Here is a 62,936-nt window from a genome sequence, read left to right on the forward strand (position 1 = left end):
TGAGAGATACAGAACACAATGAAGGATAGAACAAAATAGAAAAAAAGAAAAAGAAAAAGAAACTAAGAGCCTGGTGTTGAAACAGAAAATAGTTGGTGAATCGAGGAGAATAACAGTATGTAACTAGGTTTCCAGCCACTGACAGAAGCTAACTTCGCCCACCTCATTCCCTGTCTCTCTCAGTTCCACCAACAGACACCTTCCTGAGCCCCTAGCCCTCCCTCCAGGACCTGACAGAGGTATAAGAGGGAGATTGGGATGAAGTAGAACTGACCTAGGAGGCCAAGCATCTGCTGCCTGTAACAATTAATACTTTGCTAAACTCTTTCCCAGCCCTCAGATGAGCCTTAAACTAGAGCAGGACAGGGCAGGAATTAAATTCATTTTAGGTTTTTGGTCAGAAACTGCCTCATGAATGTGGAAACTCTCTCCGCTACTGCAGATAAAAAATTCATCTAGAGAAATTTCTTGGAGACCTGAGGTCCTGACTCTAAACAATGAAAGGATATAAAATCACACAGAATTGATACTAATGATCTTGTGCTCCAACACCTTCATTTTACAGGCCAGGGACACTCAATTTTATCAGTTACAGAGCCAGAATTTGAGTGGGTATTATGACCTGCTCTCCCACTATACCAGGTTATTTTTCATTCTCCAATACTCTTATGAGTTTGGAAAACAGATCTTCCCATCCTCCAAAGGGCTGGGGCACTGAGGCTGATTATAAGACAGGCAGGTAGATTCCCAGCCCTCCAATGGGAACAAAGGGATTCTTCCTGCACATTAGATGTTGTGGAGTAGGCAGACATCAGCACTGAAGTGAGTGAGGTTCAGAGCAACTTTACTTTTTTCTTATTATAAAGCTTTTTATTTTGAAAACACGCATAGATGATTTTCAACATTCATAAATGCAAAATTTTTCGTTCTGAATTTTTTCCCTCCCTTTCCCCACCCACTCCCCAAATGATAAATAATCTTAATATATTTTAAACAAGTGCAGTTCTTTACACATTTCCACAATTATCATGTTGCACAAGAAAAAATCTGATCAAAAAGGAAAAAAATGAGAAAGAAAACAAAATGCAATCAAACAATAACAAAAAATGAAAATACAATATTGTGATCCACAATCAGAGTGACTTTAGTTGCCATATCCCTAATGGTAAGTTAGAATTGGCTGTTAGTTCTGCTTATTAGGACTTCTAACTTCTAAGAAAGGGACTTTTCCTGAGGGTACACCTTAGTTCTTTTCCCATTATGCTGGCAACCTTCCTAGGGGAAGTGCCCAGATTCAAGGCACCCAAGGATTTCTAGGCATATAAGATTGAAAACCCAAAATACTTTGAAATTCTTTAAGGAACTGCTTCCCCCTCCATCCTCAACTCAACTCAGGCCTGGGAAGTCTAAGTCTTACTTAATCCTGAAAAGGTCAGTTTCCTCCAACTAGTCTTATTTGTTTGGTTATAGCTGAAGCAGCCCTAGGTATTAAGACTTGCATTTAAGTTTTCTTTGCCATTGGAAAGAATGCCAGGCTGAAGTCTTCCTAACTTCTTCATGAGTTCATATATGGACACAGACACTTTCTAGCTGTGTGACCCTACGAAAGTCACTTAACTGTATTTGCCTCAGTTTACTCATTTGTAAAATAAGCTGAAGAATGAAATGGCAAATCACTCCAATATCTTTGCCAAAAAAACAAAAAAAGAAAAACCAAAAAACTCCAAATGGGATCACAAAGAGTTGGACATAGTTGAAACTACTGAAAAACTACTTCCTCACCACATTTTCTGTGTGACCATGGCTTCCTTCTCCGGGCCTGTTATTCCACTTGTCAAATTGTTATATAAGTCTCTTTTACAGCTTTGATATTCTATTGTCGAAAATTCAGCTTCATTCCAAAATTCTTCATCCTCTTCCAGGAATCTTTCATGTGCTGATATTCTATGTTCTAAGGTCCCTTCTTTTCAAAGACTCTGTGAGTTTTAAGATTTTTCTTATCAGGACCCATTCTACCTATCTCTCCTCATCCCCATTACTTCTCTTTAAAACCTTTTGCTAGTCAGGTCCCACACCCAGGTCTCCCTAGCCAGGCTCAATCTGGATTTGGCTTTGTCCTCAAACTGTTCTCTGCAACTTGGACTGTTATACCCTCATTTTTATCTACTTGAATTCTGTCCTCTTCAAACTCTAGCTATCCTTCAAAAAGTAACAATCTGGTCTCACCTCCTGAGGAAATCTTACTGAAATAATTAGACCCCTAGAATATCAACATTGGTAGGGCTCTGTACCATGTAGTTGTTTCCTTTTTTGAAACAAGTGAAAACTAAAATCCAGAAAGGGGAACTTGGGGTGATTTCCCAAGGTCACACAGTGACTTAGCAGAACAAGAACCAGACCTCAGCTCTTTTCACTCCCAGAGCAGGGATCCTTAAGTCCACAGTAATCACTCACTTTTCGGAACTATTTGAGTACTTACAAGTTCCATGCAATCAAACACTCAACCACATGTAAGTATTGAGTCACTTTTGTTTACTGTATATAAGCCTTATGAAAAAATTAAAAATCACTATTTGGAAGGGGTCCAGGCAATTGGGGTTAAGTGACTTCCCCAGGGTTACATAGCTGGTTAAGTGTTAGATATTTGAATATGAACTCAGGTCCTCTGGACTTCAGAACCCATGCTCTATCCACTGAGCCATCTAGCTTTGTCCTCTCCTCCCCCCCCAAAAAAAAATCACTATTAGAGAAATGTACATTAAAGCAACTTTGAGATGCCACTTCACACCTATAGGATTGACAAAAAGGAAAATAATAAATGCTGGAAAGGATGTGGGAAAATAGATAAACAAATGCATCGTTGGTAGAGTTGTATATTGATCTAACCATTTTGGAGACTAATTTGGAACTATGGCCAAAAGGCTACAAAACTGTGCTTGCCTTTTGATCCAGTAATATTGTTAACTAGGTCAATACCTTAAGGAATTAAGAAAAGGACAAGTATGTGCAAAAATATTTATAGCAGCTCTTTTTGTGATGGCAAAGAACAGGAAACTGAGGGGAAGCCCATCAATTGCAGAATGTCTGAACAAGTTATGGTATATGAATGTGATAGGATATTACTGTTCTGCAAGAAATTATGAAGATGGATTCAGGAAAAAAAAACTTGGGAAGACTTATATGAAATGATGCAAAGTGAAGTGGCAGAACCAGGAGAACAATGTACACAATAACAAAAATATTGGAAAGATATTCAACTGTGAAAGACTTAATAACTGATCAAAAAAATGATCCAACATAATGAAAAATGAAAAATATTATTCGCTATTGTACTAGAAATGTTAGCTTTAACAATAAAAGAAAAATAAATTGAAGAAATTAGATTAAGCAATGAGGAAACAAAAATATCACTTTTTGCAGATGACATGATGGAGTAAGAATCCTAAAGAATCAATTAAAAAACTATTTGAAACCATTAACAACTTTAGCAAAATTGCAGGGTATAAAAATAAACCTATATAAATCATCAGCATTGCTATATATTATCAACAAAGCCCAGAGACAAGAGATGGAAAGAGAAATTCTACTTAAAATAACTGTACACAATATAAAATATTTGGGCATCTACCTGCCAAATACAAATTCAGGAACTGTATGAACACAGTTACAAAACACTTTTCACACAAGTAAACTTAGATCTAAACAATTGGAAAAATATTGGTTGCTCATGGATAGGTTGAGCTAACATAATAAAAATGATAATCCCATAAATTTATCTACTTATTTAGTGCCATACCAATTAAATGGCCAAAAACTATTTTACAGAGCTAGAAAAATAACAAAATCCATATAAAAGAACAAGGTAAAAATTAAGGGAATTAATTTTTAAAAAATGCAAAGGAAGCTGGCCTAACCATATTAGACCTACAACTATCATAAAGCAGCAGTCATCAAAACTATTTGCTATTGGTGGAATAGATTAGGTTCACAAGACACAATAGTCAATGACTATAATGATCTAGTGTTTGATAAATCCAAAAACTTCAACTTCTGGGATAAGAACTCACTGATAAAAATTGCTAGGAAAACTGGAATGGCAGAAACTATACATAGACCAACATCTCACACCCTATACCAAAATAAAGTTAAAATGGGTTCATGATTTAGATATGAAAAGTGATATTAAAAGCAAATTAGGAGAGCAAAAGATGGTTTTACCTATCAGATCTTTGGAAAAGGAAAGAATGTATGACCAAACAAGAAATAGAGAATATTATCAATGCAAAGTGGATCATTTTGATTACATTAAATTAAAATGGTTTTGCACAAACAAAACCAATACAGCCAAGATTAGAAAGGAAGCAGAAAGCTGGGAAACAAATTTTTATAGCCAGTGTTTCTGATAAAGGCCTTATTTCTAAAATGTAGAGAATTCACTCAAATGTATAAGAATACAAGTCAAAGGATATGAATAGATAATTTTCAAATGAAGAAATTAAAGTCATCCATAATCTTATGAAAAAATGTTCTAAATCACTATTGATTAAGAAAACGCAAAACAAGACAACTCTGAGGTACCAGCTCATACCTATCAGATCAGCTAAAATGACAAGAAAAGATAATGATAAATGTTGGAAGGGATGTGGGAAAACTGAGACACTAAAATACATTGTCAGTAGAGTTGTGAGCTGATCCAGCCATTCTGGAGAGCAATTTGAAACTATACTTATCAAAGGGCTATAAAACTGAATATTTCTTTGATCTAGGCATACTACCTACCAGGTCTGTATCCCAAAGAGATCATAAAAGAGGGAAAAGGACTCACAAGTACAAAAATGTTTGTAATAACTCTTTTTGGAAATTGAATGGATGTCCCTAGTTGGGGAATGGCTGAATAAGTTATAATATAGGAATGTAATGGAATACTATCATTCTATAAGAAATGATAAGTAGGCTGATTTCAGAGAAGCCTGGAAAAAGTTACATGAACAGAGGCTAAGTGAACAGAAACAGGACATTGTACACAGTAACAGCAAGATTTTGTGATGATCAACTATGACAGACTTAGGCTATTCATAGCAATACAGTGATCCATTTGTAATTGTCTTGGAATGGAAAATGTCATTTGCATCCAGAGAGAGAAGTATGGAGTCTGATTGCAGACTGAAGCATTCTGTTTTTATCTTTTTGTTTTGTCTTGTTTTCTTTCTTATGGTTTTTTCTTCTTTTTGCTCCAATTTTTCTTTCCCAACATGAGTACTATGGAAATGTTTTAAAAGTATTATACATATATATTCTTTTTAAAATGTTATCCATTTGGACTCAGAATCCCAACAGAAGCAGTTTTTTCCCCTTTGTGGCCAATATGGAAATATTTCACATGACTTCATATGCATAAAAGGAATTCTATTTTTGGCTTTTCAATAACTGGAAGAGGGGAGGAGAGAAGGAAAGAATTTGGAACTGGAAATAAAATTTGCTGGTGTGGAAGGGTTCCTAGGCAGAGTTAGCTTGGCACCTCACTTTAACCTCCATATTTCATCAGTTGCCACATGGTTGATTCTACATACCATTTCTTCTACACTCTTCCTTCTTTCCTTAAAAAGTATAATGTTCATGGTGTAGACCCTTTATCACTTCACATCTGAACTATTGAAATAGACTGCTGACTGGTTTCCCAGCCACAAATTTCTCCTCATTCAAGTCCCCTCAGCTGTCAAATTGATATTTCCAAAGCACAGATCTGACCTATCACATCATTGTTCAATAAACTTCAGTGTCTACCTATAGCTTTCACAAAATCAAATATAAACTGTTCTTTTAGTTTTCAAAGTCTTTGACAATCTGTTGCCTTCCGACCTTTCCAATCTTCTTAAGCTTAGTGTCCAGGTACTCTGCATTTTCACTGGATGCAGGTCTGTCTCTCTCTGCCCTCTCTCACTTCTCTGTCTCCTGGCTTCCCTGATTTCCTTCAAGTCCTAGCTAAAATCCCACCTTCTATAAACTGTCTTTCCTGAAGTCACTATAACATAAGAGTCATCCTGGGTGATTATTTACAATTTATCCTGTCTATATCTTTATCTATATCTATATCTTGTTTGCATGTTGTATCCCACATCACAGCAGGTAGGGTTTTGTTTTTTTTTTGCCTTAGTATTGGCAGCGATTAGTATAATGTCTAGCACATACATACTGTTCACTTGATGACTTATGTCACTAACTGGATACGACCTTTTGTCTGCACTTCAGTACTCCTAATCTGTGAAATGAGGGGATGGAACTACAAAAGCGCCTTCAGGTCTAATATAATGGAAGAATTGTTTGGGTGGTTGGTTTTGAATATTTTTTCCCCCAAACGAAGCAGAGCTCACGCGAGAAATGTCATAAGCATGGGCAGAGAAATAACGAAGCCATCATGGGAGAATTTGGGGGTGTGGGGGAGAAGATTGTAGAATACAAGCTGCTCGGTGGGAAAGGGAGCCCATCAGAAGATATCCGACCCAGGGCAGGGGAATGCTGACCATTAATGGAAAGAGAGGCCATTCTCCACTTAGTCCCAGATTTCTAAAAGTCGGAGTCAGGACTGTATCTTGGCCTCTAGGTCCGCAGACCAAAGTACCCCATTCTGGAGCCTCGGCTGCAGGACAAAATCGAGGAAAAAAAGTCGTTATCAAGTGCCCATTTTCACTATGGTATCAACGTTTAATCTCTACGAATCACATTTCATCCTCAAGCTGGGGGGTAGTTATCAGGAGTTGAAGCCCTTTTCCCCGGGTGCCTCTTCCCCCAACCCTCCACCGCAACGACCCCCACTCCCGAGGGCAGAATAGGAGGAATTTGCCAGGTTGGAATGCAGACAGAGGAGAGGAAGTAGAAGAAAAAGAATAGGTCAAAGAATTTGCAGAGAGGATCAAAGCGCAAATATATCCTTGGGAGGCTTGGGCACTCTAAAATAACTAGATCAAATAAGCTAGCAAAGGGGGAGTGGGAATGCCAGCAAAAGGAGAACGCGAGGAAAAAAGAGAGGGAATGGAGAAGAAAAGGGGAGGGGAGAATAAGAGGAAACGAGGGGAAAGGAGGGAGAGCAGAGGGAAAGAGGGAGGAGGGAAAGGGAGAGCAAGAAGAAGGTGGTAAAAGAAAGTTTTAAGCATTTATGTAGCGTCTACTACGTGCCGACGATAATGAAAAGAAAGTTTTACAAATATTTACAAATATTATCTCATGCAGAGGTAGATAATATTAATATCATTTTTACATATCGAGGAAACTGAAGAAGACAGGTTTAAGTGTCTTGCCCATAGCTAGTAAGTCTCGTCTTGCTGACTCCAGTCACGGTGTTCACTCCAAACCACCATTAGAAAAGACCACGAGGAGAAATGATGGGGAGAGGGAAAAGAGGAAGAGGAATAAGAGAAGACAAGAGGAAAGAGAGACATGGTCAGGGAGAGCAGGAGAAAAAGGAGGGGGAGGAAAACTGGAAAGGGTGAGAAGAGGGGGGCAAGCAGAAGCAAAGGAGAAAAAAAGGAAAGAGATGGGAGAAAAGGGAGTAAGGAATTGAACCCGGAGAGCAGGGGTAAGTGAAGAGGGGATGGTCAAGAATGGAAGAAGGGAAGGTTCGTCATCCATCAGCCCAGAGAGTCAATCATTGTGTGGGTAGACAGAAGATATGAAATAACTGGAACTCTTCAGAAGGGAGCTTACCTAAAGAGTTGGTACTGGAACTGTTTTATTCCCCTGTCCCGAGTCTGGAGAAAGTCTGTCCAAGCAGTTCAGCCAACTGTAGGGAGGGACGGACTTAAACCTCAGCTAATTCATGGCTAGCTTGGGGGAGGGGCCCTGGAATGCTACAGGTAAAAGACTGACTTCAAATGACTTTCTGAAGCAGTTCCTGTTGTGTCACTCTCTCAATCTATCAGCATTTATCTAACCTTTTGTTTTTGCGGAGCTGGATGCAAATCAGCCAGGTGTTAATTGCTAGGTAAACCAAATGAGCCAAAAGAGGAACCTGATCCTCCAAGAATTTATAACCTGATTGATCCCCAGGAAAAAGTGAGTGGGCTGGGAAGACACCTCTGGCTAATTCAGATAAATGATTTATGGTCATAAGTTAGAAGGAACTTTTTCAAGATTGTTGGAGCAAATTGAAAAGCTCTAAGGAAAAGCAGTATCCCCCCTCAGCCAGGTTTTCCAGTAGTTTTCCTCTGGACCTCAGTTTATCAATCTGTTTAAGTTGGGAGAAACAAGGAGAGCCCTTACAATGTAGCTAAGGGACAGGACGCACTAGGGCAGAGTTTGGACAAACAATAGGGTCTCATCCTAGCTTTTATATGGTATGAATGCAAAGTTCTGTTTCTATACTGAACCAGTGATAGTCCTTCACTTCAGGATCATCTTAGGTCCATACTGGCCTATTTGTGGGTCCTCACAGATATTCCAACTCTCTCTCTCTCTCTTTTTTTTTTCTCCTCTCTTTTTTATTAAAGCTTTTTATTTACAAGATATATGCATGGGTAATTTTTCAACACTGACCCTTGAAAAACCTTGTATTCTAAATTTTTCCCTCCTTCCCTCAACCCCCTCCCTAGATGGCAGGTAATCCAATACATGTTAAATATGTTAAAATAGATATTCTAACTCTCATCTCTTTGCCTGTCATTGACTGGTTTACCCTGCCAGGAATGTTCTTTCTCAAAATTCCTAACTCGTTGAGCTTTCCAGGTTTTCCTAAGGGCTGAGGCCCTGACCTACTCTGAATGTAAATACCACTGTTTTAAGAAAGCAATTGCTCTCTCCCTAATAAATTAAAATTCTCTGAGGGTTGGGTGGGAACCTTTTCTACTTTATCTTAACCTTCTGTACTCAATCCCTAGCTAGAGTGATCTGGAAAGAAAACAATACATGTAAATTAAACTAAATTCAAACTTTTATAGAGCATCAAAATCATTATATGAAATCAGTACTTTAAGTGAAGGAATCTTGGGAAGAACTTATTGCTGCAGGGAATGAGGAAGATTTAAATCAGAGTGGAAGCAAAGCATCAGCTCATTATATGAAAGTGACTACTTAATCCTCATAACCAATCCGAGGTAGGTAATGCAAGCATTATACTGAGTTTAAAATGATGAAGAAACCTATCCAGAGAGGTTTTAACATCATAATCTTTGAAGTGGAAAAACAACCTTGTAACGGAAAGATCCCCATTCTGCAGCAGACAAAATATTGAATCTGATTAAATTGCTTCCCGTTCTACTAAGGCTAGAATAATAAAGGGTGACTCCACTATTTCCAATCCAGTGTAGGTTGAACATACAAAGCTGAGACATATGCAATACTCTTTAGATATATAGAATCTCACAAAAACTGTGGGTTTTAGGAATCCTGATTCATCTTTTTGCTAATATGAGTATAACACAATAGTATCCCCTAACTTGTATCCCTAACTGATTCATCCATTTCCAATTTATGGACACAGCCTCAGATTTCCATTTTTTGCCAATTCAAAAGGAGCTTTTTTTTGTACATTTTTACAGTTTGTTTTGCTTAGGATTAATTCCCCCCTCCTTTTATCTATTCTCCCTCTACTCTTCCCCCACTCCCTCTTTTCTCTCTTTTCCGTAGCTGAATGAAGTATATTTCTGTAGCCAACTCTGTATAAGTGTATTCATCCTTTTTTGACCAGTTCGCATGAGATCGAGATTCATTTGTCAGTTTTTTGCCCCAATCCCTTTCTCTCAGTTTTCATAAGTGTCTCCTTGGGCAGTTTAATTATGAGATAATTTTCCCTAACTTTACTTTCCCTCCTCCCCCAACCAATGTAATTTTTTTTCTTCTCTCCTTTCATTCTTTTAAGATCATCAAGACAAAACAGAAGCATACCCTCAGGCCTTGTCAGTTTGGATATCTCAAAGAACCCAGATGATGCTAAATTAAATTAGAATACATGCCAGAGCCAAGCCGGAGCCTAAATCACTCCCACCCCTTACCACCTTAATTCCTATGCATATGCTGCTGAAAGAATGTGGGGGGAAATTCCATCTATTCAAATAGGATCCACTACAAATTTATGTACACAATCCCAACTGGGCGTTCCTTGCTGCTAGGTATACTTCTAACACCTTTGTTATCAACTATTTCTTCCTTTACTCGTTTCTTATAAAGAGTTAGTTTAACTCCCTACCCAGGCTAATCCCTCTACTAATTCAAAGCACTTCATTCTATCTAGTCTTCTCCATCAGATTGCCTTCTCTGTCATCCCACTATCATTTATCTTCCAATTCCTCCCAGTCTTCTCAAGGCTCCCTTTCCCTCCACACCTCTACCCCCATAGCCAAAAAACTCTCACTTGATCTTTCTATCCCTGCTAACTGTTGTCCTACATCTCTTCTAGCTTTTGTGGCCAGACTTCTGGAGAAGACCAATTTTTAGGTGTTTTCACTTTCTCTTCTCTCACTCTCTTCTTAACTTCTTATAATCGCATTTTATCATTTCACTTATAATCGCACTTTATCATTTCATCAAAACTCTTCTTTCCAAAGTTATCCCTTTGGGATGCAAAGCAAAGCATAGCATAGCATGTGTCTGATATATGGTAAGCACTTGTGTGGAACAAGGAACACCAGCTCAAATAAATCAAATAAATTAAGGAGATTCCTCAAGGTGAAAGTAGAAAGGAATTTTTTTTCCTCGATATGAAAGAAAGGGTATCTCTCTTCCCACAAACAGTTAGGCAAAGAGAGGAGAGACCCACTCAATAGATAAGAATTATATAGGGGCCTGGGCTAACACTCCCTATAGGCTGGATCTTTGCTCTCATTAACCAGACAAATGACCTCACATTCTAAGTCATAAATGAGGAAAAACTTCTAACCAACCACATCTTTGGGATTACTTTATATGACAGTTTCAGAGCCAACGTGGCCTTAATTTAGTCTCACCAAGCAACGGTCCCACTCTTTGCAAACCATGTGATGTCTGGAGAGAGAAACCTGGCCGTGGGGCACAGCTGACCTTCCCTCAATTTCTACAACCCTGTCTCCATCTTATGAGACAGCTTTCACAGTTCACTTCATTCACACTTAATAAATGTTTATTAACTCAATGACTAATCTCTTCTTTGAATGAAAACCATTTATGTTCATTTAGTCTTTCATCATTTTTTGCTCATGTTTACCTTTTTATGTTTCTCTTCACTCCTGTGGGAATCTCAAAGTTTCTCTGAAGCTCTGATCCTTTTATCAGAAATGCTAGAAATTTTTTTGTTAAAGATCTATTTTCCACCCCAGTATTCATTATATTCAGTTTCCAGAGTAGATCATACATAGCAGCAAGTACTGTCTTTTGTCTTCTAGAATATTATATTCCAAGCTGATAAAGTCCAGAATGGTGCCCTAAGGCTGGGAGGGAGAAGGTACTGATAGAGATCAATTTAGCTCCTTGTCCCATCTTCTAGTCAGAAATTCGAATTAAGTCAGACTCCTTGAAACCCACAGTCTATGGGGATTGAGGGCAGCCTCACCTCACTTTGTCCTGTCAGAAATCCCAGCCATGTCCCTGAAGTTAAATTTTTCCTATAAAATCTACTTATGGCCTATGTCATACCCACTGCCCTCCACTGGATCTACCTCATTCTTCCTCATGGTGTCTCCCCTTCCTCTTCCATTTGGCCCTGTGGTCTCTTTTGATCCCATCATGCTTTGAGAAGTCTCTCCTGACTCCAACCTCTCCTTATAGCTAGCTTAGCTATATAGCACTCTTATGGGGTGCTTAGTCCTTTACAGAATTTGGCCTGCTAGCTAGGGACATGCCCCAACCTGTTTTTTCCCTACTTTTCCAACTTTTTTCTCAAGTGCTTTCATTCCATTTGGTAAAATATATTTTGATCATTTAATTTTTTAACCTCATTTTTTCTAGGAATTTTAGTTGAATTTGTGGCCAACCTGTATTTTTCTCTGAGGTACTGGATTTAGATTTTTAGAATCGACAAGATTATAGATGATTAATTCTGATGGACATGGCTCTCTTTAATATTAGATGATTCAAACCAGTTCCAATGGTCTTGTGATGGAGAGAACCATCTACACCCAGAGAGAGGAGGACTGTGGGGACTGAGTGTGGACCACAACATAGCTTTCTCACTCTTTTTGTTGTTTGCTTGGATTTCATTTTCTTTCTCTTTTTTTTCTGGTTTGATTTGATTTTTCTTGTGCAGCATGATAATTGTATAAATGTGTATATATATATATATTGGATTTAACATATACTGCAACCACGTTTAACAAATATTGAACTAGCCATCTAAGGGAGGAAATGGGGGAAGGGGGAGGAAATTGGAACACAAAGTTTTGCAAAGATTAATGTTGAAGAATTATTTATGCAAATGTTTTGAAAAATAATAAGCTTTAATTAAAAAAAAAAAAAAAAAAAAAAAAAAAAAAAAGAATCTTGGCCACCATGATAGCTCTCATTATGGTAGGGTTCTTTTTTTGATTTCCCATCCTTCTGACTTTGGACTTGATATTAGGCAATGGAGAGTCTACACTGGTCCTGTTGCTGTTTTCTTGCAATATTGATGCTATGTCATTTCACGATTTTATTGATAGTTTAGGGACCTTCAAGCTTTCAGTGCTCCCAAGGTGATTATGCTCCTTTTTTTTTTTTAATCTGAACCAATGGCAAAATAGAAATATTGGCAAAATTGCAGGTTCCTCTTTGGTCTGGAATTTTCTGCCTTGGTTATTCTTTTGCAGGTTGAGCCAAATGTCAGAACTGGCATTCTCTCTGAGCCACAGCCCTGCTGCCAATGCCTTCAAAACTTCCTCCTTTCTCTGTGCCAATCAGGGCTTTCTTTCTTGAGATCGAAACCCCCGCGTGTATGTAAGTCCCCTTTCTCATTCTACCCTGTATCTGTGGCTCAGAACTGGGTAGCTGGCCATAAAGTTGTTAGTTGTGACTTTTCCCTATCGTGGTGCCCTGGTGGAACCCAGGAATGGTCTGGGACCTGATCTTGCCCTAGTGTACAGCCTCTTCTCAGGTGCTAGATTGCTACTGTCAGTTATCCTATGGCAAGCTGGATAATTGTATCCAAATTTCTGAATTTCACCATTAGAATTACTCGAATGCTTTCTCTAGATCAGTTTGCAGAAAGAAGCCTATCACATTGCTATTTATCACTTTACCATATTGACTTCATAGCCCTTAGTCTCAGCTATTTACGCTTAAGCATAATTGTGTCAAAAAAAATTTGGAGATGCCCTATTTTCCAGATCTATGGCCTAGCAATACGACTGGCTCCTAAACTTGGCCATATAGTAATCCTTTGCACTCTGGCCAAGTGTTTTGCTTGGACCAACACCACATGCGGTTCACTAAGGATTTAGCTTCCCTTATTTCCCAGGGCTGTCTACCACATGTTCACAATACCTATTCCCTGTCACTGATGGATACTTCACTCCTGTTTCTGTCACAGTTTTGTGCTTTCCAGGGTGGCCACAACCCCCCAAAATTTAAGACAGTAATTTCCCATAGGACCAAAGAACTGCATTATTCCAAGAAATGATAACATGAGATCTCAAGATTTAACAATGATTGCGTTGTGGGCCAACCCCTTTCATGTATATAAGTGGCCCCAGCATTAATAACAGTAAGCCCTCCTTCCTGGGAGGTGGGCTTCCATCTGCAGATGTCATTTTCCTCACTTTGTAATTAATTAACTTCTATTTGTGTTCTGACTCTCCTGTTTCAGCTTCTTTCACAGGTTAAGGGTTCCTTTGTTTCTGGTCCACTTGACACCTGAAAAAAAGCTATATAATATATCCAAATCTGTAATCTAGGAAGCTGCTCCTGTTGCTAGAAAGCAATTTTCCTTAGTAGCTAATTAATTTCTTTTCATTTTTTTTTTTCTTTGAGGCTGGGGTTAAGTGACTTGCCCAGGGTCACACAGCTAGGAAGTGTTAAGTGTCTGAGATCATATTTGAACTCAGGTCCTCCTGAATTCAAGGCTGGTGCTCTATCCACTGCGCCACCTAGCTGTCCCCGCATTTTCTCACTCATTTTATTTGGTTTCCAGTCTCAACTGGTTATCTGGTAACAATGGTGGGTAATTCTCCCTGGGCTCTCTAAGAATCCAGGCTGAGAAATTTCTCATTCTTCCTCAAGGAAAATGGTTATTGTCCTTGATTCTAGAATAGGATCAGTTCAACATCATTATATAGTTACAGGCCGTCTGTCTGTGGCTGATCGAACCAATATATACTTGGAATGCTCTACCACAAGTCAGGAACGACCTATCCATGTGAAAATTCTCCAAATCTGTGCATCACACATTTCTTTTAAGCTACTGCAATTCTGCTTTGCTCACAGAGCACCTTCTTTGATGTGGGCATGTCATGCTGGGCAGGCCTTTGCCAGAATCTCCCATGTCATGTAATCAGTTCCAAAGTTCTTCAGAGAGACCTTGATAGTGTCCTTATATTGCTTTCCCTGACCAAGACATCAATGCTTTCCTTGCATGAGTTTTCCATAAAATTATCTTTTAGAAAGCTGGTATTTGGCATTTGAACAATAGGACCTTCTCATTGGAATTGCACTCTCTGCAGCAGAGTTTAAATAGTGGCAATGTAGTTTGAAAAAAAAATTAGTGTCTGGTTCCTTATCTTGCCAGGTGATCTTCAGAATCTTCCTAATACCATGCAAATGGAAGTGACTCAGTTTCCTGACATGGTGCTGGTATAGTGTCCAGCTTTCATGGACATGCAATGAGCTCAGCATAACAGCTCTGAGGCTCTTCAGTTGGTAGGCATTTTAATACCTCTTCTTTCTCACACTTTCCTTCAAAATTTTCCAAACACTGAGTTTACTCTGGCAATGCATGCATCAGCCTCATTACCAATGTATACATCCCTGAAAAGGCAAGTCATTCATGTATAGTATTTAAAACGTCTTCATTTGCTATAACAATGGCTACATTATCCCTCAAGGAAAATAGAGATTAAGAAAATAGTAGATTAAGAATTAGGTATGATTTAAATCTGCCTTTGTCTTTTTTTTTTTTTTTTTTTTTTTTTTTTGGTACTGAAGGGTTAGGAGGTTAAAGCTACTTCTCTAAAAGTTATATTTTAATGTCTGTGAAAAAGAATTAAGAATTTCATTTGCAAAGAGGAGGTAGAAATGTAATCTACCAAATTCCTTGAGCACTAATTATTTCTACTCTATACTCTCTGTCTCCTTCTGTCTCTCTTCCCATTTGTTTTATAAAAAAGTCTAATCTTTATAGTGAAATATTTTCTGATATATTCTGATAAGGGCCCATGTTGTCCTTGTTCACATATTATCCTGATTATTCTAAAATTAATTAACATTAATTCTCTTCTTCTTCTTCTTCTTTTTGCTTCATTCCCTAACACAGCCAAGCATATTCTATTTGAGATATAGTTCAAATCATCCTATCTTCCTGATAGGTTATGGGACCTTGCTGAGAGGGAGTACAAAGCTACCTCGACCTTTGGTGCACAATAAGTTTTCTGCCATGTTGCAGAAATTCTCTTGTTGAGCAAGGAGCACTGACTTGTGACCATGGGAGAGGGATCAATCCGAGGGTCACAGTGTAGTTGCTCATGAGCAGGGATGCCTTGACAGGGCCTCTCACCTGTGAGTGAGCTGCTGAATTCCTGGATTGGCTCTCCTCCTATAGGTGAATAATACCATGCCTACACAAAGCCCCCGAGCTGCTTCTCTGAATGGTAATTGGAGATTTCTTCTGTTCACTTGCTGATGCTTGAAAAAATATGTATCAACAAGGCTGTATGGCATAATAAAGTGGAGCTCTTTTCACACTCTATGAATCCCCTGCCTCTGAGATCAAAGGGCTCATAGACTTTGAGCGCTTAAAGACGACTCCAAAATCCTCCAAGGAAAAGACAAAAGTTTGACCCTGGACAGAAGACTTGTGTTCAAGGCCCAAGGATGATAGTATTTGCATGGACTTAGACCTACCGCTAGATTTTCCATCCACAGCTTTGTTTGGTTTCAATTCCATGGAACAAGATACTTCAGTTACCTCCTGATAATTCTCTTCTTCCCCTTTTCCTTTTTGTCTTGTCTTTTCCCATTAGATTGTAATGGGGAGTGGGGAATGTCTTTTTCTTATTTGTATCCCTAGCACTTAGTACAATGTGTACCACATAGTAGGTACTTTATTAAACAGAACATCACCTTACCAGGAACTCATTTTCTTTATCTCCAAAATGAGGATATCAGATTAAAGGTGTTCTGTGGTCTCAACATTTTGGGGGGATTTCATTTCCTAAAACAGTCAAGCAAGTTCTATTTGAGATGTAGTGCAAATTCTTTTCTTTCTATAAGGAAACACAGCAAAGTTGGGATTCATATTGAGGTCTTATGACATAAAATCTGGGGCTCTTTTTATTTTTCTATACCTTAAGACATAAAGGCTAAAATGAGAAAATTTTAGATTAAAAAAAAAGGACAAGTTTGACAATAGATTCCATGTGGATAAGGAGGAACAAGGAGAGAAGAATCTAAAATGACTCAAATTTTCTGGGTCTTAATAGCCAAATTCAACACTGGAGTCAATCAAAATGAGGAAGCTAGACAGGCAGGCTATTTTTGGGAGAGAAGAAGGACCTTTATTTTAGATACTGACCTTGGATATGTCAGCAGAACATCCCACTGCATGCTTCCTAAAGAAAGAATAAGTCAAGGCCCCAGATGGAGTCATCTATATTCAAGTGATAATTAGAATTTAATGACCAAATAAGCTCCCCAAAGGACAGATGGCTGTAATGGGTCTTGCTCCAAGCAGCTATATATCCATGCATATTTGATTCTATGTAAATATTCAGAGCAACAGCCTACTGGTCTGTGCTTCTTTTAGTCCTCTCCTTCCCTATAGGGCAATAGGAATTGTAGGCTGATCAAGTTAATGATTTTTTCCCTTTACTTTAGTCAAAGTAAATAAGTGTGATTCTTTAGGTGGAAGGTTCCATTTTCTTCATCTGTAAAATTAAGAGCTCAGATTGCATGATCTTTCAGTATTTTTTTTTTTTTTGTGGCTTTAAAACATATCCAATATTTTGTTTTGTCCCAGGAAGCAGAAATAGCACCAAAGGGAGTTACAGGAAGGCAGATTTTGGCTTACTTTAAGGAATAACTGCTTAAAAAAATCAACTCTCTGATGATCTACTACCTGGAAACAGCTGAGATTGGTAGGGTTTTTCTAGTTTTTTGTTTTTTTAAATCTTTTCATTTACTTAATTTTTCTGGTTATACATGTATATTAATTTTTAAAATAGACATTTCTTTGTGAGCCATGTTGGGAGAGAAAAATCATTACAAACAGGAAATGCCATGGGAGAAAAAAAAGAATTGAACATAGCATGTGTTGATTTACATTTAATCTTCATAGTTATTTTTTCTGGATGCAGATGATGTTTTCTATTTAGAATTTATTGGTATTGCCTAGGATCACTGAACCACTAAGAAGAACCAAATCTTTCATAGTTGATCAACACAAATTCTTGCTGTTATTGTGTACAATATATTCCTGATTCTAATTGTTTCACTCAGCATCACTTCATGTGATCTTTCCAGGTCTTTCTAAAATAAGCTTGTTCATCATTTTTTAATAGAATCATATTTCATTATTATAAATATTATTTCATTACCTTCATATACCACAATTTATTCAGCCATTCCTAAGTTGATGGGCATCTACTCATTTTCCAATTTTGAGCTCTTGATTGATCTCATTACAGTGATCTCAAGGAAAGCTCCAATGGTGTTAGGTGACCATTCTCTCCTAAGGGAGAACATGGACAAAATTGTGCCATGATGGAGGTTGAGTGTGTTGGAATTTTAGAGGTAATCTTTATTTTACATGAAATTATAGATTTACTAAAGTATTATAGAACATCCTTGCTAAAACCAATTTACCTGGGAAAAGCTGATATAATCACAAAAAAAAGGTTTTGAGGTGCCCCTGAATATTGCATCAAACTCTCCTTTATGATTTTTCTTGGAATACAGACCCAGTAATGGCACTATTGGGTCAAAGGGTATGCACAGTTTTATAGCCTTTTGGGCATAGTTCCAGATTGCTTTCTGGAATGGTTGGATAACTGAAGCAGAAACTGAACAACCCTTTGTTAGGAAAGATGGTTTTGCTTTTAAGTCAGAGTAATATTATATGATGCTTTCTGAATGGGACTGATTGGACAAAGTATTTCTCAGTATTGAATCACATGTTCCCTGTTTCCAGAACTGAGACCTTGGGGAGGTCATTTACTCTCTGGATGAGATACAGGAAATTTCAGGAAGTGACACGACCTGTGGGAGGCAGCCAGCATTGATGATTATTGGTCAAGGATGGTTAAGTCCTTTTAGTCTATCCAATGAGAAGGCTCGAGTCCTTTGCCTTTTAAACCCTGGACAAGCCTGAAGCTGTCCAGGTTCCAGGAGCACATGGAAGGAACCCGGGATGTCTTCGGGGTGTGTCTGGGCCTTTCCCTGCTGGGATTAAATAAATGTTTTCTCTTTGTACCTGATGATGTCTCCAATTAGTTAATTGGATCGGGAAGGGGGTCTTGCACCAGACCTGTCCCACATATTTCCTATTATTTTAAACTTAACATCCTCTCTAGGCACTGCAAGGTAGAGAGAAAAGATTCTATTATTAAAAGTGAGAAGAGAGTTTATTTAAAAATGTGACATCAAAGTTGTGAAAGAATCTCAGATTTATTCACATGATTTGCAGCTGGACAGGACCTTTGAGATCATATAGAATGTTATTATGCTCTTTGAGGAAAAGGACTATTTGATTTTTGTCTCTGTAATTCTCAAAAGCTGAGCACAGTATTTGCATATTTGTTCATTTGATTTTACTCTTGTTTAATCTAGTTTTTTTTTTTTTTTTCCATTTTGAAGATAAGAGTGTGGAGGGGTCACCATTTAATAAAAAAAGCTGGAGAGATCTCTAGAGAAAATGAAAGTTTATTGTACATTCCCGTGAGAAGGGTGTCCCACCTTCAAGCAGACAATGGAAGAGAGGAAGAGCCTCCTGTGGACAGGACAGCATCTTTAATCCCTAACGCAAAACACCCCCTCCCACCACTGACCTTCATCCTCATTGGCTGAGAGTCTTACATTCTAAACTGGAGATCTGCCCATGAAATTGAACTTGACCAATAAGTACATAGTTGCCTGTATTTGGCTGAAATAGGGAGGAGATATCATGAGAGGGGAACTCAATTATGCCCTAGACTCGATGTTCAGAGTCCTTCAGGCCTACTCAAACACTGAAGTGGATGAAGCTTTACTCGATTTTCACAACTGTCTTGAAAGATCTCACCTCATCTCATTCATAAGGAAATTGAGACCCAGAGAGAGGAAAGGAAGTTGCAGAATCTAACTTCAAACCTAGATTCTCAGATCTAAAACCATCAGACCATTGCTCTTTCCACTTCATTACTCTTCATTACATGGATCTTCATTATGTAGAAAAGTAGGAAAAAAAGTAGGAAAGTATAAGTCTGTAATGGTCTCCTAATTTCCTGTTTCTAAATTGAATAATTTGTCCAGAACCTACTCACTTGGAACTAAGTACCATCCAGTAGAGATCTTTCCAGTCACTCTTGTGCCATATTGAGTATTGAAATCATGAATTCAGAGTCCTCCAAAATCTTATAAAAAATAAGGGAGCAAATAAACTTGAATGAGAGATAATCAAGCAAGGAACATTGCGGCCCTGTTAAGAAATCTATTTTATTGGTTCTTTGTCAAACAGATGTACAAAGAGTGTGTTTATGATGCTAGGACTTGATTTTACTTTTCTGAGGATATCATCAAAGAAAGAAATGTGTGATCAAAAAAAGAATGTGAGCTGGTCACATGCCAAGACCAAAGGATAATCAGGGGATGGTCTTAGCTCTTGGTTGATTTCACAATGATTTCAAGGAAGTCCCCAACTATGTTAGGTGACAGTTCTCCCTTAAAGGAGAACATGGAAAAAAAGTTTCCCATGAGGGAGGTTGAATGTATTGGAATTTTCATTTTTAGAGGTAATGATATTTTAATGACATTACAGATTTGCTAGAGTATTATAGAATGCTCCTCCTAAAAGCAATTTACCTGGAAAAAACTAATGTAATCACAAAAAAAGGTTTTGAGGTTCTCCTCAAAACTAATTTGCATGTTCACAAGCCAAATTGATATGCCTCCAAAGGAAGATAACTTGGATGGGAAAAGAATTAGAAATCATGCCATACCCCCCCCCAAAAAAAAACCAAAACCCTGGAAATTTAGGGAATGCCCATCAATTGGGGAATGGCTCAATAAACTATGGTGTGTCTATGATGGAATGTTATTATACATGGGAAATGATGAGCAGGATGCTCTCAGAAAAACAACTTGGAAAGTCCTCCATGACCTCAAGCAAAGTGAAATATACTGTATATGAAGTAATAGCAATGTGTTAGGATGACCATCTATGAATGACTTTGCTATTCAATAATACAGTCATCCATGACTACTCTGAGGACATATGATAAAAAAGCCTATCCATCCATATGCAGAGAAGGAACTAGTTGTATCTGAGTACAAACTGAAACATTCTCTCTCTTTTTTTCTTAATTTTTTTTGAGGGTTTTTATTTTCATTAGGGTAGAAGTTCTATGTTTTGTTTTGTTTGTTTTTTCCCATGGAACTGTTGTGAATACTCAGTTTGCTTTGGGTTCATAGATTCTAGAGCTGGAAGGGACTTTGAAGATTTATTTGAACTTCTTTATTTTTTACAGGTAAGGAAACTGAAGGCTAGAGAAATAAAGTATGACATTCTTCAAGGTCGTACATCAAGGAAATAAATTTGAACTCAGGGCTTCTGATTCCAAATTCAGGGCTTTTCCCATTATACCAAGATGCTTGGCTGAAGTGGGGAAAACTAGGAATGGAAATGCCAGGGGATAAGAAAGAGACCAGTATTAGGCAAATTTTCCTAATGAGGAGATTTCTCCAGTTCTATCTATACCAAAACATAAATGGCAGCACTTTTTGTAGTAGCAAAGAATCAGAAACAAAGTAGATGTGCATCAATTAGGGGTTAAATAAATTGTGATACACAAAAATAATTGACCATTATTGTGCCATGAGAAAGATTAGTTTGAAGAATTCAGAGCATTTTTTTATCAGTCCCTTCCAAATCTTTCTCTTAATTCTTTTTTCCTTAATTCTACTGTATTTCCTCTGTTGTCATCCTATACATAACTTTTTTGTACATAAGATGCCCATTGTCTCCTCATTAGATTGTAAGCTTCATTAGAGCAGTGATAGCAGTTCCTCACACATAGTTGGTGCTGAATAAATTCTTATTGATTGGGGAGAAAAAAGAATTCAGAGAAGCATGAAAAGATTTAAATGAACTGATGGAAAATAAAGTTAGCAGAACCAGGAAACAATACACACAAGGACTGCAACAATTTATGTAGAATGTATTTGTAATTATAATGATCAAGGTTACCCACAAAAATGACTTAAGAAAATGTACCTTCCATTCTTTGAAGAAATGGAGGATTATGGAAGAAACCTTATAAATATTGTTAAATTTTTTTTAGTGTTGTTTTACTGAACTTGTCCTCTCCCCTTCTTCTATTTTCTGTTTCAAGGTGTGGCTCATTAGATAGAGAAGAAAGGAGGAATATATTTAATTTAAAAAAAAAATAATAAAATAAAAATTTTAAAATAAGGAAAAAATAAAAGTGATATAAAACTCAAAAATATCAATAAGATTTTTTCAAATTTAAGAACAAAATTAAAACAAAAACAAAAACAAAAAAAACCCAAAATTGAATTGTTAAAAAGTACAATTAATTGGCTGTTTCCGGAAGTAGTGAGTTACCCAAACATAGACAGGTATTTAGTAAAAGGTTGGATGACCATTGGGAAGGGTAAAATATATTTCTGCTTAGGTATCGCTTAAAGTTCTGAGAACGGATGATCTCAGTAGCCTTGGTGAGCAGGATCAGGGAGTTGGGCTAAACTGTGAGACAAAAAGCAGCAAATAAGAGAAATGAGATGAAATCATTACAAGCAACAAGAAGAAAGACTACAGGAAAAAGATTCTAACTTCCCTTCTTAGGACCTTCAATCTACAAAGACACTAGTTTATGGACAGCACTGATAGTAGAGGAGAGGAAGGAAGTGATGCACACAGCAGGTTTTTTAATTGTTTTATCCCCCGTGCCTGAACACCAAGCAGCTGCCCATTGGCAAGAGAACAGGCTACAGGCTTTGAGCCAGAGGATCTGCATGGTTTCCTCTCCACCCCAGCCAGCCAAAGTTCCGCTTCCAGTTTTCAACTCAATTCTCCTCCTCCTGAACATGAGAAACAGACCAAACACTCAGGCTGGGATCTGGCTTCCCATAAGTTCTGCCTCTCATAATTGCAACGCCAGAAACTGCCAACGTATCTTAACTAACTACAGAATTATCAGCTGATGGATAAGCTGTTGTTCTGAACTAGTTTTAATTAGAGATGAAGCTCATTCCTATGTATGCTGGCTCTGATGCTGACTTGTCACTGGGCAATTCACTTAACAATCTATTCTCTGGGCAGTGGGAGTTATGATCATCTCCTAGCTGTACTTTGCTTTTTTGCATCTGGCAGAGATGCTGCTTTTGGATGTGAATTTGGTGAGACCTTCAATGCTATGTGAACTGAGCTAAATTTTTGGCCTTTTCCCCACCAACTAACTCCCCAGACTATAATGGTGTCAGGATGTGGGAGGAAATGTTTGTACTTTGTTTTTTTTTTTTTTTTTTTTTTGTTATCTTTGAAGTAAATATTCCTTTGCAAAAACAAATGGATGTTTAAATGGTTTAATGGAAGTTAAGTGTTAATCACTGGCTCCTAAATTTAGTTTGGGGGGAGAGGAAGAGAAGGAAAACCAGCCAGTGAAGGCTCAAAACTCTTTACTTTCTCAAGCAGATCACTTCTGGAAGAGGGAATCAGAGCATATGCATTACATGCAAAATAAAGGATAATATGCAGAAGAAGATGACTAGAACTAAGTAAGTGTCAGTAATAGCTATTGTCACCATAGGCAAGGAGTTTGATCCTTAACACCATCTAAACCCAAAATAGTTCCTAAGATTGGTGATTGAGCATTTTACATTTCACCTCAGCTTTACATTAGCTTCATCAATCTATGTCTCCTGGCAAACCAGGTTATGGTCCTTTTCTTGTTGGTAGCTAACTTCTTTGTTAAAGTTTTATTTGCTACCAGTCAGCTCCAACTCCTTGAACTCAGGACTTTCAGATCTCTCCAGCTCCCAAGGTCACTTCCAAACCTGGACATAGCCATCTGGAGAATGATGTTTGATTGACTAATTTGGAAACATATTTTGCTTTATTTCACAAGTATAACTGCGAGTGCTCCTCCTTGCTTATCTCAGGGAGAAGCTAAACTTCTAGATAGTTACAGTAATTCCAGCTCTCTCTGTCAATGCCCATCAAGCTATCCAAGACCTCATCAGTTCTATATGAAGGGTAAAGGGAGGGTTGAAGGATTAATGACTAAAAAGCATCAATGAAATACCACTGTAGAAAAGAAAAAGAAATAAGTTCTGAGAGTATTCATTAATTCACTTCTTATTAAACATCTTGAAATGTATTTTTAAGTAAATTTCTTCTTGCGGGAAAAAAAAAAGTATAATTGTTATTTTGCTTGTTTTCTCAATGAGTCAGGGAGGGACAGCAAGAAGAGAATTTAAAACCCAAAATTGAAGAAAAGAAGTAAAAAAATAAGTAAATGATAAATTGGAGAACAAAAACAATAACAACAAAATGAGAACAATGTTTAATTACCTGATTAGGAAAGGAGTTTCAGAGTGGAAAAGGCAGCTGGAGACTTTGGTATCACTGAGTTCTGCTAAGCTCACCTAGTTGAGTCCATGCTCCTGGTAGAAATGGGAGTAGGATACAAAGAAGACCACAGCTCATCCCCTCACTCCCCACACAGGGAGTCTGGGGACAGAGAGTACTCTCTCAGCCACATGGAAGAATTGAAGGAAAAGAGCACGCCAGCCAGAAGCTGTCTCTCTTTTGAAATGCCACAGCAACCTGTCCATCTGTCATTGTGATAGGGTGGAGAGAGGACCAAGAATCTTAGGAAGAGTATCCCTGCCTTCTAGCCTAGAATACTCTCCCCCCACTCCCCAAAAGTCAAGGAAGCTATCCCCAAGACTTGAATGATTCAAAGGGTTAAAGCTTGAATGTTTGACATGGCTGCTGAATCACTTAAGGACATATAGAGGTCAGCCAAGGAAGAGTCAATGGCCCTTAGACATGGTGAGCATCTTATCATCGCGTTAGTGACCACGCCTTTGTAACCAGATGGATTTCTACAGGGAAACAATGGTGCAAGGAGACTGTCATATCTACCTGAACCAGTGCTTTATCTTTACTTAACATTGTTTCCATGCTATGGCTAACAGCAGTCTCCTTTTGATTAAGTGTCAAATAGCTTACAAGTGTCTCATTTTGTGCTAGCATAAAATTTAAACTACTGATCAGTCTGAGATTCCTTTCAGGTTCTCTATCATACCAAAATGATCAAATTGTGGATTGTTGGTTGTTGTTTCAGCCCAGAAGCAATTAAGAAATTCATTATCTCCATAATATGGGAATATGGGTTCATAAAGTCCATATGTTCAGTCACCAGTTCCTGTAATCCCCAGAAACTCTGGGTGTATGTTCCCTGGGATGGGAAGGACCATTTTGGCTTATGATAAACTTTTTATCCAGGCATTTTATTGACTGTCCAGACACTGAGCTTAAGCCCTGTACCATTACAATTATACTTGTCCTAATCTCAATAAGCAAATCAGTATCTATTACTGGAAAGGTGGAAAGGCCATGTCAATTGACTGTTCAGTGGATCAACTCAGCATCCCTATAGTTCCCCAGACCTCCTTCTTAAGACATCACTCCCATATAGAATATAAGTTCCTGGAGGTCAGAGACTAAGCCACTTTTGTGTTTGTGTCCCTTTCTTTTTAGTTGAAGGATGTAAGTTCAAATCCCGACTCTGGTCCCTTGGTGATCTTGATGAAGTTGCTTAATTGCTCTAGATCTCAGTCTCCTCACCTGTAAAATGAGGAAGTTTGGACTAGATGACCCGAGGTTCCATGGGTCCCTGGGTAGATTTCAGTAAGTTTATGAATTCAGATTTGATATTTCTAATTAGAATTTAGCAATTTCCTTTAATTGTAGACAATAAACATTCTAGAAAAGGCCCATTGACTCCTTCAGACCGCCAAAAAAAGTCCATGAGACAAAAAAATTTAAGAACTTCTGGAAGAGAAGGGATTTACCCACTGTCATGCAACAAGTTAGTGATAGAAACTTCCCTTCCATGTTTTCCTCCATATAGTATAATTTTTCATAAAGTTATGGATTTCCCATAATAATTGGAACACAATGCCTTACAGCCAAGTCCCTTTTCTTTTTCCTTTTTGAGAATTGCCATTCTTCCATGTTCCTAGAAAAACAAACCATTGTAGTGAAAGCAGAACAAAATCATACGACTGCGCACAGCAGAGTTGACATATCCACCTTCCCAATGGAAGCTAACAGCTGCTTTGCTATATACTACAAATGAATAGAAAGTGCCATCTGGAGCAGCTGCTCCAAACAAACCGTCTAATGGACAGATTATAAAATTTATCCAGCGGGAGACACTTCAAGATGGATTGTTTTGTTTGCACAGTGAACACACACCTAGTTACTTCCAGGGCAGTAACCATAATACCATCTCTAGATTTTATTTCATTTATTAGAATTGGATTTATTAAACTCCTTATTTTAAATAAGCAAAACCTCCAAACCAGATTCCTAAACTAGGAGGAGTCATTTATTCTACTTCCCTAAACACTCTTATAATGCTTCTTGATTCCCAAAACCAGGGTTCTATCCACTGTGAGAAATTATTTCTCTTTTATAATTAATAGCTAATTATTGAATCAGGGCCAGTGTTTTTCCTCTTATCTACTTTCTCATCTAGAAACTAACTAATGTGGGAAAACTCTCTTAAAGATTTACCTAAGCCAAGATGTTAAAAGACAGTAAAAGAAATTCTAAGTTTGTACCAATGAGTGTATTTCTGCTTATTGTGTTTTCTCAGACAAGTCTGGGAAAATGTGAATCCTTTCTTTTTTCTTAACAAGAGATATGGAAATTCGTGTCTTTTTGACCAAGATTTGGGTGACATTAGCCTACCTTCCAACGTGTTAACCAGTCAGAGTTGATTGCCATTCTTTAAGGAACACCCACTCTTTGAAGAACATATAAATTGTGAACCTACTGTCATTAGAGATTTTTGGTCTAAGAGAGATGACTCAATTGCTATCCTTTTATTAATTATTTGCTGGCCTTTTAAATAAAATGATTAAATTTCCCAGAAACTATTTCTCAAAATTTTTTAATCATCACACCATTATGGCTCATTGTCAACAGTTCCTCATTCTTCCCTTTTTCTCCTCCTGCTTCAAAAGGATCACATCCAACAAAAAGTACTACTTTGAAATTCGGTTGAATCATATTCCCTTTTTTTTCCTTCATTAGCATTTTATTTTTCCAAATATATGTAAAGATAATTCTTAACATTCATCTTTGTGAGACTTTACACACTCCAAATTTTTCTCTGTCTCTTTCTCCTTCCCAAGACCAATTCATGTAAGTCTTTCCAGGCTTTTCTGAAATCAACCTGCTCATCATTAAGGAAAAAATAATAGCTTTTTATTTTCAAAATACTTGCAAAGATAGTTTTCAACATTCACTCTTATAAAAACCTTGTATTTCAAATTTTTATTCCTTTCTTTTCTCCACCCCCTTCCCTAGACATCAAGTAATTCAATATAGGTGCAATTCTTCCAAACATATTTCTACAATTATCATGCTGAACAAGAAAAATCAGATCAAAAAGAGAAAATATGAGAAAAAAAAAAAGCAAACAACAACAAAAAAGGTGAAAATACTATGTTATGATCCATATTCAGTCTCCATAGTCCTTTCTCTGGATGCAGAGAACTCTTTCCATCACAAGTCTATTGGAATTGCCTCAAATCTCTTCATTGTTGAAAAGAGCCAAGTCCATCACAGTTGATCATTCTACTTATTGCTGTGTACAATGTTCCCTTGGTTCTACTCACTTCACTCAGCATCAGTTCATGCAATTCTCTCCAGGCCTTTTGAAATCATCCTGTTGACTGTTTCTTTCTTTCTTTTTTTAATTAAAGCTTTTTTTTTTTTTTTTTTAATTCAAAACATAGGTATGGATAATTCTTCCACAGTAGCCCTTGCAAAACCTTGAATTCCAATTTTCCTCTCTTTCTCCTACCCCTTCCCCTACATGGCGAGTAATCCAATATATATTAAAAATTGTAGAAATGTATGCTAAATCCAATAGATGCATACATAGTCATACAATTATCTTGCTACACAAGAAAAATCAAATCAACCCAGGAAAAAAATAAGAAAGAAAACAAAATACAAGCAAACAACAAAAAGAGTGAAGATGCTATGTTGTGATCCACACAAAGTTCCCACAATCCTCTCTTTGGGTGCAGATGGCTCTCTTCATCACAAGATCATTGGAACTGGCCTGAATCGTTTTATTGTTAAGAAGAGCCATGTCCATTAGAATTGATCATCCTATGGCAGAAACTAGGCATGGACCCACATTTAACACCACATACTAAGATTAGATCAAAATGGGTCCAAGATTTAGGCATAAAGAACGAAATCATAAATAAATTGGAGGAACATGGGATGGTTTACCTCTCAGACTTGTGGAGGAGGAAGGAATTTGTGTCCAAAGGAGAACTAGAGACCATTATTGATCACAAAATAGAACATTTTGATTACACCAAATTAAAAAGTGTCTGCACAAACAAAACTAATGCAAACAAGATTAGAAGGGAAGTAACAAATTGGGAAAACATTTTTACAGTTAAAGGTTCTGATAAAGGCCTCATCTCCAAAATATACAGAGAATTGACTTTAATTTATAAGAAATCAAGCCATTCTCCAATTGATAAATGGTCAAAGGATATGAACAGACAATTTTCAGATGATGAAATTTTTTTTTTTAATTTTTTATTTTATTTTATAATTATAACATTTTTTGACAGTACATATGCATGGGTAATTTTTTACAACATTATCCCTTGCACTTACTTCTATTCAGATTTTTTCCCTTCCTCCCCCAACCCCCTCCCCCAGATGGCAAGCAGTCTTATATATGTTAAATATATTACAGTATAATTTAGATACAATATATGTGTGTAGAACCGAATTTTTTGTTGCACAGGAAGAATTGGATTCAGAAGGTAAAAATAACAGTTTACATTCATTTCCCAGTGTTCCTTTTCTGGATGTAGCTGGTTCTGTCCATCATTAATCAATTGGAATTGGATTAGCTCTTCTCTATGTTGAAGAAATCCACTTCCATCAGCATACATCCTCGTACAGTATCATTGTTGTAGTGTATAATGATCTTCTGGTTCTGCTCGTTTCACTCAGCATCAGTTGATGTAAGTTTCTCCAAGCCTCTCTGTATTTCTCCTGTTGATCATTTCTTATAGAACAATAATATTCCATAACATTCATATACCATAGTTTACCCAACTATTCTCCAATTGATGGACATCCATTCATCTTCCAGCTTCTAGCCACTATGAAAAGGGCTGCCACAAACATTTTGGCACATACAGGACCCTTTCCCTTCTCTAGTAGTTCCTTGGGGTATAAGCCCAGTAGTAGTATGGCTGGTTCAAAGGGTATGCACATTTTGATAACTTTTTGGGCATAATTCCAGATTGCTCTCCAGAATGGTTGGATTCTTTCACAACTCCACCAACAATGCATCAGTGTCCCAGTTTTCCCACAGCCCCTCCAACATTCATCGTTATTTGTTCCTGTCATCTTAGCCAATCTGACAGGTGTGTAATGATACCTCAGAGTTGTCTTAATTTGCATTTCTCTGATCAATAGTGAGTTGGAACACTCTTTCATATGAGTGGAAATAGTTTTAATTTCATCATCTGAAAATTGTCTGTTCATATCCTTTGACCATTTATCAATTGGAGAATGGCTTGATTTCTTATAAATTAAAGTCAATTCTCTGTATATTTTGGAGATGAGGCCTTTATCAGAACCTTTAACTGTAAAAATTTTTTCCCAATTTGTTACTTCCCTTCTAATCTTGTTTGCATTAGTTTTGTTTGTGCAGAAACTTTTTAATTTGGTGTAATCAAAATGTTCTATTTTGTGATCAATAATGGTCTCTAGTTCTCCCTTGGACACAAACTCCTTCCTCCTCCACAAGTCTGAGAGGTAAACCATCCCATGTTCCTCCAATTTATTTATGATTTCGTTCTTTATGCCTAAATCTTGGACCCATTTTGATCTAATCTTAGTATGTGCTGTTAAATGTGGGTCCATGCCTAGTTTCTGCCATACTAATTTCCAGTTTTCCCAGCAGTTTTTGTCAAATAATGAATTCTTATCCCAAAATTTGGGATCTTTGGGTTTGTCAAAGATTAGATTGCTATTTTTATTCACTATCTTGCCCTGTAAACCTAACCTATGCCACTGATCAACTAGTCTATTTCTTAGCCAATACCAAATGGTTTTGGTGATTGTTGCTTTATAATATAGCTTTAAATCAGGTACACTTAGACCACCTTCCTCTTGACTTTTTTTTCATTAGTTCCCTTGCAATTCTCGACCTTTTATTCTTCCATATGAATTTTGTTGTTATTTTTTCTAGGTCATTAAAATAGTTTCTTGGGAGTCTGATTGGTATAGCACTAAATAAATAGATTAGTTTGGGGAGTATTGTCATCTTTATTATATTCGCTCGGCCTATCCAAGAACACTGAATGTCTTTCCAATTATTTAAATCTGACTTTATTTTTGTGGCAAGTGTTTTGTAATTTTGCTCATATAATTCCTGACTCTCCTTTGGTAGATATATTCCCAAATATTTGATACTATCGACTGTTATTTTGAATGGAATTTCTTTTTGTATTCAGATGATGAAATTAAAACTATTTCCACTCATATGAAAGTGTTCCAAATCACTATTGATCAGAGAAATGTAAATTAAGACAACTCTGAGATATCATTACACACCTGTCAGATTGGCTAAGATGACAGGAACAAATAACGATGAATGTTGGAGGGGCTGTGGGAAAACTGGGACACTGATGTATTGTTGGTGGAATTGTGAAAGAATCCAACCATTCTGGAGAGCAATCTGGAATTATGCCCCAAAAGTTATCAAAGTGTGCATACCCTTTAATCCAGCAGTGCTACTACTGGGCTTACATCCCAATAAGTACTAAAAAAGAGAAAGGGACCTGTATGTGCCAAAATGTTTGTGGCAGCCCTTTTTGTAGTGGAAGAAACTGGAAAATGAATGGATGTCCATCAATTGGAGAATGGTTGGGTAAATTATGGTATATGAATGTTATGGAATATTATTGTTCTGTAAGAAATGACCAGCAGGAGGAATACAGAGAGCCTTGGAGAGACTTATATCAACTGATGCTGAGTGAAATGAGCAGAACTAGGAGATCATTATACACTTCAACAATGATACTATATGAGGATGTATTCTGATGGAAGTGGATATCTTCAACATAGAGAAGATCTAATCCAATTCCAATTGATCAATGATGGACAGAATCAGCTACATCCAGAAAAGGAACACTGGGAAATGAATGTAAACTGTGAGCATTTTTTTTCCCCCAGATTATTTTTACCTTCCGAATACAATTCTTTCTTTGCAACAATAACAACAAAAAAATTCGGTTCTGCACATATATATTGTACCTAGGATATACTATAAGATATTTAATATGTATGGGAATGCCTGCTATCTAGGGGAGAGGGGAGAGGGAAGGAGGGGAAAAATTCAGAACAGAAGGGAGTAGAAGGGATAATGTTGTATATATAAAAAAAATTACCTATGCACATGTATTGTCAAAAAAAATTATAATTATAAAAATTAATTTAAAAATTTTTTTAAAAAATTGATCATCCTATAGTTTTGTTGTTGCTCTGGATAGTGATGTCCTGGTTCTGCTCATTTTACTCAGCATCAGTTCATGTAAGTCTCTCCAGGCCTCTCTGAAATCATCCTGCTGGTAATTTCTTATAGAACAATAATATTCCATAATATTCATATACCACAACTTATTCAGCCATTCTCCAATTGATAGGCATCCACTTAGTTTCCAGTTTCTTGCCACTACAAAAAAGGCTAGTATGGACATTCTTGGACACGTGGATCCCTTTCCCTTCTTTAAGATCTTTTTGGGATACAGGCAGAAACACTACGGGGTCAAAGGATGTGTACAGTTTGATAACTCTTTGAACATAATTCCAAATTGCTCTCCAGAATGATTGGATCAGTTCATAAGTACATCAACAACTCACCATTTATTATAGAACAATAATGTGAATCATATTCTTTTCTTATAACTCTACAATTCCTCAGGTTCCCCACATATCTTGCATATGACAACAATAAATTCATTTTTCCTCCAGAACAGGTGAATGTACATTCTCATCACTTCTTACCTGTACTATTGATATGGACTTTGAAACCAGCTTACTTTGTTCCCTTATCAAGGAACCCATCCAGTATTATCAGCCATAACCAAGTCCCAGACTGTCATGTTTGTATAAAGCATGTAAGGAAGGAATTCTTTATCAGCCTTCATTGTTTACCTCTCAATCTCTGAGCATTTTAAGACCACTTTTGAGACCTTAATTATCTCTAGATGGTCTGGGACCTGGTCAGCCAGATGGAGGTCTTCCTAGATCACTCCCTCTGAGCTCCTCAAAGCTCCTCCTCCCTCCTCCCTGGTTCCTCCCCTTCCCTCATAGATCCCTACCTCTGCTCCCTGGAGCCGTTAAAAGTTCTGTACTCTAAAACCTGTTTTTCCTCTAAATGACTTTATATCATATTTATTTCTATGTATAAATATTATATCCCTTGGTGGAATGTAAATTCCTTGAAAACAGAAATGGCTTCATTCATTTTCTTTTTTGAGGAATGGAAAAGCAAATAGAGTTAAATGACTTGCCCAGGTTCACATAGCTAACAAGTAGTTAAGGCAACATTTGAACTTGGGTATTCCTGACTCCAGGACTGATGCTTTCTCCATTTCACTACTTGACTGCTCCTCATTCAATCTCATCTAAGAAGGTGGCCCTTCTCTTTGCAAGATGCATCCTCCATCTGATTCCATCTGTCTTCTCCAGCAGATTGCATCCATTATCATCCCAAGATCTACCAACTTTTTCACTAGTACCTACACTCATGTCAGTTCTATTCTTAAAACCCTCATTTGACCCTACTAAACCTGCCAACTATGGTTATATGTCATTTTTGCTTATACTATTGCAAAAAACTTTTAATTGCTTTCTTCACTTCTATTCTCTTCCCTCTCCAGTCTATCCTCTTAGTTTCAAGATGATATTCCTAAAACAAAGTCTGACAATGTCACTCCTCTACTCCACTTTTATGATATCATTCTTTTGTGATTCTTTTACTTGTTTGCTTTCTCAGTATCTTTCTGGTAATTCTTCATCTGTTACACTCACTACCCATTGAGGTTATCCAAGTTCTGCCCTGGGCTCATCATTTTCCTCAACATCATATTATTTGGTGACCTCACGAACTCCCACTGGTTCAATTATCACTCTATGCAGATTGCTCCTACATTTGGATATTCAGTATGCATTTCAAACTCCCTCATGACCAACAAGGTAACAGTTTCTACCTTTGCAGTATTTCTTACATGTTCTTCTCTCAATTCAAACAGCCACTACTTAAGTTTTGGCTCTCATCATGCTTTGCCTGGGTACCATAGGTAGTAAATGTATAGTAAAGTCCACATATCAAGAACTATCTCACACCTGTAGTGTGGGATGTCACTGGTATGGTTCAGAGAGAGACAGAAGAGACATCTCTAGCCTCTTCTCTCTCCATCCTTCTCCAAGACAGACTTTCATTCCTGCCAAGAGGGAAAGCAGGAAGTTGGGGTCAGAGATCATCACCCTATTTTCCTCAGAGATGTAATACTGGGTTAGCATTATATCTGTTCCCTTAAATATTATTAGTTTAATATAGTTCAGGGGCAGCTAGGTGGTAAGTGGATAGGGCATCAGCCCTGAAGTCAGAAAGACCCAAGTTTAAATCTGGACTCAGAAACTTAACATGTCCTAGCTTTGTGACCCTGGGCAAGTCACTTAACCAATTGCCTCAGGGGAAAAAAGTTTAATATGTTTTAACATGTTTAATATATATTGGATTACCTGCCATCTAAGGGAGAGGATAAAGAGAAAAAGGGGAAATTTTGGAACACAAGATTTAGCAAGGGTCAGTATTGAAAAATTACCCATGCATGTTTAAAAAAAAAAAAAAATTAAAAAAAAATACTAGTTTAGAGGTTACAATCAAGTTCAATTTAACTTTTGATTATTGTGTAATTACTGGAATGAAAGGGGTCCCCATGTTTAATATCCAAAGTTTGTCCCCTTTCCCACCAAGGATGAGTGCCACAATAAACAAAGAACACAGAAAGAAATCCACTAATCCAAATCATAGCAAAATATAAATTGGAGACGATATATATAGAATATATGCCAGACAATATAAAGTAAAGGAAGCCTTCCATTGGGAGTAAAATAATTCACCTCAATCAAGAAAAAGTTCCAAATCTCATCCAAGGGGAAATTCTGAAAAAATCTAACATAGCAAGGTAGGGATAGGGACATGAGAGACTGCCAATTCCTCTTCATGTTAGCTTCTTCCCAGAGTCTTTTCTCACCCAAACTAAAGTGGGGTTGGCCTCTTGCATCCTTCTATTTAAAGCTGGAAGCCAGAAGCAACTGAAATGACTAAAAATTTGAAGAACCTTGAAGAGTCTTGAAGAGTGAAAAAGACTGGAGAGTTCCTGATCTTTCCAATTTTCCTTCACATAGGGAAGGTATTCATCTCCATCAGCGAGGAGAGTGTCTCATACCAATGAATTTTAGGACAGGGGTAATAATTGCAATAGCCTTTTAAATGGTGTTATGCCTCGTCTCTTCCTATCCTAACCTAATCAACTTTTTCTACTCAACTGCCAAAGTGATTTTTTTTTCCTTTTAAAATTTTTTAAATTTCTAATTTCAAATTTTCCCCATCTTACCCCCTCCATTGGAAAAGCAAGAAATGATACTCATTATATTTATGAAATCATGCAAAACTCATGTTGACAGGAAAAAAATGGCAATAAAAATAAAATGAAAGAAAATGTTTTAATCTGGACTGAGTCCATCAATTTTCTCTCTGGAGATAGCATTTTTCATTATCAGTCCTTTGGAATTGGGAATCATTGTATTGATCAGAATAGAAGTCTTTCACAGTTGATTATCAATACAATATTACTTTCGCATATAACACTCTCCAAACTTCTGCTCAGTGATTTCTCTAAAGAATTGGCCTATTCTAAAACAAGGCTCTATCTTCACAGTCTCAGTCACAGGTTAGAAGATCAAAATTCAAAGTTGTCTCTTTGACATTTAAATCTTTCCATACCTTATCCCTTCCATATACTATGAGCACTTGGGTCTATTAACTCACTTCCCTTTCATATGACACTCTTATGCCTTAGCCTTTTTGTGCTAATTGTGCTCCATGTCTGTTCACCTGGCTTTTGTCATGACTCATATCTCCCTCTATTGAAGGCCTTTTCTAGACCCTTCAACTGCTGGTGCCTTCCCCTCTGATATTATCTTCTATTTACTTGGCATATAACTTATACTTTTTTTTTTTTTTTAATTCATTTTTCCAAATTATCCCCTCCCTCCCTCCACTTCCTCCCCCCCCCCCATGGCAGGTAATCCCATACATTTTACATGTGTTACAATATAACCTAGATACAATATATGTGTGTAAATACCATTTTCTTGTTGCACATTAATTATTACCTTCCGAAGGTATAAGTAACCTGGGTACATAGACAGTAGTGTTAACAATTTATATTCGCTTCCCAGTGTTCCTTCTCTGGGTATAGTTATTTCTGTCCATCATTGATCAACTGGAAGTGAGTTGGATCTTCTTTATGTTGAAGATTTCCACTTCCATCAGAATACATTCTCATACAGTATTATAACTTATACTTCTTAGTTTAGATGTTGTCTCCCATGTTGAGATGTGAGCTCCTCAAGGGCAGGGACCAGTTTTGCTGTTCTTTGTATCCAGAGTGCTTAATATAAATGCTTTGTATATATTAAGTGCTTAATAAATGCTTATTGACAGGTTGTCATATCCAATTCAATAAGCTTTTAATACAGCATCCCCAAAGCCACCTAGCTTTTGTTTGAAAAATATATACAAAAGGGGACATAAAGAATTTTGTTACTAGCTCATTAAGCTTTACTTATTTCTTTAAAAAACAAAAAAACATATAAGACAAGTTGTTTCTAATAAATTCTTCTTTCTTGTTCTTTTTATCTTTAATTTTGTCTGCTGATGACCAAATTCACAATAAAAAAGAAAATTTAAAAAAAAAACGCACATGAATGATCAATTTTCGGAGACGTAGCACTTTACAACTGTAAAGGATTTTAGTACATGGAATGTTAGAACTGGAGGGAGACCTAGAAAATAAAACATCAAAGACAGAAAGGGCTTTAGATATTATGGATAAGAAAAGTTTATTACTTGTCCTTCATTCATGAAGAGCACCAATGTCATCAGGAGGGCTTGCCTTGACTTGCAAGTAAATTGAATCTATGTGAGGCAAAATAAAGCCCAGGAGGCACTATGGCTTACTCAAACTACACAGCTAATAATTAGTGGCTGAGCTAGTTACTTAAACCCAAGTCTTGGCTTCCATGCTTTTTACTAAACCACAATGATTTAATAATGTCAAATATCAAAAATCTATTGGACATTATCTAAACATTGATGAGACAGTACAGGCTTTCTAAGAACTTAAAACAGGGCTTCAAGGTTGAGATTGTAAATACTAATTTGGTATAAGAAACGACCAATTCTAAATTATCTTAAGATCTTTGCCTAGGAGAGGTCTTTAATCAGAGTAGTGTTGTCAGTCTTGAGTTAGAACTTTTTTTTGAGTTAGAAGTCTTGTGTAGAAGTCTACCAGGAAGGTAAGATTCATCATAAGACATTCATTGCTTATCTTATCAAAGATCAACTATGAAAGACTTAGCTACTGATTAATACAACGATCCAACAAAACTCCAAAGGACTAAGATAAAAAATGCTATCCAGCTCGAGAACAACGATAAAAGTCTGAGTGCAGGTTGCAGCACAATTTTTTTCACTTGCTTTTTATTTTTTCCACATGGCAAATATTTAAATGATTTGCATTGTCACATGTATAATTATTATTTTGCATGCTTTTCTGTGGAAGGGGGTTAGAGGGAAGAATTTGGAAATCAAAATTAAATATATATATATATATATATATATATATATATATATATATATATATATATATATATATATAGAGAGAGAGAGAGAGAGAGAGAGAGAGAGAGAGAGAGGGAGAGAGGTTAAGACTCCCTAATCACAAAAGCATTCAGAATATTATAGGTCATTTTACTAGCTTTTCACTAAAAATTGACATTTCTACTTATACAGGTCGCACCCCATTGACTTAAATGTTCTCCTTACCTCTAAATTTCTTAACATTTATAAATTTGTACATTTTATCCTCACGAGAATTTTTAAGTATCTTTGTGGCAGAGACCATTTCATTTTGTGTTTGTAGCCCCACGTAGAAGGCATAGCACTTAGCACATGATTAATTCTTGAATTGAATTCACTTAGAGGAGCATCAGTTTCTTGATCTGTTAAATGAACTAGATAAGCCCTATACTTTTTTAGTTCTAAATGTTGGCTCCTATTCTGTTGGATGAAAAAATACCTGTTTTATATAGTATTCTGCAAGCCTAAAAACTTGCACTTAAGTTTGAAGCATTTAATTTTGTGGGGGAGAAGGGGAAAATGATTCTTGTATGAGTCAAATAAAAAATCCTGGGTTTAGTATTATTGTGATTACTACTTTGTGGGGCCCTGGCACCTGAAATGAAGTTCTTTTTGTACCCCTCACTACGTGACTGGCTCACAACCATTTGTTCTAATACAGAACTATGGTTACATAAAATTACATTATCTCCCTCAGAACTTTCTTCTTATTTCCATCCAATGTATAGCACTGTCCTTCCAGATTCTTAATGTTAAATATTTACCTCAAATCAAACCCAGCACTTAAATATCCAACATAAGTTATGCTTAGTACTGATTAAAAATAGCATGAAAAATTTATGAGGGTAATTATCCATCTGACTATTCTACTTCACTGAGTGTCTTTGCTAAGAAAAATTAGGAAAAGTAAACAAAGATCTAGTAATTTGAGCCTTTTAGTTTTCTAGATTTCACTTTCCTATAGGATGGTGGGGAGGAAAAAAAACAAACTTAAAAATTTCCTGTCAAGATACCATCTATGTTATTGAAATCATAGAACAGAACTGCTCTTAAATCAAACATTTGGACATCTCTTTCTTTAGGTCAGAATTCATAAAAGAATCTAGAAGAAATTGTCCTTATCTTGGGAAGGGGTAAATGACAGACCCAATGATCATTAATTTAGCATTTAATGTACTGTATACAGCACTTAGTGATAAAGCAGTTTATAACTTCATTGAATTTACAATCCAGAAGAAGCCATAAGACAGAGGCACAGATAAGTATGAGACATATTAATACATACATCCCTAAAAGGCTATCAAACAGAAGGAGAGAATTCACTACTAAATACAGAGGGGTGAAGGGACTGCTTTCCAGAGGTGGCCTCTGAGCAGGCTTGAATGGGAAGAGATTATTTCAGACATAGGTTATATAGTATAGAGTGGTGGCATCAGGCAAGGAAAATTTCCCACCAATGCCATAAGAAATGATTCATGATCCCATTCCAAAAGCTTTTAACAAGTCAACTATAGGCCAAGTTGTCATCAGTACTTGTCAGAAATCAAACAGCCAAAACAATCTATACTATCTATCTCCTCATCATGGGTAAAAGAATTTAAGCAAAACTATTCAGAGGAAACCCTATTATAACTTCTCCAAAAAACCAAGTATCTTTCAGTGAAGACATTTCACTGCTATCATCTCATTCAACTTGACTGCAGTTGGAGAGAATTATAAAATCTCCCTCCCCCAGTTTCTGCTCTAGCATGGTAAGTTAACAATGTACCAAATGGCAGGGAGGAGGAGTGTAAAAGAACACCCAATACACAAGAGTTGAGAAAAGCCAGCATAAAGCATTTTATTGCAATAATAAAACTTGAAACTCATGTGGTGGAGGGAGAGTGGGTGGTGGCAGTTTCTCTTACCAAATCACTACACGGACAGCAAAAGGGGGGTAGAGTGGGAGAAAAAAGGAAAGTGGGGGTGGAAGGAGGGGTATCAGCAATAGGGAAGCTGAGCATCAAAAACAGGAGATGTTGAAGCTGTGATGACCAGCATCAGTTTTTTTTTTTTTCTTTTTGTTTTTTTTTTTTGTAGAGAACACGCAACAATTTCCTGTGACAATGACTGGGCTTTCATTGTGTTGAAAATTTCTACAAACAGCACCTTCAATTTAACAATCAATTCAAGTTCTTGGAATTTAGGTAGTTGTGGAGCTTTGATGGCTATTGGATATTTTTAAAAAGTCCTCCAAATCCATTAGAAAAATGACAAGATGGGAAAAAAAAAAAAAAGGTCAGGCATCAACAAAGATTTATATTGACCCGAGTAGTGAGTAGTCCTGTAGATAAGACACCAAGTGGCGTGTCCAACACTGCATTGAAAATATCTGCTTTCAAAAGGCAGAGATTAAGAGGGGGGAGGGGAAGGAGGGTTGGGTGGATGAAGCAGCTTCTCCTTCCCCACCTTCATTTTGGACAGGTTGACTGATATGCTCCAAGGAAATAATTCAACATGGAGAATATGTCAGCCCTCAATAGCTCCTCAATCTGCTATGGCTTTACAGCAGCAGCAGCAGCTTAAAAAAAAAAAAAAATCTTCAATACATAATAGATAAATTTCACCCAAAAAAAAAAAAAAAAGGGACAAAGATTTTCTCCGTCCAAATAATTCCTATTCTAAGGTTAACCCATCTGTGTGCTGTTAATGCTTGATCATACACTTAATCTTAAATCTATACTCAAAAGATTTCAATTTAAATCTAGACCCCAAAAACAAAAACAAAAAATGAATGACTTGACAAGTTGAGGTTTACGGTGTATAGTTTAGAGACAACACATGTACAAGGAGGAAGAGTTGGAAGCAAAGCCAAGTGATAACACATCCAATCGGGGTATATGTCTATACAATGAATGTAGTGGAATATCAGGGAAAAGCTCCATACAAATTAATGTGCATTCTTCTTGAAGCTGAGACTCTGGACTCTCCAGGTGTCCAATCTATTGGGAACAGAAAAACCAGAGTTCCATCAATATCAAGATATATCCTAAATCTGACTTTTTTTTTTTATAGAAAAGTTGCTCAAAGGAGTCTCACAATGAGTTAATGGTACAATAGGAATCAGAACTTGAAATTTTTTGATTTTCAGTCCCCAGCTCTAGCATTGGCATAATACACATTGATACAATCCTGTTTACTTTGCAAATTACAAAATACTTCCTTCAAAATACCCCTGTACAACAACAGGTCAACAGAGTGAGTTTCTTAGTTTCCTCTGCTTGTCTGATAGCTGAAGTTCAAAGGCCACAGGTAGTTAGCTGGTCCAGGAACCAACACTCAGTCCTGCCCATGATCATCTTTCCCTAACTCCCAAACCCCAGAATAAGTAGCTCCTGCTAATTAATGGTAAAGACTTTTTATCGCTTATGTACCAACTTACCAACTTTCTGAAACTGAATATGAAGGAGGGAACAGATTTGGCAAATAAATGGCAATGCTCTGAACTGGAAAGTTCCTTAAACATCATCTATTTCAGTTACCTCATTTTGCGGATGAGGAAATTGAGGATCAAAGAAGAGAACTAACTTTCCCAAGATCACAGGGGTAATTAAATGGAATTAAATTTAAACTATCAGATGAAAACAATGACAGTAGTCTAGAAAAAGCCAGACTCAAATACAAAGCTCTCCCCATTACATCATTCTATAGACATATAATAGTAGTTCAAGGTACTAGAAAAAGAAGAATGTATATAATATACTGCAGGTTATCTGATGTGGCTCAGGAAGAGAATTTTTTTTTTTTGCTAAGGATTAAACATTAAAAAGAAAATACAAATCAAAAAATAAAAACGACAGGGTCATAATTTTATCCAAGGATGCTGGATTAATTTTTCAGATCCAGTTTTGCTTGAAGTCACTGATATAAATCATTTGCAAATTAGTTACACGAAGTACAAGTTTTAGAGGAGCTAGAAATGTAGCTTTTAGAACTTCAGGGTCAAAGCTGAATGAATCAATTAGGACAAAAACCCTACAAAGTTGATGGGTTGGGAGAGAAGATAGACATGTTTTATGTCATTTTAGAAGGATGAAACTATATACTTTTGTGTGTGTATAAGAAGCTATCACTACTCTAGATGGTGAGTCTAACTTAAGGAGTGGGACAATACAAAGAACAGCAAGTTAAGAAGCGTTAGCTCCAATTCTGCCACAAACTATGATTTTTCAGTAAATCACGTTAACCATATCACATATTTTGATGAGGCTGGAAAAGGGAAAACATAAAAGGATGGAGAAGAAAGAAGGTTAATATCTCTAAATTAACTACTCCATTTCACTTACTCAAGAATCAGGGAGCTAGGGGAAGAAACCATTCCTGTCATTCCAATTTTATAAGTTCCACATCAAAGATGAGAGTAGCATTTGGTGGAATGATGCCTGGATGACCAGTGGAACCATAAGCATAGTCTGGAGAGATGGTCATTTTTGCTCTCTGGCCCACACTCATCTATGAAAAAAATAAAGAACAAGTGTTAGTTATTATTGTGACTCTAGAAAAATCAATTGTCTACTATGGGTCCCAGTTTCTTCCTCTATATAACAAAGAAGGCAGTAGCCCTAGAAATGCTAATAAACAGTATCTTACTGTGGGAAAGTCATGTTCAATGCTTGTTGAATGAATGAGCTCTATAAATGCCTCTAAAACTTATCTGAGACACCAGGACTTTCTGACTTGTAGTTTTGAAAAAATCTGGGTTCTCTCTTCCAACTTTTAGTGTAAAGTTAAATTAAGCCATGCTAAGGATTATTTTTAGGTGACCTAATATCAGAATTTCCTTGTTTTCAGAATACATCTAAGATTTTGTTTTCCTAGGCTGTTCTTTCTGATTTAAAGGGAATACCACTACAAAAAAGAGACTTTATTACTATTTAAAAAGAAAACATTTAAATATCAAATTTCTATTTGTGTAATTCAGTTACAAATATAGGATTTTTGCTGTGTTCAAGACCAAAGTCAACTTTCAGGCCAAAGAAGCAAAAGCAGAAGATACAAACTTGGGATAAACCTATCCAGCAGAGTCTGTAGAGAAAACAACAGAACTGATTGATTCTTAGGGCTACTTCTTTATAATGAGCTGGTCTCTTGATATTTCATATTTGGCTTCTACCACAGGCTTGAAGCTGCTTCTTCCTCTAAACATAGCCTTGTCTGTTCAGTTACTTGATTCAGGACAATGCAAGCTTGTATTCAGATCTTCAGTAAGGACCCTGTAACTAACTTGCCTACCTAATCTAACTGGCATGGAAATTAGCGGTAAAAGAATCTCAGCAACAATTTAGTCTAATTTAATCTAAATGCAAAAGGATTTCCCACCATAATATATCAGACAGGAAGTCTTTCAGCTTCTGCTTAAAGCCCACATTTCCCCATTCTACTTTTAGACAGTTCCAAATGTGAAGAAGTTTCTTCTCCGACACCAAGCCTAAATTTGCCTCTTGCAACTTTAACTCAATGATCTTGGGTTTGCCCTTTCCTTATAATTACCACAGACAATATTGTAATTGACCCCAAATTTCTGTGAGTTGGAATTCCCATATTTCCCCTAGTGCCATCACTTCAAAAGATATCCCATACTAAGGAGTGCGCTTATAGTATAGTAATGAAGTAATATTACATACTACATATCCTATGATAATAACAAGTAATATTACACAGTAATGTGATTTCCTCATAGCCCAGTAATGTAATCATTACTACAACTATTGCAGTCTCTTTAGAGCACAAAGGGAAAGCTGAAATTGAAACAGATCAAGTCACTTCTCCAGAATTACATTAATCGTGGCCATGTTTAAAATTTAGTTCTTCTGATTCCAAGATCAGAGTCTGTTCTATCATATCACAATCTCTTTCCGTGTCTATATTCTACTGAAAGATATGTGGGTGGAGTACTATGAGATTGTAGTTAGGAAGACTTAATTTCAAATCCTGTCTCAAAGAATTATATGACTGTGTGACTCTGGGAAAGGGTTACATAAAACCTCTCCCAGCCTCACTTTTCTCGCCTATAAAATGAAGGGGTTGGACATAATCTCCCCCTAAAGCCCAGTTTCTTAAACTGTGGCTCATGACTCCATATGGGGTCCTATAACTGAATGAAGGCGGTCACAAATTATGATTTATTATAAATAAATATATGATTTATATACCTATTTTACATGTCAAGTACCTGGGAAGGGGGTTCACATAAAAATTTCCTTGGCAATAAGGGGCTGTGAGTTTAAAAAGTTTAAGAAGTCCTACTCTAAGATACTAGCTTGCTCTAAATCTATGATTCTATTATTCACTACAAATATAAGAGATGACTAATAGTGAATCATTCTATAGATCAGGGAATGTCAACAGAAAGGGAATGTCAAAACTTAGTAATGAAAGAGGAATAAAGGTATATGTATGCATACGAGATGAGAGAAATATTATAGATTGGGGGGTGGGAAGCCACCATGAGGTTGGCCTTGGGTACACTGACATGTCTGGTCATATAGTTAGCTAGACTTGGTCTATTCTCAAGGTTATACTTGAAACCTTTACTGAATGGCAAAAATTTGCCAAGTTTTTACTCCACTGGAACTCTCTTCAAGAATTGAGATCATTTCTCTGCCATGAGAAACCAGAGAAGGATATAGGGAGCATGACTAAAGTCAAATGAATAATTAAAAGAATTAAAGAAAGAGAAGCTCAAAAATGAAAACTGTCAAGATTCTCCATAGATAGGGTGGAAAAACTTGAAAGGTAAGCTCATTATACTTTGGTTCATCTATGATTTCACAGATGCAAATAAAAATCCTTTCCCACCATTTCATTTAGTATGCTTCTTGGCCAAGTTTCCTTTTAAAAAAAAAATCCTTCACAATGAGAATCTAGAGCATTATATTTTGAAATTAATTAGCAAAATATTTTAGGAGAAATAGAGCTTTATGTATCTATTTGGAAAGCAGAAATAAGATTTCCCCAGCCTGTGAACTTTTGGCTCATAAAGTTAGATTAGATTAGTTCTGAAGTTCCTTCTAGTTCTATTGTGCTTATGACCTTTTCTCTTCCTGACTAAAAACTTCATTTCTTTGGGTAAGTAGATTTTAACTCTCTTACTGAGTAAATCTGAATACTACTGTCTTAGATCACAGACTACTAAAGTCGGATCAGGACTAATGCACCAAGAAAGCACAAACAAGTTTTCTTGGAGTTCATCAAAAGAGATATCCTCCCAGTAGGGAGTCCCAATGTTGACAGGATAGACACTATAGGAAGAAAAAAAAGACTTACCAAAGCAAGTTAAAAAGGGAAGGCTTTCCATTGAGGTTAAAGTCTTTAATAGAATTAAGATACTGTAAGAGTAGGAACATCAAGAACATAACACACCTGGGCAACTCCTTCTTCCCAGCCTCGAATCACCTCCTGCTTGCCCATCACAAACTTGAAGGGTTTATTTCTATCACGGGAAGAATCAAACTTTTTTCCATCTTCAAGCATTCCTAAAAACAAAGCATATATATTATTTAGAAATACTAAGTAATACAAATCAAGTACAATGGACAGATTGGATTCAAATTCTGCTTCTGGTCTTAACAGATTTTTGAGCAACATTTTCTTTCAGAACCCAAGTTTTATCTGCAAAATGGGAATAGTAAACCATCTACTTTGCAGTGACTATTGTGATAATCTCAGCTGCCTCTTCAACTTGAACCATCCATCCCTCTGCTTTCTTCTCAGAGCTTCCATTTAGAGAAAGGGTTCAGGTCAGCTAATCATTCCTTTCTCAGCCCTGTTTTTGACACTCCAAACAAGCCACTTTGGTATTAGTCTACACTTTTTCACTTTCCTTTTATGTGTTGTCTTCCCCTATTAGAATGTAACTTCCTCATGGGTAGAGGGCTGGCTTTGTGATCATATCTCTAGCACAGTGTACAGCTAGTCAGTACTGTATATTCAGATTTTCCCCTGTGCTAATATCATTGTACCCTCATTCTTCAAAACAAAACAAAAAGACTTTCCATTCATTACCATATCTAGAAACTGTCTCCTGACTATTCACTTGGTCAGAGGCCTGATGTAAGTTTTAAGGAAATGGTAAAATGCCCCTTCTGAAATGACACCTGAAGTAGGAGAACAGTAAAGATTTTCTAACTGCATGCATTTACCACTCAGGCGAAATTTTTTTACTTCTAAGGAGCTTAGTGATTAAACAATCCTTTCAAAAAAATTTTTTTTTCTTAAATCATACTGGGTTATTTCTTTAAACAAAGAACAAAGACCATTCAACACTGAATTTGATAACGCAAAGCACTTTCACCAACAGTACGTTCGATACTAATAAACCAATCTTTCCCAGTTCAAAATTCTTTAATTTGTGCCTATTTCTTTAAATTTCCAGAACCTTTTTTTTTTTTTTTTTTTTTTTGGGAAAGTAAAAACCAGGCCCAGATTTATTCCAGAGAAACATCAGAACTTGTTTGTATCCTACTTCTCTTATTCATTGTAATCAGTGAGGTAAATGAACTTTTCTTGAAGACAGAAAAGATTAAATGAAAAACTTTTCTAAGAAGAATCCTATAAATGGAAAAAGCACTGAACTAGGAATCAGAAAATTTGATTTCAAATTTTAGTCACTTAAAGTCACTTCCCTTTTCTAGAGTTCACCTTCGTCTCTGGGTTCCTAATAACTTTCCTCTAAGAAAAGATTCCCAGGAAAGTTCCTCAACAGCCTTCACAATATAGTTGCCCTAAAGAAAAAGAATTTCCAATTAGGCAAATTCAAGAACTGAGTTCAGAAGAAACTCAAGCAAAAGGGAAACTTCTGGTATTAAAGATCAATTCCTTCAGGATGTAGTACTAGTTAACAGTCAGAGCAAACATCAGATTATTGAAAAATATTCTCTCCTCAAAAAGGAGTCAATGAGTCCTTCCCTACTCCAATCACCTTTGAATTATTAATAGTATTATAACTGCTAATTTCTTTCAGAAAAAACCACCATGGTTTTCAGATATTATTTCTGAGAATATTAAAGCAGATACTAAATGTGCCAGTTAAAAAGTCATATCCTGTAATCTGGTACTCAGGAGGATGTGAGATCACCACAAATGTGAGAATACCATGTAATGAGATGAAGAAAAAAATACTATTATTACCATCACCACCATCCACCACTACCACATAGACCACTCTCATGCAGTTATTTCTAAAAAGGGATGGGGAAAAAAAGTGTTAAAAATCAATCTAGTGCTTTATCACAGTAGACAGAAAGTCTGGACCTTAACAAAATAGGAAGTGGGGGGAAGGGTCAGAGATGAGAATATGGTTGATTTTGCTAATGGAATATTAGGAGTAATGGAAGGAAAAGTATAAACAGCAGCATCCCATTGGGAGTTCTGATCACTCAAGCATTTGCAAATGTACAAAGTAATGGAAGAACAGAAAAAAAATTAAGTTCACCCAAAGTAAACCCATAGCCGGTGACTTCTAACTCAAAAACCAACTTAAATTACACGAAGTCCCAAGAAACAAATAAAAAAACCCAGACATCTAAGAATAGTGCATAGTATCAAATCTCCAGTCCTCTTGCAAACAATGATCTATCAACTATCAGAGGCACCATCTATTCATGGTTCCCAGAGTTGTATACAAAAAATGGGACATGATACTCCCTGACTTTAAGCTCATTTCTGTGTCAAAAGAACCTGAATTAGTTGGGCATTATGTGTGGAGTATGACTTAGGGAAGTTTTGCTTGAATTCTTTGTGCTGAGCCCAGGTAAATACAGTTAGATATCTAATATTTTAAAAGGTATCAAAAAGGGATTTAAATAATAAGAGATGTAAGAACACAAATAAAAGTACATTACATTACTTTTATGCAAAGCAAACTATTCTATCAACTATGCAAATCCATCACAACTAGCACCTGAATATAAATCTTAAGCCAGTACTCACAAAGTAAAATACCCAGTCCTGCAAGGTGTTAACAAGGGATGCCTCTTGTTCTTGAAAGTCTTACAACCTGAGACATGACAAAACTCAAATAGAAATTTATTAGAGTAAATAATATATTTAACAACCAATTGTAACTTAAAATATACTGAAAGTATTGGTAAGAGATATAAGGAATGGAGTTGGACAAGATCATTTTTAAGGCTTCTTCTACGCAAAACAGTCTAGGATTCAAGATTTTACAATTTTATATTCTAAGGTCACTCTCAGCTCTAACATTCTATCAATTCAAGAACTGAGTGTCTAAAACTTTGGTACACTTCTGGGTTCATTAATTTATTCAGCAGACATTTACTGAACAGTTTGCAACTAGAGCAAAGTTGCACTTCAAGTTGTAGAGAAATATGAAAACCATATTCCTTACCTCAAAGGAAGTCAAGAAAGACACTTAAAGATACAATTCAAAAATTAAGTAGTAGGGGGACACAACAAAGATGTCAGTGAAGCACTTGAACACTCCCACATTTCTTTCCAATTCTGAAACAGCAGAACAGAAGGACAAGTATAGCTCAAGACAGGCCGGCAAATAAGATCCATCTCACTGTGTTGAGGGTATAATGCAGTCCAGAATAAGCTGTAATCCAGCAAGCCAGCAACAGGCATTGGGGATTGGAGAATTGGGTCAAAAGGAGACTACAGTGAACCCTCTGCTGGCCATGAATGCAGGACTATTGTCCTACCTATAAACAGTTCTGGGTTGGAGTCCCACTGGTAGAGTATACAATACAACTATAGCAGCACATGAACCCTAGTCATGGTTCACTAGGACAGAAAAAAGTGCTTGTGGTTTCTCACAGGCCAGAAGAGCAGCAAACATCTCTCCCCACCTTGAAAAAACTAAAAACTTACAGACCTCCAGAATTAGTTCAGAAAACAGTAAGAAAAACTCAAAGCTTGAGGCAGTGTCCTCTGCACCTTAAGGGTAGACCCCAATTTTAATATAAAATCAAAAGTCAATAGGCTGGAAAAAGAAACAATTAAGAAAAACAAAACAAAAAAGAGAGAGAGAAAATTACTTTGGTGGTGGTAGTGGTGGTGGGAATCAAAATACAAACACAGAAGACAACAAAATCTAAATGGCTACATGTTAAGCCAAAGAAAAATATAGATTGGTCCCTATCCTCCTGCACCAATTACTGGAAAAAATCAAAAAGGATTTTAAAAATCAAATCAGTAGGGTCAGCTACTTGGTGCAAAGGATAGAGCACCGGCCCTGAAGTCAGGAGGACCTGGGTTGAAATCTGGCCTCAGACATTTAACACTTTCTAGTTGTGTGACCCTGGGCAAGTCACTTAACCCCAATTGCCTGGGGGGAAGAATCAAATGAGTAGAGGAAAAAGTGGGAAAATAATGAGTGATGCAAGACAAAAATAATCAACACATTAGTAAAGGAAGCATTAAAAAACCAAAACAAAACAAAAAAAAAACACTCCCCAATTGATAAAAGGTAAAAGGAAATGAGCAGGCAGTTTTCAATCAAAGAAATCAAAGCTATCTATGTCACACACAAAAAAATTGTTCTAAATCACCACTAATCAGAGAAATGCAAATTAAAAATTTGAGGCATATATCAGAGTAGCTAATGTGACAAAAAAGGAAAATGATAGATGTTAGAAAACTGGGACATAATGCATTGTTGGTGGAGTGTGGACAGCAATTTGGAAATATGACCAAAGGGCATACTTTTTTGATCCAGTAATACCATTGCTAAGTCTATATTCCAAAAATATACCTTAAAAGGGAAAAGGACTTATTTAAACAAAAATATTTATAGCAGCTCTTTTTTTGGTGGCTAAGAATTAGAAATCAAAGGGATGCTCATCAATTGGGGAATGGCTAAATAACCAGGTATGTTATTGTAATGGAATACTATTGTTCTGTAAGGATAAGCATGTGGTTTCAGAAAAACACAAAAAGACTTAAAATGAACTGATGCAAACTGAAGTAACTAGAACATTGTACACAGTAACAGCAATATTGTTTGCTGATGATTTAGCTATTCTCAGCAATACAATGCTCCAAGACAATCCCAAAGGACTAATGATGAAAAATACTAGCATACTATCTGCCTCCAGAAAAAGAACTGATATTGTCTGAATACAGACTGAAGCATGCTATTTTTCACTTTCTTTCATTTTTTCCTTTGAGTCTTCTTATGCAAAATAACTAATATGGAAATGTTTTATATTTTTTTAATGGCACATGAATAACATATCTGATTATCATCTCAAAAAAAGGAGAGAAAAGAAAGAATTTGGAACTCAAAACTTTAAAATGGGTAAAAAATTGGGGGGGGGGGGGGAAGGCACAAAAATCCACCCAAGGTCTCCTTAACAAGCAGAATTGGACAAATGGAAGGAAAAATTACATAAATTTATTGATGAAAAGAACACTTAAAAAAAAAAAAAAAAAACAAAACAGAATTGGCCAACAGGAAAAGAAGGTACAAAAACTCAATGAAGAAAATATTTTCTTAAAAATTAGAATTAAGTAGTAAGTTGATGACTATATGATTCATAGAAAAAAAAAATCCAATCAAAAGAATGAAAAAAAAAATAGAAATGTGAAGTATCTTATTGGATAAACAATCAATCTGGAAAAATAGATCAAGGAGAGATAGTTTAAGAATTATTGGATTATCTGAAAGCCATGATCAAGGATTAAGACAAAATTTCACAAGGTGGTATGAAAATGTAAAATGAGTGCCTCTATAGGAAAGAGATCAGTGGATGACAATGGTCAAGGAGATTCTTGGAAGGGAAAAGAAATTAAGCTAACTCTAAAATAAAAAGGAGCATTTGGATAGATGCATTTCATGCATATATAGATTATATTTAAATCATTGTTAATATGCAAGTATGGCTGGAGTGCAAAATTTACAAGGAGAAAAGGTTTAGAAAGTTTGCAAGATCAGATATTTGATTCATCAAATATACAGCAAATCTTAATGAATTCTATTCATCTTTAAGTCTTCAGTGGATTCCAAATATTTGTTGATTGAAATACAAGGAAATAATAGGGGCTTCCAGCAACTGTTATCAAGCTACAAGTCAGGAATCCTTGTTCTAGAGTGCCTTTTAAATAGACTAACCAGATGTAAATCAATCCCATATATCATCAGAAACACACATATATACATACATATATACACATATATATGTTAGGAGGCAGCTAGATGGTACAGTAGATAAAGCCCTGGCTCTCAGGAGGACCTGAGTTCAAATCCTGCCTTAGACACTTCACTTCTTAGTTATGTGATCTTGGGCAAATCATTTAACTCCAACTGCCTCACCAAAAAAAAGCAAAAACAAAAAAACACCAAACAAAAAATCTCAATAATATTACAAACACAATATATGTATATTTGTGAAGGGAAGTATATACATTAAATAATATGTACATATGAAGTGGACAGCAAATGAAGCATTTATCAATGACTATAATGGCATCAATAATCACTGCAAAGGAAATTTTAGTTACTCTTTTCTGAAATCATAAGAAAAAAATTCATTAATTTAATTATATTAACTTTCAATTAATATATTTGCCATTTTTGTGTTTTAAAAAAGACAATATAAAATCTTACAGTTTAAACAATTCCCAGGCTATCTATTCCATTGCCTACCTGAAGCACGAATACTTTTTATATTTCCAAGTGATCATTCCTGGCTATTTTTTCTCTTCAAGGATCTCAAATAATCCTTCTCTCTCTTTGAAGACTTTTAGTGACTCATTACTTACTTGGATACTTTTAACTACTGAAGACATCCATCACTCCTCAATCATTTATTTGTGGCAGTTGCTAGAATGCCTTCCATCTTGGACACCATATTCTGGACGTGTGAATATTCTTCATAAAATATGGCACCCAAACACGATATTCTAGATGTAGCTATATAAGTGCAGAATATTAATTATATGCCTTACTCTACACATTTCAAATTTTCTTTTTGACTACATTTTAAGCAACCTGACATCAAGAACTACTCCTTATATTTCCATATCCCTTTAAAGAGTTTAGGATATCTTATAAATTAAAGTCAATTCTCTGTATATTTTGGAGATGAAGCCTTTATCAGAAACTTTAACTGTTAAAATGTTTTCCCAATTTACTTCCCTTCTAATCGTTTGCAATCAAGCCATTCTCCAATTGATAAATGATCAAAGGATATGAACAATTTTCAGATGATGAAATTAACTATTTCCACTCATATGAAAGTGTTCCAAATCACTATTGATCAGAGAAATGCAAATTAAGACAACTCTGAGATATCATTATACATCTGTCAGATTGGCTAAGATGACAGGAACAAATAACAATGAATGTTGGAGGGGCTGTGGAAAAACTGGGACACTGATGCATTGTTGGTGGAGTTGTGAAAGAATCCAACCGTTCTGGAGAGCAATCTGGAATTATGCCCCAAAAGTTATCAAAGTGTGCATACCCTTTGACCCAGCAGTGCTACTACTGGGCTTACATCCCAAGGAAATACTAAAGAAGAGAAAGGGACCTGTATGTGCCAAAATGTTTATGGCAGCCCTTTTTGTAGTGGCTAGAAACTGGAAAATGAATGGATGTCCATCAATTGGAGAATGGTTGGGTAAATTATGGTATATGAAAGTTATGGAATATTATTGTTCTGTAAGAAATGACCAACAGGAGGAATACAGAGAGTCTTGGAGAGACTTATATCAACTGATGCTGAGTGAAATGAGCAGAACTAGGAGATCATTATACACTTCAACAATGATACTGTATGAGGATGTATTCTGATGGAAGTGGATATCTTCAACATAGAGAAGATCTAATCCAATTCCAATTGATCAATGATGGACAGAATCAGCTACATCCAGAAAAGGAACACTGGGAAATGAGTGTAAACTGTGAGCTTTTTTTTTTTTCTTCCCAGATTATTTTTACCTTCCGAATACAAGTCTTCTTTTGCAACAACAACAAAATTCGGTTCTGCACATATATATTGTACCTAGGATATACTATAAGATATTTAATATGTATGGGAATGCCTGCCATCTAAGGGAGAGGGTGGAGGGAATGAGGGGAAAAATTCAGAACAGAAGGGAGTACAAGGGATAATGTTGCTAATAAATAAATAAATAAATGAATGAATAAAATTACCTATGCATATGTACTGTCAAAAAAAATGTTATAATCATAAAAATTAACAATAAAAAAAAATAAAGAGTTTAGGATTTTGCTAAACAATATGCCAAGCACTAAGATATACTAAGGAAATATGAGGAAGTGTATTTTGTTGGATTGTATTAAAGGAACTTCATTTAAAAACAAACAAACAAACAAAAAACTTTTGAGTTCATCATTTTTCCTGTGGTTAGTAGAATTCTGGGAATGGTGAAATTAATTTCTATAGACATAACCTAATGTTAAATGTAGCGCTTCTATTTCTAAATTGCAGAAAACTGAATAGAAAAATAGGATTTTAAACCAAAAGTGGAAACAAGCTAAGGAAAGAACAAAGGTCACAAACAAACATTATTTTAAAAGAAACAAAAAGTTCTGATTAGAAAGCTGCTGATAGAAACTTGTACTTATTCTCTTCCAACTTTGATTTCAGCTGTTCTATAGGCTATCTTCTTATAGGGAAGATTTTATTCATGCATCCTGGGGAGTGAAGAAGAGGAGACTGGATCTCTTTCTCTAAAACTAGCCACTCTTCTTTATGATTTAGCTATGTATCATGAGATAATGGGAAAGAGAAGAAAGCAAAAGGAAGTGGGCTAAGGCAGGATTTCACTTGAGGAAATGGTTACATAGTGCTAGTGTTGCTTTGTTCATCGATAGAAAAAATATCTACTTTACAGATGGGACTAAGAAAAAAAAAAAGGTTACTTAGAAAAGTAGTTTTCACTGACATCATTAAGTTTCCTTTTTATCCCAGTACATGGTGAAATTTCCTCAAATTTCAACATCTCATTCATTTAAAAACTGATGTCTTTTGCTTTTTTTCCCCTACACAATAAATTTCAGATATACTTTCCCACAATCACAAAAGAAAACTAACAATTTCCATGTAATTATTGCAATATTTGTGCTTAAAGAGATGATAATGTTCAAATAAAAGTTTAATAAATGCCATTCTGAAAAAAAAAAAAAAGATTCATGACATGAGTTCAGTTCCTGATTAATCTTTTCATTAAAATGTCAATATAAACTGAAAAACGAGACAACTTTCTTCAGAGACTAAAACATGGAAAAACCCTAATCACACTTACAACATTCAATTATTTTGAATTAAATGAAAGAAATGATATTTGCTTTTAAGAAAAATGGGTTTTCTTTTACTTGAAATAGAAATTATATACTAAACCAACAGAGGTTTTTCATATAAAAATTATCCTATCAGAAGAAAGGGAAAGGTTTTGGAAGTACTTGTAAATAGGTATAAGACAGCTGTCTCTACTGTCAATTTCTATCAGATTATTTTCTTTCCTTCTGTATATAACGTATATTTCTTTCTATATAGCTTCTATGTGATGACTAGTGATTCACACCTTTCCTTTAAATCCTAGAGGCCTTTGTAGATTTACTGGTTTCTTAAAACCTTTGATTAAGCATTATAGTATGTAATAGTATATATAATAATTCAAGCATCGTTTGTTTTTTGCAAAGTAGAGGTGGCTTCCTACCTATTTTCTTGTGTTTGCATTTAGAGTCAGAAGGCCTAGTCTCAAATTCTGGCTGTCATTCATAAGCTATTTGATCCTTGGCAAGTCACAACCTTTCTGTACCTCAATTTCCCTTACTATAAAATGAAGGAGGTAACCTAAATCTGTACACTTTTTTTTTTTTAACTCTATGGTCTCTTACCTTCTTACTGAGTTCAAACCTGGCCTCTGACACTTACTAGTTGTGTGACCCTAGGCAAGTCACTTAACCTTGTTTGCCTTAGTTTCCTCATCTGTGGAATGAGCTAGAGAAGGAAATGGCAAATCACTTTAGTATCTTTGCCAAGAAAACCTCAAATGCACTCAGAGTCAAACAAAACTGAACAAAAGTATTAAAAATGCAAATCATTATCCACCTTAAAATATAGCTAACTTTTGATGTCAACTTCATTAATACATTTCCCTTTTTAACAAAGATTAGTATCTGCAAACTGTACTAATGGGAAAAAAACCCCTACATATTTACAGGAAGCATTTGGGAAAAGACAACCTTGTCCTTAGCACAAAGATCTCATAGATCTGATAGCAAACATTATCTCAATAGTATTTGGCTATGCTTCTAGGACTGCAGACAGTATATACTTGCCAGGTCTTTGCCACAGTTGGCAGTCTACACCAGAGATCTATGATAGGACATGCAAGTTTGCCTGAAGCTTCCAGGCACAGCACACCACTCCTGATTACTAGTACTAGGGGAGTAGAATGATCTAAAACATTTGCCCTCTGAATGAACCATTCTCCAGTTTCTCAAACATTAAAATCATCGCAACTTAAAAATACATACAAGCCAAATATAAGGCGTTAACTTCAAAAAATGAACTGAAAAACAAATGTCATACCTTTGCTAAGATTGTTTGAGAGAGATACAGAATATTGGCCAACTACTGCAAATGTAGAGATGTTCTACGAAGTCCCTACTTTACAACAGTTACTATAGAGGAAACAGAGGAGACATGATGGTTTTTTAAGGGACAAATATTCTTAATGTAAGATATTATAAATATACTTTGTATCCTTAGAAGAGCCATCCATAGCTACAGTGGATTTGTGCATTTAAATTACAGTTAAATCTCAACTATTTTAGGAGTTCTTCCCAACAGCTAAAGCTCTTTATTGCTTCTCCCTCCTTACAACTTATGTCCACTTTGTGGCTTAAAAAATACCCTTTATCGGGAACTAAAACCAAGGAAAAAAGAAAAAAAAGGTCAATATTTGTCAATTCTGCTACAATATTCTGGTTCCCCCATCTCATTAACATCTTAATCATATCTTGATATGGCTTGGAAGAGACCCAGGATTCTTGAAGACCATGTCAGCAGATCATTACCTGAATGTCTGTCATCCAGAACCAGCTCAGCTAAATTTGCATGGGGCTCATCACCAGGTCTACCACATTACAGAATTTTTCAGTCCAGTGAAATCTGTGAAGATTATCTGTGATGGTAAGAGGGCACTGGACGATTCATACTGATGAAATGTGGACATAGCCACACAAAAATTCGCAAGTATTTTAGTAGTTGCTCTGGCAAGTTTGAGTGGAAGAAAATTGTGGCTGACAGCTAATATTAAAAAGCTGACCTATGACAACTTAATCTATTTCTACGGAAAATTTAGGGGCACATAATTTGTCTCTATTCCAGATAAATGTTTGCCTTGACCTAACAAAGGGATATAGCAAGGTAGTCATACATTATTTTATTTGTAAAGGGAACTCATATTGTGATAATGTTGCAGACTGACAACTGTTCTGCAATTTATGGTCTTAAGAGAGTTGCTAAGGGCACTGAGACTTGAGTTTTTCATGATTACATAACCAGTATAATTGAAAATATTTAAACTCAAGTCACAATGATTACAGGACTAGGCTCTATCCACTTTGCCACAGTGATTCTTTCCCCCCCCCCCCCCAATAAAGACAAACTGGTTTCTTAACCAAACAACCAGGTTGGTATGATAAAGTATCTACCTCCAAGTCATGAAAAGCCAGGTTGGTATGGAAACCACTAAAATTCTCTTGTTCTCATATAAAACCAATGCTGTAATCTACTGAGCTCTTGAATAAAACAAAATCTCTAAGCCTTTTAACCAATATTCTAAATTCAGGAGATATGAACCTGAGGTCTGTGAACATATTTTAAAAAATATTTTCTTTTGTAATTGTATATATTTTATGCATTTAAAACATTACAAAAACGGGTTCATAGGTGTCACTCAAATGATGTTTATAATAATACTGTTAATTTATAGTAATAATATTAATATATATTTTTTAAAATATACATATTTTACATATATATGAAAGCTAACAATCTCTCTAACAAAACTCATAAACCATATTTTCGCTAGTAGTTATAAAATCAGGTAGAAACCTGCTACCTCATGGAAGAATGATACTGAAAATATTGTGATTCAAGAATGCCACTATATACAGACTGGTAAAATAGTATTAGCTTTGATTGAAGGTTACCATTTGGTATTCTGTGAACAAGTACTAAAAAAAACTGAAACCCAAAGGAATATCTGAGGATATGGGGTATAGATGGTTAGAGGAAATCCTTAACTCCTCAATTTTAGATATAAAAATGATGAAACACTGATGAAGTGTGTGTGCCTAGGTCCCAACAAGTTTTATCAGAATTTAAATAATGACCATCCCTTTAGTGACAATCCTCCCTTCTCCCCTTCCCCAAAGCCAAAAGAACACCTAACAATATCTGGCAAGATTTTATTAAATTTAATTACCAGATTTTTGCTTCAATTCTGGTAGTGTCATTCTGGTCAAGTTACAACTTCTCTGACTTAGAGGGGGGGAAAAATCGGGAAATCTGTATTTTGGTTCCAGCAGAACTCACTGTGCAGGCCCATTACCTCACCTTTATGGGTCTTGGTAAGAATTCAGCAATTATGTTATGTGCTTGGATTTAAAGGAGAGCAAGAAGGGAGCAGAAAAACAAAGACTGTTATATATGAGAAAGATGGGGGGTGAGGGGAGAGGAAGAGAGAACCAGTTCCCTTTTTAGAGAACGACAGTGTAATCAATAATTGCTTCATATACCACTTAATGCCATTAAGGTGATACGACCTGACAAGGAGGGAGGCAGAAATATCACAGGATCATAGATCTAGGGCTGAAAGGGATCTCAGGGACCCATCTCCTCCCATCCTTTTATGGCTAAAGAAACTGAGGCCCAAGGAAGATTAAGTGACTTGCCCAAGATCCCAAAGGTAGTAAGCACCCCAGGGAGGGCTTGAATTCCAAGTCTTTCTTATGAATTCATAGCGAGTCCTCTTCACGAAATTAGAAGAATTTGCACAGCACAACAAATAGAAGATGCTTGCTTTATGAAATGATAAAAATTCCATCAACTTTACATAATGGCAGACTAGTTTTTGCGAACAAGAAGCACAATATGTCAGAACATGTTTCACTAAAAGGATTGGACTCTTCTAATAACACAGTTAGGGCTCAAGGTACTAGGCGCATTATTAATTCAGTTCCAGCTCCTCAAAAAATTGTAAATGCCTGTTCAGTCATTAAGTGCATACCATGTGCCAGACACTGTGCTATTCAGGGATGCTACAATGTGATGAGTATAGAAGGGATTTTAACTCTCTCTCGGGGTACTTCAAAAAGAGGCGGAAGCAGCTTGTAACCATATTCAAGATTTTACCCATTCTGTATTTTCCTTGAGGGGCATGTACATTCCCTGCCAGACATTATATTATGTACAAGAACTTCAGAGATTTGTTGTTCCAAGAAAGGTGTAAGAACATCTATAATCTCCACATCCCACCATAATTTCTGGCACCACCAAGGAATATCATTCAATCAGTAGTCTCCCCTACCCCACCCTTCCACCCCCATCCTCAAGCTCAAAAAAACACAGGTTTTAAACAGGTTATTCCTGTGAGGTTGGTGGTAAATAATTACTGGAACAATGCCCATTGAGAAAGCAAGAACAGTCTATTCTAATGTGCCAGAGATGGTTTATGAGTTGTGTTTTTGTATAGCTTATCAAAAATGGAATAAAGATAAAGCTTTTGTATTAGTGTACAAACACATATCAGTCTTATTGCTGAGAAGTTTTTGTTTTTATTCTATGGATAAGGGGGTAAATACAATCCAGGAGAAATATACAGCTTCAGAAAAAAGAGGCAGTAGGTATGTCATGATATTCTAGGTCCTATAGCAATGTGTTCTCTTATGAAAATGTTACATACACAAGGTGCTATTTCAAATAGGAAACAAACAGGTGTAATTTGATTATACCCTCATTTTATGTTTCTTGTTATCTTGAGAGTACAAACATCTTTCACTATGTTTCTTATATCAATATTTTTAGGATATGAGACACAAATCAATGGGTAACAATGGATGGCATTATTTGAGTGTGTTGTAGTGGAAATCTAGGTTCTAGCCATCATTTTGCTAAATATTTTTTTTTGCATAATCTTAAGTAAAAACAACTTTGGGACCTTATTTTCCTCATCTGCTCTTTCTCCTTTCCCTCCCCTCCCCAGGTATAGGACAAATGAGCTTTACTATTCCTTTCACTCCTCAAATCTAGTGATTCTGCAGTAGCTTCTTAGGAGCTGAAAAATCTTCATCTCGCACTATGCATATAGGACCAGTAAACCAGTAGTAGAAACACAACATTTTCCTCCTTGAGATTTTTTAAAATAATTTTTTTCAGATATTCCTGTTAGGTTCTAGTTTTTTCCCTCTAAAGCTTATTTTTCAGGTAAAGAAAAACAGAAGGGAAACATTTCTTCATTCTTACCACAAATCACTCCCTCCTTGTCTCAAAACAAATGGATCTGCTTAAAATCTGGACAGGAGGTTGAAAAGCTTCCTCTATAAGAATTACTGTTATTGCCAACTATTTCCTGATAAGATGGGGAGGATGCCCAATAATTCATATCTAAGTGATTTCAGCTACACCCATCCTGCTCTCTCTAATCTGAGGAACTGAAATATTAGTATTCTCTTTCTGCTAGAAAAAAATCAAAAAGAAGTACAGATTTCCTCACTAAGCTGTTTAACTGTTGCATATGGTGAAATTGCTGTAAGATGACAATCAATATTTTAAAAAGAATTCACCGATGAATTTCAGGTAGTAGTTTTGGAAGCAACAGCATAAAGATTGAGGGAGAGCTCCCAGGATTCAACCAAATGAGATTAGGGAGAGACCATTAGAGTGATCTTCAGATCTGACAGAAGAAATCTCCACCTACAGGAGCTGAATGCCAAGTGGCTGGAGTTCAAACTCAGTACAGTAAAATTTTGATTTGGAAACAGCAAAACAGAGAAATAAGGAGAAAGAGCAAGTTCCATCTTACTTCCTCTGGAGGAAGCTAATTCATGACTAAGGAGGTTTGGATGGGAAAACACTTTAAGGCCCCCAAGGAAATAGACCCACCCAGTGCCGGAAAAGAACTCCAGCACTAGATGGCTTGGAAAGGGGCAGCCTGAGACCCACTGGTTGATAGAACACGAACCACTATCCCTAATTCTTTGAAAAGAGAGAATTGGGGGGGGGGGAAAGAGGCTAGTTATCAGTTACTCAGAACCGGAAGGTAACGAGAAAGGGGAGTTGCAAAACAATTTGCAAAATGATCATTTTGCTGTTTTAGAGATCACACAAAAAATTCTGGATCTATTAAAATTTCCCTGTTAAAGTTTTATCCTTGGCTAGGAAACTTTGGAATTCAATGAAGACCAAACGAGCGCTCCAGAGAACACACTGGCAGGAGAGGAAGAGCCAGGCACGGAGGCCTGGAGCCGCCTGGTGTAAAAGACACCCCACTGACCCATTTAGATCGCACACCGCATTTTATGATAGGAAGAGCCAAACCAGGCCAGGATCACCATATTTGGGTCAGCACCACCACAAATGGAAATGTAGCAGCGTTTCCAATGGGACAGAGAACTTTTATTCTTTCCCCCCCTCCTCCAATACAGCCCAAGAGAGTCTGAAGCCCTTCAGATATACAAGTGTTAATTGTTAACGGGCGGGTGGGCGGTGGTAGAGACAGCGCTTCCCCCTCCAGCCTCATTCCCTTCTGGGGGCTGGGTACAGGTGGAGACTAGATCTAAGGAAATATGTGAAGGAAAAAAAAACACTGAACAGATCTCGACCTGCAAGGATTCGGAGACAGATGCCAGAATCCCCTTAGCACTCTAAACTCCAGGGCCCCCAATTCTCCGAGCCCCAGCCCCCCCCATCATTCTCGCCCGGGGCCCCATCCCACCCCCACAGCCCCTCCCACAGAGGTTCATTCATCCACGGGCTGCCCTCGGGGCCCCATTCAGCCCCCTCAGACGCCCCTCCACAAACCTTTCTCCCAGCTCCTCCCCTTCCCCATAGGCTCCTCCCAGACTCCCCTCCCGAAGCCCCCTTCGCCCTCCCCCAGGCTTTCATCCGGCACCCAGACGTCCTCCTCCCCAGAGGCCCCGCGGGGGAGGGGGCCCGCACTCACCCGTGTAGTGCACCACGCAGGTCTGGCCGCGCTTGGGAAAGGTGCGCCCTGAGGAGACAGAGGGGACACACACTGTGAGCGAGGGGCAGGCGGCGGGGGGGAGGGGGGGAGACCGGCCCTGACCCGGGCTACTCACCGTCTCCCGGGGAGATGGTCTCCACCTGCACTCCCATCCCGGCCGGCCTTGAGCGGGTCGGGGGTCGCTGCTCCGCGGGACGCGGGCACGAGACGAGACCAGAAGAGGCAAGGCGGAGCCGGGCGGATCGAACGGCGGACTCGGCCTCACGCGCTGCTCCCGGCGGGCAGAGGGACAGACTGGCTAGCGCACCGGCCCAGGCGGCTTTTCACCACTGCCCCCCCTTGCCCCGCGCTGCACCCGCCTCGGCGCTCCAGCGCGCATGCGCGCCCCCGCCCTGCACGCCGCCACGCCGCCGCACCCATCCACCCTTCCCCCCCGCCCCCCCCGGTCCCTCCACCTCCACCCAAAACACCCTCCCACCAGATGGGGTCGGGGGGGAGGAACTTTTGGAAGGAGAAAGCTACGGCGCGTGTGCACTAGTGAAGAACTGACGCAGACACCGACGCGCGCGTGCTTACGCACGCCGATTGCTCTAGCTCTGCTGGCCCCGCGGCGCGCCGCGCCCCGTTGCGGAGTCGAAGGGAAATGATTTGTTTGTGACACATGTTCGCCCACTCTTGACTTTCTCCCATGGGGGCCGCCATCTTGGATAAGTGCGACTATATCCATTTTCCCCAGGCTGGGATATTACTTTTTTAAATTACCTAAGCATGTTTCTTTTTTTTTTAAAACCTTCCAAATCATTCTTAGTTTTACCCAGAGTAATAATAATTAAGTACCAGAAGATCCCCAAGTGCATTTTCTTGATAAAGCAGATCACAGAATCTCGGGAATTCTTCTAGCGCCTAATCTCACCAGGGTTTGGGCACGAGTCGCTACTACCACATGCCGGACAAGTGGTCATCTAAGACGTTCAGTGACGGGGGACTTCCTGTTCCTTTTTTGCACTTCTTGTTTTCTGGAAGAACTTCCATGGCGTCGGAGTCTACCACTTTGTAACCTCCACCTATTGCTCCTACCTTTTTTCTATCTTGGATCAAGCAGAACAATCCTAGATCCTCTTCCAATTTCAATTCAATTTCAATTTAGTTGGCCTGTTCCTTTTGCTTATTCCCTCTTCTCCAGATTAAAATTTATAGCTATATAAATTCACCACTGATGGAAAGCCGGAATTCCACTTCCCCTCACCTAGTATTCCATCGGAAATCAGATTTCGGTCATTTGCTTTATCCCTCACCCAGGAGGGAGGTAATAGGCTCCATGTTACAGTTAGGGAAACTGAGGCAAACAGGTTCTATGACTTGCTGAGTCCTATAGCTAGTAAATGTCCGAGTCCAGAATTGAACTTGACTCTTGCAGACTCCAGGCACTGGGTCCTAACTACTGTACCCCCTAGCAACCTCAACTATAAATATAGATCACTAGTATCCCTTCTAGCATGGTGTCAAATGGTTGAGGGCCTCTTCCTCCTCCTTTCACCTTGATGTGGCAGCCGAAGGGGAACGTTTTTGGTTCTTTTTTTTTCCCCCAGAGGCTAGGGTTAAGTGACTTGCCCAGGGTCACACAGCTAGGAAGTGTCTGAGATCACATTTGAACTCAGGTCCTCCTGACTTCAAGGCTGGTGCTCTGTGCACAGCGCCACCTAGGGGCCCCAAAACTGCTTTAGAAGATTAGTCTGAGAACAGCCTCAGCTGCCACCCAGCTAGCTGCTTAGTAAATAAATAACCGCTGTCTCCTGTGGCCAAGAATGCTAACTACTTACTGTACTCAGAGATCACCTCTCTCCCTTCTTCCTCTTACTTCTGAGAATGTTTCACATTTATGTGAAGTTTATTCCTTTTTCTTCCATTATCTCTTATGATCTAGACAACTGCCCTTAGTTCTTATTTGCTACATTTAAAATTAGAAAGCTGATCCCCAGAAATAAATAGTGACTTGGGCAAAGAAAAGCGGCTAATAAATAGCAGAGGTGGAATGGTCTCCAGTCCCCAGGCCCCACATTGCTGAGGCTACTGAGTAGTTACCTCTAGAAGGACCTTGTCCTATCTAAACTTGGCATCTGCCGTCTGTACCCAGCATGGTGACCTTCACACAGGGCTGACTTAATACATGTGAATTGGATTGAAGTGGGGGGGGGGGGGGGCGAGTCCATGTTTTATCCTTTGATGCTACTGCTAGTCTAGTGCAGGCCCTTGCCATAACATGTTTGAACTATTGCAGTAGCACAGCGGTCCTCAGACTTTTTAAATAGGGGGCCGTTCACTGTCCCTCAGACTGTGGGAGGCCGGACTATAGTAAAAACAAAACCTCACTCTGTCTCCGCCCCTCAACCCATGTAACCCGGAGGGCCACATAAACGTCCTCATCCGGCAGCATCTTGGCTGTAGTTTGAGAAGCCCTGCAACAGCCTGTCGGTTGGTCTGCCTAGCCACAGGCTCTTTCCATTGCATCCCTCTCAGCTATCAATGATCTTCCTAAAACACATTTGACCATGTCACTCACTTATGCAGTAAACTCCAGGGTCTGTGAATCACTTCTGAAACGAATACAAAATCCTCTTTTTGACATTCAAAGCCCTTCATAACCTCATTCCTCCTCAACACCTCTCCTGAGTTTTTACATCTCGCATCCTATCTGCCTTCCTTCTTCATTATCTCCCTTCCCAAAATTGACACTCATTAGCCTTCTTGATGTTCTGGAGAGCAAAACACTTCATCTCCCCATTTTGGGCATTTTCTTTGGCTTTTCTCCAGACCTGGAATGCTCTGCCTCCTCATTTTTTTGTCTTCAAGTCTCAGTAACATCTCATTTTCATAAAGAAGCCTTTCCTGACTCTGTTTCTAGTGCCTTCCCTCTGTTGATGATATCCAATTTATTCTGCATATGGTGTGTTTATACATACATGTTTTTATGTGCTATCTACTTCATTAAACTGTGAACTTGCACATGGTAGGTGCTTAATACATGCTTATTAACATGTATTGAAAAGTTAAAGTAGTCTAAGACAGTAAAATCTATTTCTTATACTTTGAATTTTTATGAGGAAAAAATTATGTTGGTGG

The 62,936-nt window shown here is 37.2% G+C and overlaps 2 protein-coding genes across 5 annotated transcripts in view; both read right to left on the reverse strand.

Annotated features, from left to right (window-relative positions):
• Positions 1-7,886, reverse strand: part of LOC141557345 (solute carrier family 52, riboflavin transporter, member 3-like) — a 14,210-nt gene extending 6,324 nt beyond the window's left edge. The window contains exon 1 of one of the 2 annotated variants that reach the window (XM_074292875.1): positions 7,702-7,886. The gene's annotated coding sequence lies outside the window, so the exon portion shown is untranslated. Of the gene's footprint in view, positions 1-1,782; positions 1,849-7,701 lie in introns of those variants that run through there. The other variant, XM_074292876.1, reaches the window with a different exon arrangement.
• Positions 7,887-38,399: 30,513 nt separating this feature from the next.
• On the reverse strand, positions 38,400-60,287 carry FKBP1A (FKBP prolyl isomerase 1A). 3 transcript variants are annotated; one of them, XM_074292878.1, is made up of 5 exons: positions 59,932-60,287; positions 59,796-59,843; positions 43,986-44,098; positions 40,910-41,075; positions 38,400-39,565 (listed from the first exon to the last, which is right to left on the reverse strand). In XM_074292878.1, the coding sequence occupies exons 1-4, from the start codon at positions 59,966-59,968 to the stop codon at positions 40,947-40,949; spliced, it is 327 nt and encodes a 108-aa protein (XP_074148979.1). In that variant the 5' UTR covers positions 59,969-60,287; the 3' UTR covers positions 38,400-39,565; positions 40,910-40,946. The 3 variants fall into 3 exon arrangements, with proteins under 3 accessions (XP_074148979.1, XP_074148980.1, XP_074148981.1); XM_074292879.1 differs by lacking the exons at positions 59,796-59,843; positions 59,932-60,287 and adding an exon at positions 50,352-50,502; XM_074292880.1 differs by lacking the exons at positions 59,796-59,843; positions 59,932-60,287 and adding an exon at positions 49,903-49,935 and having other exon boundaries at positions 43,986-44,131.
• Positions 60,288-62,936: the final 2,649 nt, after the last annotated feature.

This window comes from Sminthopsis crassicaudata, chromosome 2 (genome assembly GCF_048593235.1).
Source record: "Sminthopsis crassicaudata isolate SCR6 chromosome 2, ASM4859323v1, whole genome shotgun sequence".
In the NCBI taxonomy this organism is placed as follows: domain Eukaryota; kingdom Metazoa; phylum Chordata; class Mammalia; order Dasyuromorphia; family Dasyuridae; genus Sminthopsis; species Sminthopsis crassicaudata.

Bases quoted from the DNA above. Each gene is read 5' to 3' on its own strand.
- FKBP1A (XM_074292878.1), bottom strand. From the start codon at position 59,968: ATGGGAGTGCAGGTGGAGACCATCTCCCCGGGAGACG. The intron at 44,099-59,795 runs GTGAGTGCGGGC...CTTTGTTTTTAG, and splicing joins CTGCGTGGTGCACTACACGG to GAATGCTTGAAGATGGAAAA. The intron at 41,076-43,985 runs GTGTGTTATGTT...TTTTTTTCATAG, and splicing joins GGGAAGAAGGAGTTGCCCAG to ATGAGTGTGGGCCAGAGAGC.